Source organism: Rattus rattus, chromosome 16 (assembly GCF_011064425.1).
Source record: "Rattus rattus isolate New Zealand chromosome 16, Rrattus_CSIRO_v1, whole genome shotgun sequence".
NCBI classification, from domain to species: Eukaryota; Metazoa; Chordata; class Mammalia; order Rodentia; family Muridae; genus Rattus; species Rattus rattus.
Window position 1 is genome coordinate 5,935,574 of NC_046169.1, and position 66,760 is coordinate 6,002,333.

Below are 66,760 nucleotides of genomic sequence, written 5' to 3' on the forward strand. Positions count from 1 at the left end.
TCTGACCTGCAGTCACATATGCAAGCAGAAAGCTGTATATAGAATAAATAAATCTTTTTTTAAAAATGAAGAAAGAAGGAGGGAGGAAGAGGAGGAGGGGGAAGAGGAGGAAGAAGAAGAAGAAAACCTTTCCTCTTCTCAAGGACTATAAGACTTCATTGCAGTAGCCCCTGAACTAGTCAGCATGGCCTCCCACACATGAAATCTGTTTTTTCTGACGTTTCTAGGAGACACAATCTCACAGCAAATGTCCCGTTCCTCTATCTCTTACATTCCTTCCTGCCCCCCTTCCTCAATGGTCCCTGAGCCTTAGGTGCAGGAATTGGGCTGTAGATGTATCAGCTGGGACTGGGATCACTGGATCTCTTGTTCTCCGTGTTAGAAATGCCAAGTCTCATCAACATGGCTGCCTAAATGAGACCCAAACAAGGATGGCACCAATGGGCATGCTGACCTGGAAGGGAAAAACTCGAGGGGCCTCAACCTTAGCAATGAACTGGGGGCAACTGGGGAATGCCAAAGGCAGGAAAATCATCTTCATTGGGAAAGAGCCCCCCAAACTCCTTATCTAATACCAAGTGGTCAGCTCCAAGACCATATACATAAAAGTGACTTTATATGGATGGAGTAGGTTGTATTTTTGTGATTGGGTATTTAGGAATGTATGTGTATATGTGTATGTGTATGTATTTGTTATGTATAGTATATGTATATTTATATATGTGTATATGTGTATGTGTATGTATTTGTTATGTATAGTATATGTATATTTATATATGTGTATATGTGTATGTTATGTATAATATATGTATATGATGTATATGATATATACACATATGGGTATATGTATAGTATATTTATATGATATGTATGTGTATCTGTATGTGCATTGTTATGTATAGCATATGTATATGATATATATGTGTATTTGTATATGCGTATGTGTCATGTATAGTAATGTGTATGATGTATATGATATATACATGTATGGTATATGTATAGTATATTGTATGATATATATGTGTATTTGTATATGTATATGTGTTATGTATAGTATATGTACATGATGTATATGATATATACACATATGGGTATATGTATAGCATATGTATATGATATATATGCTCTATATGTGTATGTGGGTATGTGTGTGTGTTATGTATAGTATAAGTATATGATGTATATGATATATATGATATATATGTATATATAAAACAATAATTAAAGAAAAAAGGTCATAATTTGAGAAAGACCATAGTGGTTGCATGGGAGGGGTTAAAGAGAGGAAAGGGAAGGGAAATAATGCAATTTTATTATAATTTCAAAAAATAAATTATTTAAAAATATGCTTTATTGTCCCTACTAGAAAGAAAAGAGGCTGGTACATGCCTTTAATCCCAGCACTTGGGAGGTAGATGCAGGAGAGGGTCTCTGAGTTTGAGGCCAGCCTGGTCTACAACAGAGAGCTCTGGGCCAGCCAGGGCTACACAATGAGACCCTGTCTCAAGCAACCACAACAAAACAAGACAAAAAAACCCTAACATTAAAAGTACGTAAGGTCTTCATTTCCTTCTGAATTCTTTCTATCACAGAAAGTATATACTAAATGGATCTGTGTGCTTTTCCCTCGCGGTGGATGCCTCTGCCATGACTCTAAGATGCGAAAGGAAGATACGTTTCCATCCACTGTTGGTGGCAGTCCAAGCCGTCCTCCGGAGTGTGTCTGTGACACTCTGTTCCGGAGAAGCAGTGGAGAGAATATCCCAAGGAGACAATGAGGCAGGAAGTGTCATTGTCTGGAAGTGATGTGACGTTTGTACGTGATGAGGTACTCATTTCTCAAATAAAAAAAAAATCTGTGAAGAGAAGAATTATGACTACTATTTACAACAACTTTTCATAAACATCCCCAAATTCCAGGCACAGGACAAAAGACATGACTCACCGGCACGCACGGAGGCCGGCCCTGCCAGGGAAGTGGCCCTGGGGAGGATTGCTTCCGTAATAATGCCTGAGGGTGGCTCTCAAGAGGTCTGTAGGAAGCTGATAATAGGGCATTTTGCTGGAGGGTCGCTGGTAAAAATCTAAGTTTTGAAGAGCATTTCCTTAGTTAAAAATGTCTCATTTCCAGATCTCGACTTGAATTTTTACAGGTCCGTGACCGCAAGACTTCAGGCTTGTCATGGCAGACAGATAACTGATGTGTGTTTGTAATTGTGTCTCAAGGGGGGATGGTCCCTGACAGGGTAGCTTGAAGTCTCGGTTGCTGTGGTTTGAGTCCTGCCTCCCCCCTCCTTCTGTCAGCCTGCAGGAGGCCTTCCCGCCACCATTAGAAGCATGGGGCTGGTCAAAAGGCTACACCCCAGCCTCATTGATCCCACTTGGTCGGAGGTGGCATCATGAGTCCCTATCTTATAAAGGATCCACAATGTTCTGAAGATGAGACCTTCAGAACAAGTTCAGAAACACTGAAACCGAGTCAATAACTCATATCAAAAAAGGAATAGGGGTTGGGGACTTAGCTCAGTGGTAGAGCGCTTGCCTAGCAAACGCAAGGCCCTGGGTTCAGTCCCCAGCTCCGAAAAAAAAAAAAAAGGAATAGAAAATCAGTGTCATTGTGCAGAAACCGAAGACCTTGCACGTTGCTGGTTGAGGATGTAATTCAGTAGCCATGGGCAGACATGTGCCGTCTCTCCCAAGGCTGTGGATTTAAGTATCATGTGATCCAGGAACCCCCATTCTGGACACACACTGGGCGGATCGGGAAGCTAGGTCTTAAGGACAGATTTGCTCATTCATGTTCACCATAGCCAAGAGGGCAAAAGCACCCCAAATATCTACTGATGGATTATTGCATATGGTTCATATTTTCAGCAGAGTATGAGGCAGACTTGAAATGGATGTGCTTTGAGAATATTAGTCTGTTTGGAATAAAACTTTCACAACAGACAACCCGCTGAAGCAGGATATAGGACCTAAAGGAGTCAAATTCACATACAGAAGAGTAGAAATGTGGGTGCCAGGGTGGGGAGCAGAGGGGATGGGGGAATGGTTGTAGGTGGGTCCAAATGCACGAATGGTAGTGAAGGCTATTCCCCAATAGCCTGCATCCAGACAGAACACAGAAAACCGGGGTTGGGGATTTAGCTCAGTGGTAGAGCGCTTGCCTAGCAAGCACAAGGCCCTGGGTTCGGTCCCCAGCTCCGGAAAAAAAAAGAAAAAGAAAAGAAAAAAGAAAAGAAAGGAAAAGAAAAGAAAACAGAAAACCAACATGGTTCCATGTGGAAAGGTTTAATGAGAGAAGAGTAGGGGGGGCGGTAAGTAAAGGCCTGCCATGAACGTGTGGAGGGAAGGGAGGGTGGGGAGAGAAGAGACAGAGGGAAGAGGGCAAGAGAGCAGAGAAGAACAAAGAGCAAGAGGAGGAGGACAGGCAAGCAGCGTCCTTTATAGTCAGGCATACCTGGCTGTTGCCAGGCAACTGTGGGGCGGAGCATACCTGGCTGTTGCCAGGCAACTGTGGGGCGGAGCATACCTGGCTATTGCCCGGTAACCGTGGGGGTGGAGCTTAGACAGAATACCAACAAAGGCCCCACAGTGCTGTGAACTTGCGTGAACTACATCCTTGGAAATGCTTATTAGCATAGCGATTCCAGCACTGGGGAGGTGATGTAGAAGGATCATGAATAGTGGTCATCCGCAACTATAATCCGAGTTCAAGACCAGCATGGGCTATGTGGGACTTTGTCTTGAAGAAATAACAAAAGGCAAGCAGTGGTGTGTGCGTTCGATGCAACTGAAAAGTTAGTTTACAAATCAAATGGAAAGGCCCACACATAAAGAATAAATCGTTAGCCCCGAGTGTTTTCCAGACGGAAAAAAAAATCGGAGTCAAGATTCTCTTAAAGAATGTAGGCTTCACAGAGACTGAACAATCTCCACAGCCGGACAAGCAACACACAGTACAAATCCGAATCTAACACACCACACAGCCGGCACCATATTCAAGGGCAGGGTTTTAAAAAAGATTTATTTATTTTTATGTATGTGAGTACACTGTAGCGGTCTTCAGACACACCAGAAGAGGGCATCAGATCTCATTACAGATGGTTGTGAGCCACCATGAGGTTGCTGGGATTTGAACTCAGGACCTCTGGAAGAGCAGTCAGTGCTCTTAACTGCTGAGCCATCTCTCCAGCCCTCAAAGGCAGTTTTTTAAAGATCCCAAGGTCAGTACTGGAGCGGTAGCTCACTGTCTAATCGCACTCACTGGCTGTGTGAAATCACCCATACCCATAAAATAAATAAATAAATCTTTAAAAACAAAATAAAAAGACCAAGGTGTAAAGGTGCTCATTTGTGCCAAGGACTCGAGGACCCATCCAAGCTTCTTCAAACATAGATTGAAGTCAGCAACTTAAGAGGCTGGAGAGATGGCTTCTGCCGTTGAGAACACTGGCTGCTCTTCCAGAGGACCCCGGTTCAACTCCCAGAATCCACTTGGCAGCTCACAACTGCCTGTGACTCCAGTTCCAGGGGATCCAACACTCTCACACGGACATACATGCAGGCAAAAACACTAATATATATAAAAAAAAAAATAAGAAAAAGAAATGAGTAAGACCTTGATCTCATCAAACTCATTATAAGAAGGTTTCTCCATTCTGTCATAAATATATGTTTCCTTAGACAAAATAGAGAATGGTATCACCCCATTAGAGTTCACTTTAAATCTCACAGTTAGACAGATGGAGAGATGGCACACTGGTAGGGAGTGCTTGCTGCACTTGCATAGGACTTGACTTTTATTCCCAGCATCCATGGTCAGTGGTTCACAATGCCCTGGACCTCCAGATCCTTGGCATATGAAGTCCTTTTCTGGCCCACATGCACACATGTGTGTGCGCGCGCATGCGTGCGTGCGTGCGTGCGTGCGTATGTGTGTGTAGGAGGGGTTATAGTCTCTTTTTGACAGTTTTCAAGTTAACATTTTACTCTACTGTGTCCCCACAAAGGATTTCTAGAAACTTCCCACATTCCAGAACCTTGACCTTTGACCAAATGCAGAGAAAGTTTTGGCAGTGCCCAGTGATGGCCTCCAATGTTCTGGCTTCACAACTGCCCCCAAATTCATAACCCAGGTTCCCTATGGCTCTCTATAAAACCTCCTACCCACCTTGCATTTACTGTGGATGGCGTTCCCGGGGCAGAGGGGCTACGCACGCTGCTCTCCAGTGGCTCCACTAGGGGCCCTCAGAAGGCAGGAGACAGATCCAAGAACAGCTAAACCTCTAGGCTTTCTTTCCTCCTGTCTGATTTTCAGGAAGTTTCCTTCCAAATCTTTGAGCACTTCCTGTCCCCTTATCTCAGTTACGTGTTTGGCTCAACATGATTTTTTTCCCTATAGGGCGAATATGGAACTCCTAGAGGAAACAGGACAGACATAAATACACTTTGTTGAGGCTATAGGACCTGGGAACAATAGCCCATTGCTCATAGGGACAACAACCTAGCAAGGGGTGACTATTTTTCTACATGAATGTGACAATCATATTCTTCACATTTAGTCCAGAGCTGCTTCCAAGGAGCCAAAAGCCTGTCTGCAATTTGCAATCACTTCCGGACCACTGTCCACTTTTGGATGGGTGAGGGGACCCGGTAAGGCTGCAGATTCAGCTCTTCCCCCACCTGTCTCCTTGGGAAGGTGTACTTCACTGTCAGGGCGTGAGATAGGCAGGCAGAGACACAGCAGAGAAACATGGACTGCGGTTGTCTTGGGTCACAGGATCACTTTGGAAGCAAAACCACTTTCCCCAGATCTCCTAGGGTGTCCAGCCCCTCCCCCCGTGGCCATGTCCTCCTGTAACCGTTACAACCAAAGTCCAGACTTAGCTTCCTCTGCTCCACGTCGGACCTCAGAGAAAGAGATTTTTAGTTTCTGAAGTCTCACTCTGTGTGATTTCAGTTTCTAGGATGGGCTGATGAGGTCCCAATCTGTAAAGAGAAAAATTCAAGTATTTGAAGCCCTGGGAACTTGGAAAGGGAGTTAAATGTAGCCCGAGAACAAGAGAAGCAGGTACACAGCCTGGAACTCTTGTTTCTGGAGCATCTGCGGCTCTGAGCCCCAACCTAAGAAAGAACCACAGGTGAGACTGAAGGGAGAAGCAGCTGGTAAAGGTCTCAGCTGCTTTGTCTGGTCCTCCCCTCCTAGTCACCCTCCGCTCTGGTCACTCTGGGTTTTTTGGTTTGGTCTGTCTATCTGGCTGTCTGTCTGACTGTCTGGCTGTCTGGCTGGCTGACTTGCTTACTTTCTTCTTTTTTATATTTATTTATTCATTTATTTATTTTTCTGAGACCAGCTCTTGCTGTACACCCAAACCTGGCCTTGAACTCATCATCCTCCTACCTCAGGTTGCTGAGTTGGGGATTGCAGGCTCCATGCTGGCCTCTTTAACGGAAGTAGCTCATTTTCAGGAAGTGGAGTTTGGAGGATTGTGTTCCTTCCCGGGAAAGAAGGAAAGAAAAAGGAAAGGAAGAAAGAGGGGAGGGAGGGAGGGAGGAAGGAGGGAGGAGGGAGGGAGGGAGGGAGGGAGAGAGAGAGAGAGAGAGAGAGAGAGAGGATGAAAGAAATGGGGTGTGTGTCCCTCTGGCCTGGTTCCCTGTGAGCTGGAGGAAGCTGAGGCTCAAGGTGACCCTTAGGCTTCAGGAAGCCACAGGAAGTTGCCATTAGGCTAACCTCAGAGAGATGGGGAGGCATAAAGAGGAGAGGTGTGGGCTGGCCCTTTAAAGTTGCCCTGATCTAAGGCGAGCCTCTTAAGGCATTATATCCGGGTGCAGACAAAACTGCTCCTTCATATTGCTCATGCCCCGAGGACCTGAGAACGTGGTTGTACTGGAGACTGGACCTTGAGGAGGTGATTTAAGCTTAACTAAAGCAGTGGAGTTGGGCTCCCTTCCGTTTAAGAGGAAGGAGAGCCAGCAGGGGCTGAGGAGAGGTTCCTGAGGACTGGCCACTGGAGTAAGAAGTCGCGCCAGGGAGGAAGGCCTTCTGAGACCTTGCAGACTTCCAGCGCCTGTGGGATGTTCAACTCTAGCAGCCAGGACCAGTGTGTAGGTGAGTCACCCCAGCACCTCCCTTCACCTGGGACACTGATTACCTGGCTAGACCTGAGTGACAAGTGGAGCAGCCAGGGCACCCTCCAGGGCCTTGTCCAAAAGGCCTGAGACAGCAAGTGAGTGGGTGGGGGCAGGGAGGCAGGTAGGAGGAGCCAGGAAAAGGCACGGCAAAGAACAGCCTGGGAAGGAATCGCTCCAAAGCGAGTCTTTAAAAAAAAAAAAATCTCAATTAAAACTGCCTTCATAAAGCAGCACTCTGGACATAGATGATTCCACCGGAGCCTTTTGGGGGTGGGGAGCTGGAAGCCAAGCCCCTTAGAGGAGTTAACCTTTTCCTAAATATAGGCAACCCAGGAGCAAGACCTCACTCAGGACGCTGGTTCCCGGATGCCAGCTCCAAATCACCGGATCGAATTGAAACCACCTTCACAGTTACCACCTGCAATTTTAATAAAGGGACTACTTACTATATTTCACTTTCTTCATAACAAGATGCTGTTTGGTTTTGGACCAGGAGATGAGGGACTGAGGTGCGTATTTTACATATCAAAGCAGACCTGGCCTCCAGGTTCTCCCAGCATCCCTCAGTCCCTAACTGGCAGATCCTGCCCCCAACTCTGAACTTTCCAGCCCAACCCTTCCCCCAGAGGCTTCTCTCTATATAATCCAGATATAAATATAAATATAAATATAAAATCCTATATAATTTTGGTCTCCTCATGCTTCCGTGTTCTCTCTCTCTCTCTCTCTCTCTCTCTCTCCTCTCCCCCCTTCCCTCTCCTCTCCTCTCCTCTCCTCCCCTCCTCTCCTCCTCCTCCTCTTCCTCCTCCTCCTCCTCTCCTCTCCTCTCCTCTCTCTCCTCTCCCTCTCACGTGAGCACAAGAGTGCATGGCGCATGTGGCGCTCACGCCGTTTCTCTGTCTTCCTCTTCTCTCCTGTTTCTCCTTGGGGCTAGTGAACTCGTCCAAGAACACCTTTCCAATAAACTTGTATTTAATATACTCTAATCTGCCTCGAGTTAGTTCATTTCACCGGGGTAGAAATAACCTGTCAGACGCCATCTTAGACTTTGCCCCCAGGAGCCATGGCAACTTCAGCAGAATAATGCGGTGCTACTCAAGTCTATGGCAATGGTCAAGGAGATACTGGCATTCCCTACCGGTGGTGGGAATATTCAGGATGCCCTCATCTGCAATGATCTATGGGAAATGTTAGATTACGTAGAAGCTAGACGGCTAACTGAAAGGGACTTCCATGCTGCAGCCACAGTGAGATTGCCATCTATGATAGGGGGAGGGCTTTGCTATGATAGAGCTTTTAGGGGATCTTTCACACTTCTGTAAATAAACCTTCATTTATGTTTGTCTCTTAAAAGTCGCAAGGAGCCCACTGGGTTCACCAAACTGGACTTATCCCTTAGTTTGCTGTTGCTGGCCATCTATGGTGAATAGGCATCTCCCCAGGGAAAGTGATTCCAGGTCCCAGAATATGAACTTCCAGACCAATGGAGATAGCATGCTATGGTCTATTTACAGGGTGCAAACTTGGCATTCTTACCCACAAATCCACGGGACCACATTGCACAAGACTGCGTTGCACAAGCCAGTCCAGAAAGTAGGCAGTCAAGCTTCCCCCTTGTGACTTTGTTTTAGACTGAAAACAAAAACAGGTTCTCCGGGAACTGGAACAACTCAAGAAAAAGCTCCAGAGAGTAACATGTATAGATGATAGCTGGAGAGAGACTGAGGGGACTCCAGAAAACAACTTTGGAGCCCTCTGCTCAGTGTGGCAGCTACGCCACTGAGAGACCCTCCTCTCCACAGCTGAGGAAGACTGGGACCGAGTCTTCACAGACTTCTAATCTCTAAAGCTAGGGTGGGGCATTTTAGAATCTTTCGACTTTCCACTTTCAGCGACCTGTGATCTCCACCACCCCACCCCCCTTTTCTGTGCCTCCTGAATCTTCCCTCCTTTTTCAAACCCTAGGGGAACTGCTATTTAACAACCTGTCTCTGTCCGGTCAAGGGAGCACCCCTGGGAAAGCCTGCATGTTCTCTGGGCTCAGGAGAGGGGTTACTTACTCCGTTAATGACCCACAAAGGGTCACTGAAGACGTCACGGGTTCTCTCCTTTTCTGTCATCCTCTCAGAGACAGGCCACGGGAGGAATGCCTCTGTACCTTTTCCTTCATAAACTGTCCCTTTTGCTGCAGCTATTCATGGGCTGAGATCCAGGAAAATAGCCGGAGGTTAGGGGGAAAAAAAAAAAAATGGATGGGCTGCGCATGCGCAGACAGCTCCATAGTCCATTACGGTCAACCATGCAGAGACGCCATTTATAACTAAGGGCAACCGGCTTACAGCAGGCGAAATGGGAAAAGGTTCATGGCTTGGGGGAAGTGATAGTTACCCCTGTGTCAGGGACTTAGCAGGAAGAAGTGCCCTGTCGCCATCTGTACTTCATAAGGACAGGGCAAGGCTGGACACGGGGAATTCATTATCTTCGCGGCTGGGGAGTATAGCTCACTGATATAATGTCCATCTAGCATATGTAAAGCACTGAGTTAATCACAGGGAAATTATAAAAGCAGACAGGCATAGCCAGAGGGGTAGCTCACTGGTTACGACCAATGACAGCTCTTGCAGAGACCTCGGTTTCCGTTCTCAGCACCCAGATGATGGCTTACAACCATCTGTAACTCCAGTTCTAGAGGATCCAGCTCCCTCTTCTGGCCTCTGCCGGCATTGCATGCACTTGGTGCGCATACTCTGCGGGCATATTTTTAAGAGAAAAAGCAGAAAAGCCGCCCACCAGGGCTGTCCCCAGCCACACTCACTGGCTCGAGAGGGGCCGCAGGACAGGTTGCCTTTGGAACCTCAGTTTGAAGCTGTCCTTGGCTATCAGAGCCCTCAGGGCCTGCCAGAGGGAGCCCCTCCACCCAAGGCTAAATAACCAAAGTGAGAGAAGAATGGTTTACATAGACCCTCAGGATTAGAGCTGAAAACCTGAATATACGAACCTAATGGGAGCTATAACATCAAGGTGAGAGCAAGTGTGTATGGGGCGGGAGTAAGTGGGGACAGAGGAGGGAGTCTGTCTGTCAAGGCTGCTTTCTTCCAGGTTTCCAGGCTGGGCAGTTTGCTGGTAACTTTTTTAACTCTCTTCCTGGTTAATTAGAAAGAACTGCCCTGTTCTTCTCTACCAAAGGAGACATTTCTAGTGTAAGATAAGCACGTGCCTAGTTTTATAGTGTGATTCATGCAGACCAGAATACCCCGGTGGCAGTGCTTTGTTGGTTGTGGGTTCCATGTTATATCTTAGGAGAAAATGCTTCGTGTCACAAGCTACTGTCAGACTGCCAATCTGTCGACAAGCTTAAACCGCATGTGAATCAGTCAGCAAGTTATGGGTTTGGTTTCTCTTTTGGGGTAGGTATTGAGGTTTGGTCTGTTGCTATGTATTGTAATATTAAATACTGGTCCCCAGGATCCTGTTCCCCCCAATCAGGAGACCCTCAAGGATGAGGAGAGCCTCCTGTACACCAAGTGATACCATGTATCCTCGCTCTTTCATTTAAAACTATTGGTTAAATAAAGATGCCGACCGCCTATAGCTGGGCAGAGGAGAGGTAGACAGGACTTCAGATCCTGGACTCAGGGGTCTGAGGCAAGGACCACAAAGGGGAGAGGAGAGAGAAAATAACACCATGGGGTAGGTAGATCCTGACCTCATACCCGTGAGGGCTGGTCAGTTGGAGTAGGAACAGCCAGGGTGGAATATACCAAGTGACGTCTCAGGTGATTAACAGGGAAATAGACAAAATAGGTCAGAGGGTTGAGATTGGCCAACCTCTCATGCCTTTGAGACTTATTATAAATATCAAGTTTTGTGTCTTTTCTTTGGGAACTAAATGGTCTAAGGTAGGGTAGAACACCCCCCCCATTAATGCTTACCACTACAGGGAGGGACGGGGGTGGGTCAAGTTCTGAATTTCCACTATTAAAGAGTGAGATCACACATCCAAAGCTTGAGGAAGAGCTGGGAGGATGTTTCAGGGAGTAAAGCACCCTTCCCTTGGAAGCACGAAGACCTGTGTTCGATTCCCGGGACATACAGATCAAGCAGAGTGGTGGCACACATCTGTAATCAAAGGCAGATGGCTCCCAGGCACAACCTGGCCAGGCAGCCTAGCCTAATGGTGAGCGCTGGACCCAATGAGAGGCCTTGTCCCCCAGGAGGTGCTCAAGAGTTCCTGATGATAATTCCTCTGGCCTCCATATGCATGTGCACATACATACATGTGCTCACACGAACACGCACAGGGACACGCACCATCAATTCCTTTTTAATTTTGGGGAAGAAAAAATAGAATGAACAAGCGGTAGGGGCTAGAGAGATGGCTCAGCCGTTAAGAGACTCGATGTTCGTCTAGAGGACCGAGTTAAGTTGCCAGCACCCACACTGAGATGCTCACAGCCACCGGTAACTCCAGCTCCAAAGGATCCGGTGTCCTCCTCTGACCTCCACAGGCACCCGCACTCGTGTGCACACACCCTGTGAAACCCCACATATGCACAAAATTAAAAATAAAAGTGCATTTAAAGTGGTGGGAATACGGACGAGAACAAGAGGTGCAGTACCTTTCTGGAATCGCAAGAGGTTGGCATTCAAATAACTTGTTTTGTTAACTTCCTTTAGTGACGAGGTGTATCACAGGGAAATCCCCTGTCCTAGGTCAGGAAGGGTCATTTTTGTAGCTGTACCCTGAGTCACCGCGGGAATAACCCGCAATAAATCACCGCAGTGGTTCCGGGTCCATTTTCCCCGTGCACACTGGCCTTGGTAGAAACATTAATCACGCCCCCTTTACTCTAATAAGCAGCTGAGTTTGACAGAGAAGTCATAGGAAAGAGTTCCCTTCCCCGTGATCAAAATCCCATGCCTGCTGGCATTCTTAGTTCTTAATCTTAATCTTAAAGCCATTGCTCCGTGATCAGCACCATTTTGGGAGCAGATCTCCACGAACCGAGTGTGGGTAGGGAGCGAAGCCACACCCACCTCCTTATCACGTGCTAACCATTCCGGACAACGAAGCTATCTCGCCTCCCTTTTGCTATTGCATATAATAAGTTCTTCAGAACACCGGAGTCTTATCAAGCTCCTTCGCTTCTTCCCATCTCGCCATCCACTTTTTTGTGGTACAAGTTATTAACCCACTTTTCCAGTGAAATCAGTAACTCTTTGCCAGGCATTCTGTGTTCCCGGGAAATTTTACCTTGAGGGTTTCTTAAAAAAGAAAATTGGCACAAGTCTCAGATTTTGTGGTACTAAATTCCTAGAATGAATGACACCAGGTGACCTAGCATGTTATCTCACGAATGGGAATTTTTAAAAAAATCTTTTTTAAAGATTTATTTTATGAGTATGTGTTTACCTGGATGTGTCTGTGCACCACTGGCATGCAGTGCCCCTGGAGCCCAGAAGAGGGCGCTGGAAGCCCTGGAACTGGAGTTACAGATGATTTTGAGCTGCCACGTGGGTGCTGGAAACCAAACCCAGGTAGTGCTCTTACCCTCTGAGCCATTGCTCCAGCTCCCTCCTGGATGGAATATTGTTTGACAAAGATGTATTGCTTGAAGCCTTAACCCCTGCTGTGCTGCCTCCCGCATACCTAAAAGGCTAACCTGGATTACCATACCTAACAGGGGAGAGAGAGACCCCAGGGGGAAATCATGAGGAAACATTGAGAAGAGGCCAGCTGATGTGAAGGGGTCGAGGCTTCTTCACTCCAGGCCCCTCTCATCTTGGTCCTTGTCTTCCCGTTGGGAATGCTGCCCAGTACAAGGGCGCGACTGACAGACTTCCTTCTCGCTAACTCCTCCCTGCCCGTCATGCATCTCGTATAAAGCACCATGCATTATAAATTTTGCTTATATAAGTTTTGGAGGTTATGTGAATAACCCCAAGCCTCCAATGCTAACTTTCTAGAATTCTCTTTTAATTCCCTTTCCAAATACAATGTCAAATCCTGTGAGTCTAACTCTAGATTTTTTTTCCCCTCTCAAAACGGCCTGTTTCCAACATGCTCAACACTTGCTTTCACCCCGTCAAGTTTCCTCTCAGTGGAGAAGCCAGACAGAAGCTGTCTGCTTTACGTTTGAGGTAGATCCTCCTCTGGAAGCAGTGCAAAGAATGAATTACAGTGGCGTCAGACTGAACGGCAATACCAGGGGAAAGGTGTTAGAGTCAGGTGCTGCCTTAAAGGTAAAAGAGCAGGCTCGTCCTGGGGAGGGCGGAGACAGGCATGAAGGATGAATAAATAGGTCATATCTTTGACTTTGTCTTTTTCTTCTGCTATAACTGCATAGCTGAGACCAAGACAGACGCATACATCCATGCACACGCAGACACACACACAAACATGCACATGCATACAAATATACATGGAAACACACATAACAATATACACACACTCACACACACATACACACACAAACATACACAGAAACACACACACCATACTCACACACATGAAAACATGCAAACATACATCATACATACACACAGACACACATGGAAACACACACTCACACACACATACACAAACAAGCACACACAAATACACATAACACATGCACACTTACACACATGTAAACATAGAAGCACACACCATAACACACATATACACACACAAATAGACACACCACACACACAAACACAACTATACTTACACACTCACACACACCATACACAGAGAGAGACACACACACAGCAACACACATACCACATGCACACACTCACACACATGAAAACATAAAAACACACACCATACACACACATACACACACAAATACACACACACCACACACACAAACACAAATATACTCACACATCCACACACATAGACACACACACACTAACACACAGGAAAACACACAAGTACACACTGGGAAGTTCAAGAGAACGGCACTCGGATCTAATGCAGCCTTCCAGCCTCATCCTAACCAGGCTGAGGGCATCACATGATGTTACAGAACAAACATGGCAGCCTAGGCCTCCTTTCCACAGGGCTATAGAACCTCATCTAACTGTAACCACTTCCCAGAGGTACCCATCCACCTAACATCAACATATGAATATGGGCACTAAGTTCCTATCACCTGGAAGATGGGGTTGAACCCAATCTCTCTCTTCCACACTCATCTTGTGGTCCCCCTACCCACTGCCATGACCCTGACCCCGCCCCCACCCCCACCCCCACCCCCGCAATAAAACCTACCTTGCCACCATTAACTGTTGAAGATTGGTCCTAATACTTTGATTCAATTGGGAATCTGCATGGCCAAATGCTAAAGGTCCTTGTCCCCAATTGGTTTTTGATCGATCAATAAAGATGCCAGCAGCCAATGGCTGGGCAAAGGGAGATGGGGCGGGACCCTTAGAGTTGGGCAGGCTAGGACGCTGGGGGAAGGAGATGGAGGATGGCCAGGGTGGGGTAGGAACGGAAGAAGAGACCTCCAGGTGCGAGAGCCGAGCCATGTGAAAATTTGGATGTGTGGTTACTTCCCCGATTGGTTCTGCGGTAGCAGGGGAAGGCTTAGGAGTGCCCAGCCTTTGAGGTAGCCAAGGCATTTTAAAAATAAGCTAACGCGTGTGCGGCCTTCATTCAAGCATCCAAAGATAGGCAGGTGAGTGCGTGCAATCCACCCGGAGCCAAAGCAGAAACTCAACACCACAGTTAACGAGTGTATTGAATTCCTTTTCTTTAACCAAGACGAAACCGGAAGTTCATCCATGTATCTGTCTGGAATCAAAAGAAGAAACGAGGGCTGGTGAGATGGCTCGGAGGGTAAAGGTTCTCTCTGCCAAGCCCAGTGGCCTGAGTTCAATCCTGGGACCCACATGATAGTGGGAGAAAACCAACGCCTGAAAATCGACCTTTGAACTTTACATAGGTGTCATGGTTCCCCACGAGACTAAACAAATAAAAAAAAACATAACAAATAATCAAATAAATGGAAAATTTTTAAAGTAGCAGCAGCAGCAAGTCCAAATGAACAAATTTGTGGACAGAATGCACCGGAGGAGGGAGCGACAGGTAGTGCAGGGTGTGTCTGGGTGAGGAGGAGACACGGGTCAGGATGTCAGCGCAGCAGTACAATAGTCAAAGACGTGCATATTTGAGAAATAAACGGGAAAGAAAAGGTCACTAACAGAGTTTAGCTTCGGAATATTCTGAATGGAGATCCCCTTGAAGTCCACAGAGGCTCAAATGCTCTAGTCCTTTCTCTGACATGGTGTTGTTACGTACAGCCCAGCCAGCAGCCAGCCAGCAGCCTTCTCCCACACCTTCAGTCACCTCTGATTGACCTACAACTCCTGATACAACGCTCAGGCTGTGTGCTGGGTAGACACACTGTGCTAATTTAGGGACAAGAACAACAAAAGAAGTCTGTGTGTGTTCAGTGTGGACAAAATGTTTTTATAAGTATTTTTGTTGTTAGTTTTTCACAAAGATGGGTTCATTTCTTCACACCGTATTACTACATTTCAAAGGCAAAGGATACGATTGTCAGTGTCAGATACAGTGCCCTGTGTCCCCACCACCACCCATCCAACCCCCGTGCTGTCCCCTGTATCCCTCCGCTCCCCCCTACCTCCATGCTGAAAGCTGACACCGCCTTTTCATTGCCCTCCTGTGCCTCTGGTCTTTTCCAAAGGCCATTCCACATAGGTCATCAACAAAACGACAGACAGAAGTCACAGGCTATGACACCATGGCCATAACTCCAGGGTGACTGAACCCTCAATCCTTGAACACCCAGTGAGGGTGCTGATCACAGCATCTCCTGCCCAGGCAACCATCCAAGCCCAACAGTGTTTTCTTGTTACCTTGGGCTCGGGGTCAGGGGCGGACCTGTGATGTCTCAGAAGTGCTTAAAGGAGGTGTGGGCCTAAGCTCTGAGGGGGTTGTAGACTGGTGGTACCCTGCAACCGTTTAGGAATGTGTCCTTTCCAGGACGGGAGCTTCAGGTCTTCACCATAACAGACGAGAGACACTCGAGGCACAGAGAGCAAAAGACCAGGAGCAGCAGACCACAGGTCCATTGTAGGGTCACAGGGATCTTCAAGACACCGCCGGGAGCCTCATCTTCCAGCACCTGCTCCTGGGCACCGACCCCTGGCACCCGGGAGTGGGTGGGGCTGCCTTCGGACACTTTTATGAACGGCCATGATTGATATTAATCACTCTCTATCTTATCAACATGCAAAGAAGCTAGCTAACGTCGGGTAGACTGTGAATGGGTCATTTGAAAGCACCCAAGGGTGGGGATCGCCTTGTGAGAACTGGATAAGACGGCTGTCCTATTTCCTTAATTCTGAGGAAGTACACTGCCCGCGGTAAAAACCAAGTAAAGATACAAGACAAGTAGCTGCTGCTGATGGAAGAAGCTGAGAAAGAAAGACGGGAGGAGTTTGAATCCAACCCCTCTTTAGATTCACCTGAAGCCTGGGACTCACGCTGGCCTGGTCTACATAGTGACCAGCCGCCTACGCCTCCTGCAGGCTGGGACTAAATGCGAGCCGCCATCCCCCGCCCACCTTCAACTTTTAATGTAACCTGATAAACGCCTGAAATTTCCTGTAAGAAAAACAAAGGAAGCCGGTGGCAGGGGGCGCCTGGGTTCTGACAAGTGCTCTATAGGGGGCTTTCTGGCATTGCTACAGGAGATTGGCGGATGCACCCGTGAGGAGTGGCAAGACTTGAGTCTTCCTGCGAGCAGAGTCTAGGGAGAGGCCTGGGGCCGTAGTTCTCAACCTGTGGGTCGCGACCCTTTCACAGAGGTCGCCTGAGATCATTGGAAAACACAGATATTTACATTACATTCATAACAGCAGCAACGTTACAGTTATGAAATAGCAACAAAAATAGTTTTGTGGTGGAGGTCACCACCACATGAACTGTATCAAAGGGTCGAAAACTTAGGAAGCATGAGAACCCCTGGACTAGAGTTCTCGTGTGCCTGGCTTTAAACACATTGATCCAACAGTCCAAAAGATCACCCTAGTTCCTTCTTCTAACGTATTTTCCAATCTCTTAACTGTTTTCTAGATAAGGGACTTAGAGTTGCGGGTCGGTAATTAGCATCGATCCTGACTTATCTCAGCTATGCGACATTGCCAGGCAGCTACTGAGACGACCTTAAAGTCGCAGGTGAGGGTTTTCCTCCACCTTCGTCAAAGGTCTGGCTTTGCTTTTAAAGCTTTGTTAATGAACACGAAAGGCATAGCATGTAGCCGTGTGTTCTTGGTGTCTATTTCTTTCTCGTTATTTTATTTTATGGGTACGTGTGCTTTGCTTACATGGATGTCTGTGCATCACAAGCATGTCTGGTCCCTGCAGAATCCGGAAGAGGGCAACGGATCCCCTGCCCGCTCTGAGTCAAATCCAGGTCCTCTTAACCACTGAGTCATCTCTCTAGCTCCCACCCCTTTTCATTAAACCTTTTGCTGATTAAATATAAATAGAGGACACAAAATAGCACACTGTCTGCAGTATTTAATAGGAAATTTTTTTAACGTTAGCAATCTACTCAGATTATTGCTATTAACATTTTATATTAGTCTATGGACTTTTCTATTTTCTATCATTTATTTTTATTTTATTTTATGTATATATGTAAGAACCTGCAAATATGTATGAATGTATGTATGTATTATGTGTGCATGTATGAATGTATGTATTATGTGTGTATGTGTGTATGTATGAATGTATGTATGTATTATGTATGTGTGTATGTATGAATGTATGTGTGCATGTATTATGTATGTGTGTATGTATGAATGTATGTACTATGTATGTGTGTATATATGAATATATGTATGTGCACATTTGTACCTGGTACTCATGGAACCGGAAGAATGCATTCGGTTTAGTAAAACTGGAGTTACAGATGGTTGTGAGGCTCCTTGAGGATGCAAAGAACCAAACCCAGGTCCTCTACAAGAACAGCAAATGCTCTTCACTGCTGAGCCATCTCTCCAGCCCTAACTTTATGAACTTTTTGACACATTCGGATATATATTGATTCTAGCAAATTTGAGATATAGTTTATACTTTTTAGTTGACCATTTTTCTCCACTTTTCATAGCATAGGATTAGTTTTCCTCATAATTAAACACTGTGAAAATATACCTTTCCAAACATAAACTGTATGTAGACATCATTCATCCGCTAGTTTACAGAGCCATATGTATATTTCTATTTTTTTCTATTTTTTTTTTCTTTTTTCTTTTGGAGCTGGGGACCGAACACAGGGCCTTGCGCGTGCTAGGCAAGCGCTCTACCACTGAGCTAAATCCCCAGCCCCTCTATTTTTTTTTTTCCGGAACTGAGGACCAAATCCAGGACCTTGCACTTGCTAGGCAAGCGCTCTACCACTGAGCTAAATCCCTAACCCCATATGTATATTTCTTTTTTTTTTCCTTTTCTTTTTTTCGGAGCTGAGGACCGAACCCAGGACCTTGCGCTTGCTAGGCAACACTCTACCACTGAGCTAAATCCCCAACCCCCATATGTATATTTCTAAGTACAAACTTGATTGCATTTAGATACTTTCAAAGTAGATAACTTCATGGTCTGTGCTATTAATCTAATTAACTTGTGTGGTTCTGTAAATTCATATCATTTCTTCAGCAGGATATGCCAGGTAGATGATGTCTAATGATTTCAGTCCAGCTTTGTATGTTGTTTTTCTGGAAAAGAATTTTCTAATTTGAGGGTTTCTAATCTTTTTAAATGATGACTAGTGTATTTTATTCGTATGCTTATGTGTTTGAGTACTGTGTAGCATGTGCATGCAGTACCCACAGTGGTCAGAAGAGGGCGTTGGATCCCGGGGAATTGTGATCATGAACTGCTGTAAGCCACCCTATGGGTACTGGGAACTGAACCTGAGTCCTCTGGAAAAGTAGCCAGTGCCCCTAATCACTGAGCCATCTCTCCAGCCCTCGACTTAGGTTTTTACTAGAGATGTACAACAGCATATTCATGTCACCTCACCCTAGCCAAGTAAATGAATTTTATCTTACAAAATAAAATACCCATTTGGAAGGTAAAAGACAGGTGTTTGTGAACAGTCCTGATTGTGTGTTTGTTTGATTGTAAATGGGGTTGACCATTGTTCCTCTTTCCTGGGGGAGAATGAAAGTTCAGTTAGAACGGCCGTTAGCTCGGGGATTCGCTTTGTAGACTGGTTTATGACTGAATATTTTCTCTTATCATGAACATACCATATGTGACTATGTTTGTGAGTGTACTTTTTCTAAATGTTCTGGTACATCCTTGTTTGCATAAGACAAGGGACACTCCCATAAACCCAGAAAAAAATCAAGGCGTCAAAAAAAATAAACAGAAAATCCCCAGCAACAAATCCCCCATTTCACTCATTTGACGGAGCTCTGCGGTGGCTGGCCACTATTTTAGATGTAAAGGTTGTCTCACCCCCGTCAGCCTTGGCTGCTGCGCTCTTGGGGCATGTGTCTTCCTACAGCTACAGAGACCAAGAGAGGTAAACGAATAAATGAGACCACGTAGAATGTGATGTGTTGAAGGAAGGTTGCTTTGACGATAGAAAACAGCTAAAGGAGCCTAGCGCCTGTCTCTCTAAGGTGACATTAAAGCTAATACCTAAAAGGTATGTTAAGTTTCTATGTGTCCCTTGGAGACTTATATGCTAGAAATAATCTCCAAGACTTGTGTCATGAATGTGCCTAGAGATGGGGCCCGTATTGGTTAGCCAGCTAATTAGTTGGTTAGTTTCAAGAGCTAGAATCTGCCGAAGAGGGAACCTCAATTGGGAAAATACCTCCAATCAGGCTAGACTGTAGGCAAGCTTCTGGAGCATTTTCTTGATTGATGATTGATGTGGGAGGGCCCAGCCCACTGTGGACTGATCCATCTCTGGCCGTGGTCCTGGATTGTATAAGAAATCAGGCTAAGCAAGCCAAGGCCGGGCAGCCAGTAAGCCTTGGTCATTAGTCCGTTTCAGTCCTTGCCTCCAAGTTAGTGCCCTGACTTCTCTCTCTAACGCTCTGTCTGCAATGAGGTGAAATGAACCCTCTCCCCCTCAAGTTGCTTTGTGGTCACACTATCACAGCAATAGAAAACAAACTAGGACAGGGATTTTTAAGAGGCAATTAGGATTAGGAGAGACAAAGAGGCTGAAGCCCCCATAGTGACAATTAGTGACTTTACAAGAGGGAGATCCAAGGTTTCGTGTGTTTAACATCTTATGACACGGCTAATGGGCCTCACCAGATGCCTAACACAGGCTGAAACTTCCCAGACCTAGAGCCATAGCCAAATAGAGTTGTAAAGTAGTAAATTATCCCATCTCAGTAATTTTTTTTACAGCGATGGAAAGCGAATTCCAACAGAAGGGAGGATGGGCTCGCCATCCTAATGTGCGAGGCAGTTCCTCCTGCTCCATGTGTAGAATGCAGAGTGGCCCGATGATTTGGGGCTTGGGGAGCTGTGGTAAAGGAGGTGGGACTTAACTCTGAATTCGGTGACAAACACTGAAGGTTTCAGAAGGACGAACCATGCTTCGTAACTGCTTGGACAACGGGTTAAAAGATTGAGGTTTTCAGATAGGAAAGTGCAGTGATGGGTCCCAGTGGAAGCCAGGGACAAGGAGCCCGAGACCGAAGTGAGTCATCTAAGACGCGCGCACACACACACACACACACACACACACACACACACACACACACGTGCGCGTGCAAATGGCTGCCAACCTTAAAGCCCCTCCCTCATGTAAATCCATTAAAGACTAGACCAGTGCCTCCAAGGACAAAAATACTCTCTTGGAACAGTGGTCGCGTTGTCTCTGTAAGGCACCCAAGTGCTATATGCGACTGATCAAGAGAGGCTTAGTAGATTGAAACCCAGACAGTACGGAAAACCCACCATGAGGCAGAGCCTCTTCTGGTGGCATCCTGTCCATTTCCCCTGCTGTGGTGGGCAGTAGTTCGCAATGAATTCACTATACACACAAGCCAATCAGGCCCTCTCCTCTGTGTGGGAAGGCCATTCATTCTTTCTTGAGGGCTTCCTTCCTGGAGAGGTAACCCCCCATGGGGAGGAGGGATGCGTGGGGGAGGGGCTTACTAGGTCCACAAACTCAGTCCTGCTTCCTGAGGAGTCAGGCTGCTGGTCTCAGCTTCCAGCTTCCCTCTGCTCCCTCTGCTCCGGGGAAACGGGAACAGAGAACAGGAAGTGCGCCTCTCAGGTATTGTGTTGTCAAGAATCCGCAACTTCAAAGTGGGACGCTTGTGGTTTCTAACTAAGAGCCTGGCTTCGCTTTCTGTTGATCCGTACTTCTCTGAAGGGTCGCAAGGTGCCCCAGTGACATGCGCAGTCTCCTCACTGTGCTCCTCCCGACACGCCCCCTGCAGGCCCCGTCGCTATGCTCGCCCTGACCCAGACACCACCAGCACCTGCATTTCTGCTTCGAGGTAGTGACTGTGCATTCCTGACAGGAGGAAACTGGAAAGGGCCTCCTAGACCAGGTCTGGTCCTAGGCCAGGTCTGGTCCTGAAATCTAGATGGAATCTTTTCCATTTAGCAATAGAGGTCAAGGAAGAGAAGTTACAAATTTCTCAACTAAATAAACTCGGGTCTCTTTAGGCAAATCATTGACCAAGTCATATGGTCCTATTGCCTTTGCTATCTACGATCTGCGTTCAGGACAGAGCCATAGTACACTCTTATCGGCTCTATGTTGGTCATGTAGGGCTTGGTGTAACTGGTGGGGGGGGGCTCATCACATCTTAGTCAATTTGATCAGAAATGAAAAGTCACATTCCTTTTGAAAAACACAAGCTTGCAGTAGCCATGGTTTGTTTTGCTGTTTTCCTTTAGAACATGGCCCTATCTTGCACAACATGGGGCCACAGGTCCCATAGTGGGAGCTTCTCCGGAATAGCATTGCATAACACCGGGCCTCCTAGTCTTAGCGTGGACATAGTAGCATTTTGTATAATCAGCCCACCTTTGTCAAATTATTCATTTGCATTTAATTTGTTTCTGTTTGGCGGTTTAGGATGAAGTTCGGGCATGTCACAGCACATGTACGGAGTTAGAAGACAAGTTATAGGAATTGATTCTCTTCTTCCATCATTTGGGCTCCAAGGTTTGAACTCAGGTCCTTAGGGTTGGCAGCAAGCACCTTTGGCCGCTGAGCCATCTTGCCAACCATTTAGTCCAAGTCTTCTCTCATAAGTCTGACATATTAGAATAGTCCTGGTAAGCAAGACTTAATATGATAAGAAGGAGAAGTTCAAATATGGGCCAGTGACATTAAATGTCGCTACTTGGTGACGATTAACTGTACACTCACTAGATTTAAAAGTTCCTAGGTCAGGGAACTAAAACTGTAGAGTTTCAAAATTATCCTTAAGGCTCTGCCCTGAACATTATACCTGTGGACCTGTGGATCCACTGTTGCATTTAAGCATTTATTTGTTGTTATTGTCCTTGTCCTTGTCCTCGTCCTCGTCGTCGTTGTTGTTTTGCAGCAATACTGAAGCCCAGGCAAGCCTTGAACCTGTGAGCCTCCTGGCTAACCACAGACGCCCTGACTTTCTTCTTTGTGCAGAACAGTGGGATAGCATAACAGCAGCAGAGAGAAGAAGCTAATTGGGCCCATGGGTGCATGCCTTTTAGAGACCTTTCCCCGCCTATATGAGAAATATGTCCTGGGACATAGATAACATGTCTTCCCCTCACCCCTCCTCCTCCTCTGGAGCACCCGATAGGTTTTCGCCTTGTGGTCCAAGTGACCTGTTCTAGCCAATGGCATGTGAGAAATGGCTTTTACCCTTTCTGGGGTAAACCTTTTATTTATCTATCTATTTATTTATTTTTAAACATTTACTTATTTATATTACGTATGAGTACACTGTAGCTGCCCTCAGACACCAGAAGAGGGCATCAGACCCCATTACAGATGGTTGTGAGCCACCATGTGGGTGCTGGGATTTGAACTCAGAACCTCTGGAAGAGCAGTCAGTGCTCTAACCACTGAGCCATCTCTCCAGCCCTAGGATAAACCTTTTAGCGCTGGTCTCTGCTCCACCAAGTTCCCTCCCCTCTCCCCTTGTGGCACTGATAGTTTTCAGAAGAATGCTCCATCTCCTGTGTCCCTGAGTGAACGGGGCAGGAAGTGAAGTTTTCCCGGACCCAAGGTGGACATGCAGCTCAAGAAAGGGTTACTGTCCATAGTACACTCTTATCAGCTCTATGTTACTGGTAGTGGATCTCGGAGCATGACCTTGATGACCTTGACCTCCTTGATTTTTATTTGACTAGACAAGCCTCTGAACTAAACACGTCACTCCTCCTGGTTAAGATTGCTTACAAGAGCAGCTGGAGAGATGGAGGGATGGCTCAGTGGTTAAGAGCACCGACTGCTCTTCCAGAGGTCCTGAGTTCAAATCCCAGCAACCACATGGTGGCTCACAACCATCTGTAATGAGATCTGATGCCCTCTTCTGGTGTGTCTGAAGACAGTGACAGTGTACTCAACATACATAAAATAAGAATAAATAAATCTTTTTTTAAAAAAAGAAGATTGTCAACCAGAGGTTAGAAATCAACCAAACTCTGTAGACCAGCTAGCAGGAATGTTAGTTTAGGCATGTGAAGATTGTACAGTGTTGAGAAATTGTCAAGAGGGCGGCGGTGGCGGCGAGAGTTACTTCCTCAATGCTCCCTGTGGTTTTCTGGGGTTGTCAGATTGCCATCTCTCCAGTACAGAATATCCAGTACAGAATATCCTTTACTGGTTAGTCAACTCCTTTAGTGGACCTTTCCACTGTGAAGCTGTCCACCACTGTCCAGTGCGCCCCAATCTTAAAATGTGTCTGGGGCTGGAGAGAGGGTAGCTCAGTGGTTTGGGTCATGTTTTGACATTTCACCAGACCACAAAAATGGCCCCATATTCTGGGCTGCTGCTCCTTTATCTGTAGGGCTCTGGCCCACATCTGACCTTGACCTCTAGATAAGAGTAAGAGATGTAATTGCAGGTTTGTCCCCACTTCCTGACACAACCACTCCAGCCTAAGGTCTTCCTCTTTTGGACAGGTGCCCAAATCACAGAACTTTTGCTTCTTGTCTGTTTGCTTCTCTTCCTCAGGAAGTAATACCCTATCGGCTGCAGGTTTGTTCCAGCTGTGCGTTTTGGAGGCCATTAGCTGCGTTCCTGCTGTCTAGGGGGTCGCTGTGGCTTTGTGAGACTGACTTATACCTTCTTAACAGAGGAAGATCCGACATTCGGAGAGATTTAGCAATCCCCTCCCCTACAGCGGGTCAGGGGTGGCTGAGAGATGGCTCACTGAGGAGGAACGCATATTGCTCTGGGTTCCGTTTCTATGCCCTCAGGGCAGCTCACAACTGCTTGTAACATCAATTCCAGGGGACCTAGCACCATTTTCTGACGTCTGCACAGGGTGGACATACACATAAAATAAATGTAATAAATATTTTATGAAAATTTTCCAAGGCCAACACCTTCCCACTCGGAACTCTTTCCTCTCATGAACTTCCTGTATCTTGTCTTCGCTCTTGCATTGCTTTGGCAGACGCTGGCTGGGTCCTCCCGAATGTATGGTGAGCTGCAACCCTAGCGTGAGGCGTTTCAATAACTTTTTGTTGTTTTTGTGGTTGTTTGTTATTGTTGTTGTTGTTGTTGTTGTTATTATTATTATTATTATTATTATTATTATTATTATTATTATTATTATTATCGGCTTTGGGCAGGAGTTTTGTCATGCCGTCCGGCTAGTCTCGAACTCTCTATCCAGATATCAGGGCAATCCGCCTATGGCTCGGCGGCGCTTCAGTGAAATCCTACCCAGATACACTTAGCACAACCTTGGCGGAGCTGCCGGGATCACCCAACTTGCCCAGCAGCTGGGGAGGTTCAGCGGCTGAACCTCCGGGGGCGGGTGCAAGAGAGTGACACTGCGTTAGACCAATCGCTGCGGGGGCGCCGGCCGCCAGACCCAATCACAAGCGAGCTAGGGAGGCGGGTGGCAGCTCTGGCCGAAGATTGCCACCTCCAAGCCGAGAGATGATGCTCGGCGACCGAGCCACCACTAGGGCCCAAAGAACGAGAGTGCAGCGAAGCGGGGAGCGGAGGAGACTGAGTCCAGGGCCACTAAAGCCCCGGAGGTGTGCTTATCTCTCTTTGGCTTCTAACAGAGCTCCAGTGTCCCGTTCCAAGGGACGTCCCCCTCTCGCGGTCCAGTCCACCTCTCTGCCCTGTCCTTTGGCTGTCCCCAGCTGGAAAACCGTGCTGAAAAGACCGGGGCCGCTGCGCCCGGCACTGGGTAACCGAGAACACAGTCCTGAGCACGGTCCAACCTGTGCCGTGCCTAGCAGGAAGACCTTAACCGTGGGGTGAGTTTTAAAAACGAAAACAGAAACTCCCCTTCCGATCGAGAGCTGCTTTTTACGAGGCCCTTAACCTGCAGTCAAAATAATAATAATTGCGTAACCTCCGGGTTCCCGGGCAACTTCATTGTTAACCTTGTGGGAACCAGCCCGTGCTATTCAGCTCGGCACTGTGAACATTAGATAAGCGGACTGGGGGGAAACTTAGTCCTGAGAGGCCCCGCTCCTCCTCGGAGAGAAATGGGGTACCCTCTCCCGGCAAGGACACTCTTAGAAATCTGGAACTCTTTTTTGCTTGCTCATGTTTATTTGTGACAGACACATTGTTCCAACTTCCCCACTTTTGAGAATTCAGCCTCTGGGATAAGAACTCAACGGATGATGATTTCTCTCCCCTGTTTCTCTCTCCCGCTCCCCCCCCCAACTAGACTCCACCACCCCGCTTGAGCAGATATGAAGATTTCATTCATCGAGCCCGCCATTCTCCTTTACGCCTTTGCTATGACGCTGACCATCCCGCTGACAGCGCAGTATGTGTACCGGAGGATATGGGAAGAAACCGGTAACTACACCTTTGCTTCCAATAGCAATGTCTCTGAATGCGAGCAAAACAAAAGCAGTTCCACCTTTGCATTCCAGGAGGTAAGAGAGTGGAAACAGGTTCCAAACCAGAGGCTCTCTAGGGTGTGACCAGCACCCCCCCCCCAAACAATCAAATCAAGCGGCCTTCTCTCCGTTACCATTTCGGTTCATAGTTCTTTTTTTTTTTTTTTTTTTTTTTTTTTCTTTTTTTTTTTTCAGAGCTGGGGACCGAACTCAGGGCCTTGTGCTTGCTAGGCAAGCACTCTACCACTGAGCTAAATCCCCAACCCCGGTTAATAGTTCTTCTTAACACATTTAATTGGCTCTTTCTCTCTAATGCACCTCCACCTCGTCCCCACTCCATCTCTTTTATCCTTAGGCAATCTCTCTGCAGTCTCACCCAGTCTTCCTTGGTCTCTTGAAAATAAAAGTCTGGGAAATTGGACTAGGGTCAGCTGTCTCCCACGGGGGTGGGGCAGCATTTGTTGAGGTCAGGAGGCTGCATGAGATAAGATAAGCCATGTGCCCTGGAGTTGAGTCCTGTGTCCACATCGGAACGGGCGAACGGGCGAGTGCTTGCTTAAGCTCTCGCCTAAGAAAAGGTTTCTCCTAAGAAAAGGTTTTAGCCAGATATTGTGGGGCCTCCCTCAGTTGTGTGTGTATCTGACAGCAGCTTCGTTGTCATTCTCCTGAGCCCTGAGGCAGGCTTTGTCAAAAGTCTATTAGGGTCCAGGAGATGATATCAGCTGTTTCTTTACTGGGCTGCATTTGCAAGCTCAGAACTGCTCTCGTTAGGCAATTTTCGACAAAAGGTTGGCACTGCCTTCACTGGCACAGACGAGAGGAGGTACAGACTGCTCAGCTGCCTTCCCTGATCTGAGGGTCTCTCTGTATTGACAAATGAACCTGGGGTGGGGAATGGCAGAGAGCCCCCCAGGGAAGGCCTGAGGCTGCCACAGCAGCCCTAAGGTAGCAGGTAGAAGCTGGATGGGGCAAAGTCCAGCTGTATGGTCAAGGCCTATCCTCACTCATATCCTCCTGCTGAGGAGAATTTTCTTGGAATAGAGCATTCTGACCAGCCGTGGGGACAGCACAGTCATAAAGAGAAGGATAGGGGCCTCACCAGTGAGTGGTTCACTGTCCTCTACAAAGTCTGCTCAGGCCCATAATACAGCAGCACTCAGGAGGCTGGAGAAGGAGGGTTGTGGGTTCAAGGCCAGCCTGGCCTACCCTGTCTCAAGGTAATAATAAAGGGGAAGAAGACTGGATAGACAGGCAGACAGGCAGACAGATGGATGGATGGATGGAAGAAGTTAAGTACAAGAGCCATGACGATGATGTCCAAGGGCCTAGGCTGGATTCCTCAGATCTTAAAACAGTTTCAAGATCCATCTTTCCCAGGACTGAGAAGGTTCCAGGGGCTCATTATTTCTGAGATTGAGTCAGGGATTGTTTTCAGTCTTTCCAAGGTGACAGGGGCAAGCCTGACGGGGGGGGGGCAAGCCACCTGCTGCAGTATTGGGGGGTGGGGGGGGAAGAAAGTACCTGTTCATGTTCTACACTGAAGGAAGACCAATGTTGGTTCCTCCAGCCCCAGTTGTTGACCAACACCACACCACACACACACGCATGCACACACACACACACACACACACACACACACACACACAGAGAGAGAGAGAGAGAGAGAGAGAGAGAGAGAGAGAACACATTATAGAGCATCGTGGTCTCATTTTACTTTTAGCCAAACTTTCAATTTGATGCTTCTTTTCCTGTTTTGTTTTGGTTTTTCAAGACAGGGTTTCTCTGTGTAGCTCTGGCTGTCCTGGATTGCTCTGTAGACCAGGCTGGCCTCAAACTCACAGAGATCCATTTGCTTCTGCCTCCCCAGTGCTGGAGTTAAAAGTCTGAGCCACACGGCCCGGCCAAGAGACTCTTCATATTCCAGGTCTTGTTCCCCAAAGTTGGTGCCCTCAGATCTCCGGTGCTTTCCCTCAGAGTAGGGAAGTAGAAACCACTGCCCCACCCCACCCCACCCCTGCCCACCTCCATTCTCCTGTCCAGCCCTACCCTGCTGCCCATGACTGGGACAGGATCAGACAAGAAGGAGGCTGGCAGCCCCACTTTTGCCTGCACCACTTCCTTCTGGGCCCTTTCAAGGCTGCCCTTGTATGGCTTCTCAGAGGACGCCCTCAGCCCTCTGAATCTGAAAGCCTGGCCTCCCGCTCAGAGCTTCCATTCTGGCAACCTACTCTGTCGTACGATCTTGCCCCCCCATCCCTAAATACGGGGCTAGGAGTTTGTATACTGGTCACCCTAAAAAATAAGGAGCCAGCCCTGGGAGAGTACTAGAACGACAAGATTCCTTTCTTACTACCCCAAGTGCCATTGTGTGTAAAAGGACATTGGGCGTTAGGACAGGGAGCCCTGTCCTGATCGGCCATATTTGTTTTTCTTTCTTGTCTGAATCTGCATCTTGGTTGCTGTGATAAAACACTGACCAAAAACAACTTGGAAGGGGAGAGGGTTTATCTGGCTTACAGGTTAGAGCCCATCATGGAGGGAAGGCAAGGCCGGAACCGGAAGCAGAGACCACGGGTGTTGCGGTAAATATTAAAAAATGCCTGCATCTTTTAGTCCGCCCCAGCGCCGGCACCCATAAGGCCCAGTGGCACTGCGGAGTACTTTTATCTCAGCGGCTCCACGCTGCCCCCAAATATTCTCTGGCCCGGGCGGTCCGAGAACCGTTCCAGCGCGTCACCTTGCCACGCTGGTGTCTAGAGTTAGTTCCGGTACCCGTGAGGCCAAATAGAACGAACCATAATTTATCTCAGATTAGTGTCTCTCCCGGCGGCTCTCTGCTGGCCTCGAACTCTCTGGTTCCAGCTACCCGGTAAAATCAGGGCTCTGGAAGTCCAGCATGACAACCGAAGCTGACTATGACACATCCCAATAGCAGAGACACTAACATATGCCTGTGTGCTAGCATGTCCATTTCAGGGTGTGGAAAGAAGAATAAACTTCACTAAACTCGGAGTGGTGGTGCAGGAGGCAGAGGCCGGAAGATCATGAGATCAAAACCAACCTGGGAAACTTTGTAAGACACCCTGTCTCAAAAGTCCAAGGGCCGAGGATATAGCTTAACACTAGAGGGCTACTTGGCATGCACAAAGCCTTGGGTTCGATCTTTGTCACTACCAAATAAGTCCTAAGAAACCTTACTGTACAACATCTGTAATCCCAGCACTAGGGAGAGAGAAGCAGGGAGTTAGAAGTTCAGGACCAACCCAGGCTATATAAGGAGACCTTGTCTCAAAAACTAAAAGTAATTAAAGAATAAACTGAGCTCTCGCACCTATATTTGATAATTGAGAGTCTGATGTTAAGGGGAAGTCTTATTTTCCAACCCTTTATATTAACACAGACATATATACATACGTATGTGTGTGTGTGTGTGTGTGTGTGTGCGTGCGTGCGTGCGTGCCTGTGTGTGTGTGTGTGTGTGTGTGTGTGTGTGTGTGTGTCTTAGTGTTCTATTGCTGTGAAGAGACACCATGACCATGGCAACTCTTATAAAGGAAAACATTTAACCGGGGCTGGCTTACAGGTCAGAGGTTTAGTTTATCATCGTGGAGGGAAGCACCGTGGCACGCAGGCAGACGTGGTGCATGAGAGGAGCTGATGGTTCTACATCTGGATCCACAGGCAGCAGCAGGAGGCAGCCACTAGGCCAGGCCTGAGCTTCTGAAACCTAGAAGACCACCTGCATTGGCACACATCCTCCAACAAGGTCACTCGTATTAGCGACTGTCTATGGGGGCCACTTTTACCCAAATCACCACAATACACACACACACACACACACACACACACACACACACACTTGTAATATTGTAGAGACTGGAGGATTACAAACTAGTGGACAGCCTGGTAAGAACTTGTCTCAAAAAAAAAACCTTTATTTTTTGCCCTAATCTATTTTTTTTTCAATGTTCCAAGTTCTCGGAGCCTTGGATCAGAAGTCTCACCTCCATGTTTGTCCCCAGGCTTAATCTCCCTGGGGTCCTTACATCATAGTTACTGCTTTTGTCTAAGAAGTAGAGACATGGGTTCCAGCCATGCTTGTTGACTTTTGTAGAGGGGAGGAATTTTCTAACCACTTGACATGCCCTTTCCTCGTTAAATAATTACTTCTCAAGCAGTAAATTAATGACAGGAGCCTGATAACAGAGACCTTTTCTGGGGCAACTTTTTAAAAAGATGTTTTTATTTTAAGTGTACGGATGTTTTGCCTGTGTCTATGTGTCTGATGTACATACAGTGCACTCAGAGGGCAGAAGAAGGCATCAGATCCCCTGAGACTGGTGTTACAGGTCGTTGCGAGCCACCAGGTAGGTGCTGGGAACTGAACTCAGGACCTCTGCGAGAGCAGCCGGCGCTCCTAACCACTGAGCCATCTCTCCAGATGTCCCAATTATAACTCCAGATGGAACTGTTAACTTTGTGTTCGTCTTGTTAAAGATCTTGTCACTTTTTTAAACAAACAAACAAACAAGACTACAGAGGAGGGCCTGGCTGTTCATGACTGGGTGAGGACTAACAGGAGAAGGACAGACAGACTTGGGTACACCAGTATAAGTGAGAGCAGGAACCCCAAGGGGAAAGCCTGCTTGAGACATTGGTTAAAAGATGACTTTGTATCCATTTACTCAGTAAACCCAGTGGCTACTGTAAATATGTAAGGCAGGCTCATAGAATAGGTGAGACTGAGGACTGAACACGGCCTAGGCCTTGGGCAATTCAGATGTCTTCAATGTTAACCCTCCCAACAAAGTAAGTTTTTATTCCCTTTTATCAGAAGAAGTAGTGACAGACACAATCATTTGGTAGTGTCCTCTACTGCCTGCAAGTGGCAGAGGCCTTATCTCCCTCAGCCATGCGTTCATTCAGTGCCCAGGACTGTCCCCAGGACCCGTGAGCAGACAAAAGTCTGGCCCCCTGTGGGTTAGGTTAGTGTGGGACAGAAAATGTTTTTAATGGCTTATTAATTCTCAGGCTGCTTTCCGACAGCATGGGCCTTTCATTCTTCACACCCAGTATTTCCCGTTGTAAATGTGTCCCATGCCCCGTGCAGGAGTCAGACAAAACAAAGACATGGAAAACACACTATGTCTTTATTTTATTTTATTTGCATTGGTGTTGTGCTCTGCCTCCCTGTGAGGGCGTCAGATCCCCTGGAACTGAAATTGCTGACAGTCGTGAAGTGCCGTGTGAGTGCTGGGATTTGAACCTGGGTCCTTTGAAAGAGCAGCCAGCTTTCCAACCTCCACAATATGCCTTTAAAAGACTTTTTAAATGATTGTGTGTGTGTGTGTGTGTGTGTTTTGCCTGCATACATGTATCCGCACTGTGTACCTGCCTAGGTGCCTGCCGAGGCAAGAAGAAGCTGCTGGATCCCCTAGAAGGGGAGTTAGGTATCCCCATGTGGATGGCGGGAATCAAACCAGGGTCTTCTGCAAGAACAGCAGTGCTTCTAACCATTGCGCCATATCTCCAGCCCCACATAATGCCTTTAAATAGCCCCCAATTCAAGTGGCTGCCATCGTGTCACAGCTCCCCAAGTGCGTGCCCTTGTGTACACATGGCCTCTTGTCTATTGTCATTGTATTCTCGGTCCATGGCTACAACTGTCTTAAGCAGTGCGAGACTCTTCTTCTGGATCGATCTCATTGTTTCTATAGTAAGTGAAGGAGTCTATTCTCACTAGTTCTGTCGGCGGACACAAAGATCAAAAGGGGGCAGAGGTCCGCTTAGTTAGAGACTTTCACGCAAATATACGTGAAGTGTGTATGTTCCCTCCGCTCCCGTGGCTCAGGCAAGAAGACCCATTACAGCAAGGGGCAGCATCACTCTGGGCTTAGAACAGGAGTCACAATGATCTCTCAGTGCAAATGATTCACGGGGGTAGGGTGGGAGTGGGAGAATAGATTCTGTCGCCAGCACCAGAGTCTGTGACATGCACCTGTCCCTTGTATGGACAGACATGACAAGGCAGATATTTTTGTTTTTGTAGCGTTGAGTCTCTACCATGCTTGGTGTGTGGGGCCCATGATGAAGTGTGATTGTGTTACCTTCTAACGTGTGCTTTGAGAACTACATGAAAACTTAATTGGCATTGTCCCCTCACATACCCGAGGCCTCCCTACTGTCCCCTCACGTACCCAAGGCCTCCAGCTCATAAGCAGGGGCAACACTGCAGTCTTTTTATGGTCATAGTATCGTGAACCCCGTGTCTTTGTCCTTGCAGGAAGTTCAGAAAAAGGCATCTCTCTTCAGCCTGCAGGTGGAAATAAGTGGGTTAATTCCTGGTCTGGTGTCTACCTTCATGCTTTTATCGAGTAGCGACAACCACGGACGGAAACTTCCCATGGTCCTGTCATCTCTTGGCTCTCTGGGAACCAACCTTTGGCTGTGTGCGATGTCCTACTTTGACCTTCCCCTCCAGCTTCTGGTAGCATCCACCTTTATTGGCGCCCTCTTTGGGAATTACACCACGTTCTGGGGAGCTTGCTTCGCCTACATTGTGGATCAGGAGAAAGAATACAAGCACAGAATCATCCGCATAGCCGTCCTGGATTTCATGCTGGGAGTCGTCACTGGGCTAACAGGCCTGTCGTCTGGCTATTTCATCCGAGAGCTGGGTTTTGCGTGGTCCTATTTCATTATCGCCGTAGTTGTTCTAGTCAACCTGGCCTACATTTTATTTTTCCTCAGTGATCCCATAAAGGAGTCTTCATCTCAGATAGTCACTATGTCCTGTAGTGAAAGCCTCAAGGACCTATTTTACCGGACTTACATGCTGTTTAAAAACGGTTCCTGTAAGCGGCGTTCTTTGCTCTGTCTGCTGATTTTTACCCTTGTCGTCTATTTTTTTGTGGTCTTCGGCATCACCCCGGTTTTCACACTGTATGAGCTGGGCCCTCCGCTCTGCTGGAATGAGGTCTACATAGGCTATGGCTCAGCTTTGGGCAGCCTCTCCTTCCTGAGTAGTTTCCTGGGCATCTGGCTGTTCTCTTACTGTTTGAAGGATATTCACATCGCCTATGTCGGCATTTTTACCACGATGGCGGGGATGATGCTCACCGCCTTCACCAGGACCACTCTGATGATGTTTTTAGGTAAGTTACAAACGTGTCTGACTTTATGGGAAACGAATCCAGTCCGTTAGGAGGAGGGGGTTTGCACTCAGTACAAAGCCACGAACCCATTCTATTTCAACGTAAACAGCTAGCTTGCCAGAAGCCAAGAATCAGAAAGACAGATTTACCAAGGTATGACAAATACACAGAATCAACACGATTTTCCAAATTTCATATTTGCCAAAAATATGCTGAGGGACATTTTTGTGTGTGTGTGATTCAGTTCTTGAGTGCAGCCTCCACTGAAATGAGTGTTCCTTAGAATCCTGCGTTGGAAAGGGCCGTGGAATTGGAATATGGAATCTTGGTCTAAGTCAGTCGTTTCTACCACAAAGGTATTAAGTCCTTGCCGCTTGCCGGAGAAACAGTTCGAAGAAGCAGAATTAGATTTGACTTCCTCCCGTGTCGCTGGGTGACGTTGGCATGATTGTCCCTCTGGGCCCTTCCTCTGATGGGCACAGGGATGCTTCATTCCGAGGCTTTTATATGAGTCTTGGAGTCTTGGAGTCTCAGCGCAGTGCCTTTTAGATAGGAGAAGCTACGCCCCCGCTTCCCAAAGAGCGCCAAGATCAAGTCAGCGTATGCACGTGAATACTCTGGAAAATGTAAATATGTTATTGCAAAAGCAAATGCCATGATTTGGTGACATGTCTAAAAATGATTCTATTGAGAAGAATGGCTTAAAGCTGCCTGTGACGGAGCACTCCTTTAATTCCAGAATCCGGGAGGCAGAGGTAGGGGTTGGGGATGGGTCCATGTGAGTTTGAGAGCAGCCTGGTCTACATAGTAAGTTCCAGATTTGCCAGGGCTGCACAGTGAGACCTCTGTCAAAACAAACAGACAAAAGCCACACACACACACACACACACACACACACACACACACACACACAACTTAAGAGCAGAGGCAATTGTGTTCTTAGTTTTCCAGCCACAAGACAATAAGGAACCGGCTTTTCTATAAAGGATCCTTAGAGTAAGGGGATAAAGGCCCCGGTCCTAAGAATAAAAGCATATAAAAGGAGCTAGAGGGATGGCTCAGCAGTTAAGACAGGTACTGCCCTTACAGAGGACGTGAGTTCAGTTCCTAGGCTCATGACCACTGGTCTGGGGGATCTAGCACCCTTTTCTGCCCCCATGGGCATATATACATATACTTGGGACACACACACACACACACACACACACACGAGAGACACAGAGTAAGAGAAATGAAAATAATATTTTTAAAATGGGCAAAAGTTAGTTAATAGTCCAAAACTTGCTAAATAAGTTATTACACCATTAGAAAAGTAGGCAGACGGCTCTCACCTGGACCCAATAGTCCGTGAATACTATTTGTAGGCCCAAAACCAGAATTCTAGAATAAAGCAAGCCTCAGATGACTGGCCAGCAGTCTGTTAATTTATTGGGCACTGCAGTTATCTGGATCTTGAGCGGCAGTGAGTCAGGGTGTTCATAGGAGGAAGTGTCTAAGAGGGCGAGCATCCGACTCAGCCTGGTTTGACTGCATCATTTGTTTCTCTCACAGTCCGAATATCATTCTTTTTCGCCATCATGCCACTTTCCATTCTGAGGTCCATGCTGTCAAAGGTGGTCCACTCGACGGAACAAGGTGAGTCTACTTTAAAGCCTGTAACCAATGCACCAGCTTCAGCCATTACAATCGATGCGCAAAGCTTCTTTCTGAGTAGCCCACAAGCGCCTTTCTGCCAGGGCCTTCTTTTGAAGGAAGTACTGAGCTTTGTTAGAAGCTGGCTTTCATTCAGGCAGAGGGGCCCTGCTTGGAGACCCTGTTTTAGAAGGCCCCTCTGGCTTTGTCTCAGAAGAAGAAAGGAAACCTTGGAGCCAAGAGGTTTTCCTTTACCCTCTCTAGCTGCAATCTGGTTCCTGGGGCCAGATCTGGCTGATGTCTACAGAGTGCCTGGATGATCCTCTTCCGTGGACTGTGCCCAGCCCCCATGCACTCCCTCTCCAACAAAGTGGGGGGAGGGGTGACTCCTGATAGGCAGGTCTGTCCTGACCTTGGAGTTGTACGACACTTGCATGTGAATGTTCCCTTCTGAGGGGAAGTCAAACGGGGTAGGTTGCAGGCTTCGGACAGCTCGCTCATTGCTGTCTGGTTTCCAGATGGAGCTCTTGAAAAGCCTGGTATTGTGTGTCCCCATCCATTGCATGTGGCCTTCCACAGTCTAGAGACACAACATACTTTGTCCTTAGTCCTTGTTAGCTAAGAAACGTGGCATACGTATGAAAATTTCAGTCAAACATTATTTTGACCAAAAATTCATGAAACTAATTAAACCAATTTTAGGCTGCATATAACTTGCATATAATGGTGAAACCGTAGGCTTTCACCATCTCTAGATGACCCGTAGTACCTAAGACGATATAAATGTTTGAATAGTCGTTTTACTGTTTACTGTTGTTTAGGGAATAATGACGAGAAGGAAAGATCTGTGCGTGTTTAGTGCCTAACTGTAGGTTTCATGGGAGGTTGGCAGAACCTTGGGATGTTGAAGCCCATGGACCAGGGCCATCCATGCTTAGAAGGTGACAGTAACCTTCAGTTACATCCTTGCCTTGGGCCCCAGAAATGCTTTCTTCTGGGCTTGAATCTGAGGTCAAGTTGGAAACTTGGTTCAAGCCGAGGGGATTCCATGGAACGTAATACAGCGGGGCGGGCTGGGTGGAGGCAGCCAGAGAGGTGGCCCCGAGAGCGGGGCCCAGACGAGAAGCACCACAACCTCGTGCTGCTTCTTTCCCTTCACCAGGTGCAAGGTGGCCGATGGGAGCACAGAAGACTAGAGCTTTGTAGGTGCAGGTAGAAAATCACCACACGGCATAGATGGGAAGAGCCTTACACGGGTGCTGACATGTATGGCGCTGTCCTCCCTCAGTATTCTGTGACTATCATCAGACTTAGTACTTTTCCTGTCTCGTATCTTAGCCTTGAACGAATGTTCTTAGAGTATTCGTGACTCGCTCCTAATAGCGCACCCGCATTTGTGTCCGTTTAGTCAATGCTGGGGAAAACTGCATACTTCACTCAGGTATAAAATACGACGATTGGTTCTTGGCCACTCGTAAACTGAAGCTTTGTCTTCCTCGAAGGCCTTCATGGACTGTGTTGTGATGGTCCTTGTCTTAGTTATGGTTTTATTGCTGTGGAGAGACACCGTGACCAAGGCAACTCTCATACATAAAACATTTAATTGGGGCTGGCTTAGAGTTTCAGGGGTTCAGTCCGTTACCATGATGGTGGGAGCATGGCAGTGTCCAGGCAAACGTGGGGCTGGAGGAGGAGCTGAGAGTTCTACATCTTTTGGGTTTTTTTTATAAAGACTTATTTTATTTATATGAATACACTGTAGCTAGTGTGTCTGACACACCAGAAGGGGGGCATTAGATCCCTTTACAGATGGTTGTGAGCCACCATGTGGTTGCTGGGAATTGAACTCAGGACCCCTGGAAGAGCAGTCAGTGCTCTTAACCGCTGAGCCATCTCTCCAGCGAGAGTTCTACATCTTGATCAGAAGGCAGCCTCTCAGAGACTCTCATTCCACACTGGGCAGAGCCTGAGTCCTAGGAGGCCTTAAAGCCTGCCCACACAGTGAAACACTTCCTCCCGCAAGGCCACGCCTATTCCACTGAGGCCACACACTAGTGCCACTTCCCCTGGGCCAAGCATATTCAAACCACCACAGTTACCTAGAGAGCACTTAGGAACAGAAAACTCTATAAAGGTGTCATGGACAAACAGACCTGGGCCCTTGACTTCCACAGTGGTTTCTCTGATGGGACATCAAATGAGTTACAACAGAAGAAAAATAATTTAGTTAAGGGGCTTCGAGACGGCTCAGTGGTTGAGAGATCTCCATTCTGTTCTCAGCACCCACATGGTGACTCAGAGCCCCCTGTAACTCCAGTTCCAGGGGCTCTAATGCCTTCTTCTGGCTTCCATGAGCACCAGGCGTGCATGTGTTACATACACGGCTGCAGGCCAAACATGAATATACATAAAATAATAATCTTACTTGTATCCCTAACCTAAGAAATATTTTAGATAGTGGCCAAATTTCACTTTTAAAAAAATGGCGACTTTGTGAAAATACGATAAACTTTAGAGTAATCAAGGGAGAGGGGACAGATCACAGAGGCCACCAGGTGCCAACCACTCTCTGCTAGCTGAAATCTCAGTGTTTGGAGGCGAGGGCACAGCTCAGTGGGAAAGCACATGTTTCAGAAACCAGAATGGAGAGAAAATAGCATTTTGGTAATGTTTCTGAAAAATCCCTGTCTTTAAAAGTCTTGTGACCTAGACTTGCTGTCTTGCTTTGGGGACATTCACAAACTCAGGGAGAGTATAAAGCAGGACATGATAAGATGGTTCTGATTTCTGAGTTGCTTTTCTTTATAATTCTTTTTAAAGATTTACTTGTTTTATGTGCGTGGATGTTTTATCTCCATGCACGTCTACCTGCACAACAAAGGAAGTCATCTGTTGCCACGAGACTATAGTTGTAGATGGTTGTGAGCCACCATGGGGGGTGCTGGGAATTGAACTCAGGACCCCTGAAAGAGCAGCTAGTGCCTTTAACCGCTGAGCCATCTCTCCAGCCCACTTGATTTTTTTTTTAAGTCTAGAAAGTACACTCATCCGGATGTACTTGATCCACCTTATGTCTACAACTATTCAACACGTTGGATTGCCCAGAGGAGTCAAGCAACAAGCCAGTGTCACTCTGTGATAGCATATTGGAGCAGACAGATGGCACCCGGCCTGACCTATTTACCTTAGAGAATGGATGGATTCCCTTATGTATCAGAACCAGCACTGTTCAGTCAGGTTTCTGTACTGTAGCACTATTCCCAGGAATAGTAAGAAACATGAACAAAACATTGCAGCTAAGCAGGTAGGAAAGCCAGTTAGACCACCTCTGGGTATCACGGAAAACCATGAGGGCAGTGCATCTGCATGTACTGGGTGACCGAGGAGCGGAGGCCTGGGTTAAACCTTTATTCATTTATTTACCACGTTTATTAAATGGCTACCAAGCATCAGGACAGCAGGGTCCCAAGGCCATCAGAGAAGCAGAACAGATGTGCACGTGGAACTGACAGAGCGGTAGCTCAGACAGGAGATACCTAAAGGCCCACACAGGAGTCTCTTGTCTGTGGCTAGATTTCTGTCTAAGCGTCAGGCTGTGAGGAGACACTGAAGTCTTCAAATGAGTCAGCTGCTGGCATTTGTCGACTTTCCTCTGGAGACATCGGAGCTCAGCTAGCTGGGGTTTTCGACATCTCTCCCCACAAACCCGAGGGGAGCACCTTGGCTCAGATTATTCATTTGCAAAACACATAGGTGACTTTGGCAGGGTGTTTGTGTGTGTGTGTGTGTGTGTGCGCGCGCGCGCGTGCGTGCGTGCACACAGAGTTGTTGTTTGAGACAGGCTCTCAAGAATGACCTTGGGGCTGGAGAGATGGCTCAGTGGTTAGAGCACCGACTGCTCTTCCAGAGGTCCTGAGTTCAATTCCCAGCAACCACATGGTGGCTCACAGCCATCTGTAACGGGGTCCGATGCCCTCTTCTGGTGCGTCTGAAGACAGTGCACTCACATACAAAATAAATAAATCAATCTTTAAAAAAAAAAATGACCTTGAATTTCTGCTCCTCCTGGGCACCGGGATTATGTGTGCCACCACGCCTGGCTTATGCTGTGCTGACCTCTTTCTTTTTTTTTCTTTTTTTTCTTTTTTTGGAGCTGGGGACCGAACCCAGGGCCTTGCGCTTGCTAGGCAAGCGCTCTACCACTGAGCTAAATCCCCAACCCCTGTGCTGACCTCTTTCATGCACTCTGCCATCTGAGCCACACGCCCAGCGCCTTCTCAGGGGTATGGAGAGGATGGCTTTTGTTCACCAGCCCATTGCTCCTCTCCGTGAACACGTTCACTCCTCTCGGTTCACTTTTCACGGTTCTGTAATTCATCTTTTTCTTTCTCCCCCCACTCCTCTGCCCCAAACAGGTGCGCTGTTTGCTTGCATAGCTTTCTTAGAAACGCTTGGTGGCGTCGCTTCGACCTCTGCGTACAATGGGATTTATTCAGCCACTGTTGCCTGGTACCCTGGGTTCGTCTTCCTGCTGTCTGCTGGTCTCCTGGTCCTCCCAGCCGTCAGTCTCTGGTAGGTGACTCTCTCCTCATTCCATCAATGGGCGATCGCGCATAATGGATCGGCTACCTTCCTTCTGCCAGCAACATGACACAGGCTCTTGGCATTTTGCTTCAGGGGATGCATTTCTCAATAATTATTGGTCAAGAATACACTTGTCAATAACTTGAGAATTTAAAATGAGACAGTGTCATTGGCTGTTGAGAACTAGTCGGGGGGTCCTTAGGTCACAGACATAGAGGAGTCATTTTATGGGTCTCCTAGCGTAACAACTGAACATCTTGGGGATACAGGAGAGAAAAACCTCAAGGAGTTTATTTTATTAATTTTAGGACACGATACATAAGAAATCAGTTCAAGATGCCAGGATATACCTGTTACACAGAACTTTTATAATTTATTAAAAGCCACGTATGGGTGGGAAAGTCAGACTCTTGGTAACTTATGTATCTCTTAACCCACTCCAAATTCTTGTTTTTGTAGCATGGTCAAATGCATTGGCTGGGAAGAGGGAAGCTATACACTGCTCATCCACGATGAGCCCAGTGAGCACCCATCAGACTCGTGACAGCAGCAATGCACACGCCCTGTGTGCGACTCCTGAGGAACTGCTCCGCAGTCAGTATTTCACTAGGGATCCACGTGACAAAACCCTGTCTCCAACCAAGTGAGTTGGGAGGACACACCGAGCTCTGCTGCTTCTGGGGCCACCCAGCAGCACACTGGGTTCTTCAAAGAGCAGACCCCAGTACCGTCCTCACTTCTCCATGGACCAGGGAAAGACAGTGGAGAGCAGAGGAAGGCTTGTGAAACCTTGCTAAAACTTTAAAGCAATAACTTCACTGACATGCTCCAGTCTCCCATGAGGAGACTAAGGAGTTCTGACCTCAGTCTCTCCGTCTGCACAATGGGCTTGCTGGCCTCTCAGGGATTTTTTTTGAAGACACAATGAGGAATTTTTATTTGCAATAATCACTGAAATGGAAATGTCTCAGGCATTTCTAGTTCTTCCTGGACTTGACTGATGTTTCAAGAGCCTGTCAAGGCTCTACTAATGGAATGAAAAATGAAGCACCTTTTAAAATGTGTTTTTCATTTTTCCTAGTGTTTTATTCTGTGACAAGCCTGATGATGTTTTTATATGTAATGAAAGGGGTGGGTAGAAAATCAGATTATAAATAAAATTGTCCTAAATTTGAAAACTCAGCTGACAGCTCAGTGTGGTATTATCAGTCACTCGGTGGTACAGAAGGCTGTCACGGTCCCGGTTCACACTCCCCCGCTGGTTTTCCACCTCTGCTCTTCCCTTCCTCCCTCTCAGACTCCATCCACTGTGCTGAGAAGGGCCTTTCTAAAACATGGATCTTATCTTTCCCAGCAACTGTTGCTCTTAGGGAAATAATCAGGCACGCATGTGACCTGACCCCGCCCATCCCACATCACAACACCCCACACCAATTCTTAGATCCACTCTCGTCCCCCAAACCCACCTCCTTCCTTTTTACACACTGTTCAGCTCATCCCTTCTCAGCAAAAAAGCCTTGCTTTCCCTGTGTGCCCAGGGTTCACCACGCCCCAACCCGTCTCTGCAGGGCTTCCACAGCCCTCTGTATGAACAAGAATGCCATTTTCCAATGTATTTTTTTCTTTTTTTTTTTTTCGGAGCTGAGGACTGAACCCAGGGCCTTGAGCTTGCTAGGCAAGTGCTCTACCACTGAGCTAAATCCCCAACCCCTTCCAATGTATTTTTATATTTTTGGTTGTGAGCCTAGCCTTTAACGGCTGAGCCATCTCTCCAGCCCTCCAATGTATTTTTAAAGAGGTTTTTTTTAGTGTGTGACTGCCCTGCCTCCTACACCAAGTGAACTCTTGAGGTGGCTCTGTTTTGTCTGTGCACCGTATGTATGCCGTGCTCAGAGGACATTAGCGGGTCCTGGAACTGGAGTTACAGATGGTTGTGAGCCGCCAGGAGGGCTGGGAACTGAACCCAGGTCCTCTGCAAGAGCAGCCAGTGCTCTAACCACCGACCTCTCCAGCCCAAGACCGTATTGCGTCCCTCCCAGTGGTCTCTTTGAGGACAGGGATGGTCTTTGCTCATTGTGTGCTCAGTAATGTTTGCAGAACTAAACTTGAAGGCTACAATTCCTTTGCATGTATCTACAAGAACTGTTTAAATTACAACTCTAATAGTTTGTGAAGTAACCACGCCCCACTGGCTCCTAAGCTGAACCTGCAAACAGCAGTGTTACCCTTTCAGGTTGATTTGTTTCCAGACTCTTCCTGTGCAGGTGTGTGTTTGTGCCTGTGGATCCTCAATCACCACCCAATTTGGTTTTTAAAAATGGGTCTTTCTCTGGTCTGGGGCTCTCCCAGGACCCGGGCCTGGCTGGCCAGTGAGTCAAGGGATCCTCCTGTTTTCTGCCTCCTCGGAACTGGGATTCCGACTCACACCAACACGGCTGGCTTTTTAGATGGTGTCTGAGGGACCGACAGTGTCAGGGCTTCCTGTTGGCAACGTGAGCACTTTACCTAGCTGTCCCCCCAGCCCCTTTATCAGATTTCTGTTTTCATATGTGATGATGCAGACGCCATGACTTTTCTATAATCTGAGAAAACCCACTTAGGGTTACAAAACCCTGCCAGGTGCAAGGCCCTGTATTTGATGCCAACACTGCAAAGCAGATGGGCAAACTCCCATCCACACCAGCGGTCCGGACGGCCGCAGTGACTGCCACTGAGACGTCAGGGTGATCTTACACAGGAGGGGCCACAGACAGCTGCTTGGGTGAGCAGAAACCTACTGAGATACTACTTTGAGGGGCCAACTGCTGGCCCAGTAAGTGTGGCTGTCTCATGTCCTCAAGTCTGTGTCGTGGGAGTGGAGCGTGTTTCCAGGATGACCACACAACACCCAAATCGAAACGCACAGCACCGCCCGTGTCCTTTCTTCTTGTTCTCTCCATGTTAGCTCACTGGCTTTTACCTGTGGTCAAAGTCCACACACACCAGGGTCTGGTCTTGAACCCAGCCAGAGGGTTTTACTGCAGGACGCTGCAGCGGTCACTTCAGTTTACTGTCAGCTACTGCCTTTGACTCGACCCAACTGGTCAATTAGTCATCGCAGGCATTATGTCTCAAGGAAAAACAAAGTTTGTGAGAGTTAGGCAGTACATAATACCCAGCTTCAGACATCCACCAGAGGTCCTGGAATGAGGCGTGGATCAAGGGGCTGAGAACAAGGGAGGGTTGCCTTGTGGTCAGCGTTCTAAAGAGATGCCGGTATATTAGAACCCAGAGTCGCCAGCATCGGGGGTGTGTGTGTGGGGGGGCAGGAAATGGGGAAGGAGGGAGAATTCCCCTGGTTTTATGCTCTGGGTATCTGAATTCAGTAGATCCACAATGGGATCTTTAGAAACTAACCCGAGGCTGGCAAGATGGCTCCCGAGATAAAGGTGCTTGCCACCAAGACCAACAACCTGAGTTCAATCCCTGGGACTCAAATGGTAGGAGAGAACTGACTCCTACAAGCTGTCCTGTGACAGGGTGTGTGTGTGTGTGTGTGTGTGTGTGTGTGTGTGTGTGTGTGTGTGTGTGGTATGTGTGCAGGCACGTGAGCACACCCACCCACCACACACACATACTAAACAGTAATTAATTTTAAAAATGTTTGAGAACTTCGCACAGTCTATTTTAATCAAATCCTACACCCCAAATTCCTCCCTAGTCCGGTCTCCATTGTAACCTCCCTACCCAACTTCTGACAGGTTTTTGTTTCCAAACTCTTAGGGTCTTGGGAGTGGGGTGTGGTGGTCCCGGCAGGGATCCCACCCTGAGATCCCAGCAGCTGTCAAGCTCTCGGAGCTGGTATGAGATTTCGAGCGCACCCTACCTGCCTCAGCGCTCGGACTCTGGCTTGAGCTCACACAGGCCTGTGCTCACTGCCGAGAACCTATGTGCAACTGCCCTTGTGTCTAGAAGAGCACTGTCTCCTTCAAGGACTCCTCGAGAAGGTGGAGATAACCCATCACCCAGGGGCCAATGAGAAGGCAGCAAGCCTGTCTGTTTCCAGAGGCAGAAGGAACACACGGATGTGGCCACACTCCCATGTTAGAACCCCAGTTCCTCCTGCTCCCCCTACCACATCTTCCATGCCTCCCTCATCCTTAGTGTTAAGAATTTCCGTCAAATACTAATACTGTGATCAAACTGGGAGTTGCCCCTCCCCCAGCCTCACTCCCCTAAGGGAGAGGGGTTGTGAGTTAATGAGCTTCCATGGAAATCCCTCGAGAGGGATGGATATTCCAGCCTCTTCCACCTGTGCATCTGTCTTTTAGGAGAATCCTTTTACACACGGGTTGTGAGCTGTGCTTGCAAACCACTAACCTGAGGCAGGCGGGCAGGCGGGCAGGCATATGAAAGCATTTGTAACCAGTCTGTAATTGCACAACTCATGACTGCCGTCTGGACCAGGGCAGTGTGGCAGGACAGAGCCCTCTCCTGCCCTTAAGTCCTTGTTGACAAACAGAGTGGAATTAAGGACAGCCTGTCAGTGTCTGCTGCAGAACTGCTTGGTGTTGGGAGTACTGAGGGAGGAGGGCACGGAGCCCTTTTCCATCAGATCCGGGACCTTCCTGTAAAGGGCCTCCCACACTAAGACTGATAACTCAGAAGCAGAACGGGAGCAAGGAGACCAGTAACCCATGCTCCAACACAGCAGAGGACCTAAGAGGAAGAATCCAGGCCATTTACAAATTTCAAGGAACCCAAATAATTTCCAAACTGCAAGAAAAGACCACAGACTCCAGGTTAGGCACCAGTAGTTCGTGTCCTAGCTCTAGACTGTTCATTAGAAGCTCTCCTGGGACAGGAAGGCCGCCACTTTAATATAAACCATGAAGAGACATGACAGATGTCTGGGACCCTGGCACTTTGGAGGCTGAAGCAGGAGGACTAGGAGTTCAAGGACAGCCAAAAATGAAAACCAAGGGGTTGGAATGATGGCCCAGCAGTTCCGAGCATTGGCTGCTCTTAGAGAACCCAGGCTTGACCGCCAGCACCCACACGGTGGCTCACAGCCATCTGTAACTCCAGTTCCAGGGCGGCTGAGGCCTCCTGACTTCTGCAGACACCAGGCACACATGGTCAGACACACATGCAGGCACTCACACACACATCCTCCTGACTTCTGCAGACACCAGGCACACACATGGTCAGACACACATGCAGGCACTCACACACACATCCTCCTGACTTCTGCAGACACCAGGCACACATGGTCAGACACACATGCAGGCACTCACACACACATCCTCCTGACTTCTGCAGACACCAGGCACACACATGGTCAGACACACATGCAGGCACTCACACACACATCCTCCTGACTTCTGCAGACACCAGGCACACACATGGTCAGACACACAGGCAGGCACTCACACACACATCCTCCTGACTTCTGCAGACACCAGGCACACATGGTCAGACACACAGGCAGGCACTCACACACACAAACTCAGAGTTCTTTAAAAATAGAAAACAAAATTCCTTTGTGTCACTTGGCCACACACTAATGTCCTATGCACTGCAGACAGATACTCAGCTGCATTCTGCACTCCACCCACTGAATGCCTGTAGCGGCCCAGAACACAAGGTGTCACCCAAAATATCTGCAGTGCTTTATCAAGTATTTCAGGTCCGAAACTCAGGTGATAAAGACGTTCTGAAGAAGCTAATAATCGAATACTTCAGATCTAGTTAAAAAAAAAAAATGATCCATTTACTAGTATTCTGAAAACTTTAAGGTCTTTGTTTTTGACAGGGTCTCACTGTGTACTTCTGGCTGGTCTGGAACTCGCTCCGTAGACCAAGCTGGCCTGAAAATCCCAAATATCTACCTGCCCTGCCTCTCCGGTGCGGAGACTGAAGTGTACACTACCACACCCAGGAAAAACTTGAGGTTTTATAGACCAGTTCTATAAACAATATTTTAAGGACCATTATGTTGAAAATGTATTTAAATAAAGTAGTATGGAACTATTCATGGGTATATAGTAGGAATATTCTAACTTAAAAACATTTCTGTACCTTGCTATGTAACTTAAAAGCAAGTGGCCTGCACTTTCCTACCATAGAACACTGCTTGATAAGCTGAAGCGTGAGGTAAACCCAAGCTGCACGCCCCAGCTGCTGCATCTAACTTCTCCCTCAGAAAAGATCAAACTCTGCAAACGCCGACTTTTCGACTTGTGAGAACATTTGGCTAGAGCCCTTAAGGTGCAAGTAGCATCCTGCAGAGCAAAGCTAAGGCTGTGCCGGGTGCTGCCACCAAATCCAGTCACAGCCGTGACTCTGAAGGAGGCTCCTGGGAACGTTGTTGCATTTGTAGCATTTCTAAGAAACACATTTTCAGAAGTCGGACTTTTCTGTAACCTAAGAGCTTAGAAACCACCTCTAGGCTTTCACAACCAAAAACCACGCCCCAAACACGTCCACATGACCCAGCGATCCTCTCAGTACTTTAATGCTGTGAACATCAGACCTCGGCAGAGGCAACTACGAGAAGCACATCCGTGGTTCCTGCACGGCGCCCTGCATCACAGCAAGCCCAGCTTATATTCCACCATCATGTGTGGCTCGCCCATCAGTTCACTCTGTGATGGATCTGGAAAGAAACAGAAACAGGCGCTGTTAATGGGTGTTCAGACACAGAAGGAAATGCAGGAGTCATCGTATCAGGATCTGTGATCATCTAAAGCAACCCCGTGTGACAGCAAGCGAGCTAGGGCTAGGGCTGGAGAGGGAACTGACAAAGGGGCCTAGGAAGGTGGGGTGGGCGGTAAAACAGGTTTGTATCTTGCTTGAAGGAACCCAGCTACACACACTTCACTTCCCACAACAGTTGGAGGAGCTCTGGAACTCATGCAGGCAAAACACCGATCCACATAAAAATAAATCTAAAAGAGAAAGAAAACCTTTCTCCCAAGGTTCTGAAGCTTCCCATGGCTCCTTACCTGACGGAGGACAATCTAAGCAGTAAAAACATTTTATCTTTCCCATTCTCTGTTCCATCACATACACAAACAGAAATCAGAATCCCAAAGCGAGAACACCTCAAGTCCCACCTCCTCGAGTTTGGATGGGAAAAGCTGGACTGTGGTAACACACCGAAAGCCGCTGACAAGTCCTAGCAATGAAAGCTTCCAGGACAAGTCTCGCCCTAGCAACACTGACCGAGCCTAATGTGTCAAACCAGTACAGTCCGCACAGATGAAGGACCAAGGAAATAAGGGAGCAAAGCGGGCTTGGGGAAGGGAAGAACCAGTGTGAGGGGTGTGGTAGCTGTGACCACAGAGTACGCTCATTTGTTAACCTTCTTTCCACTCCATCTCTTCAAGTTCCGACTTTGTAAGAGCGGATCACCACTCTTACCGAAACAGGAAGCACGCAGCACGGTGGCAAGTTAGGAGGTGTGCAGTGAGCTCCCAGGACACAGGACAAGCCCTTCCCACCCCTCAGCTCACTTACTCTTGCTGTAAGGAAGGAGGCTAACTTGTCTGATTGCTCGAAGGGCGAGCCTTAGCCGTCAGACCCGAGTCTACTGTTTCCCTGGCCTCAGACAGTCTTCCCTCTACCCGAGTCTACTGTCTCCCTGGCCTCAGACAGTCTTCCCTCTAACTGAACTGACGAATCAGCTTGTGTCTCACACCCAGCAGGCACCTGCCCTCCTGACCCAACCTGACGTTCATCCCCAGAGCTTATGGCAGTCCATCTTTGCCGTTTCAAGTCCACCTCCTCCATCTGAGGCGGGCGGACCCGACGTTCACTGTGCGCATTTACTGCCTTGCCCAGAGCCTTAATGAGACTGAACTGAAGCTCAAGATCTCCCTTCTCTTTTTGCAACACCTAAGTCCAGAGAACTTGATATGAGTCAGCATTTATACCAGGCTGAACAAGCTCAGAAATCCCAGGTTTCCCAGCATTCATGAGTCAGCATTTATACCAGGCTGAACGAGCTCAGGAATCCCAGGTTTCCCAGCATTCGTGACGCCCCCTTGGGACAGTGCCTCACTGGACTTCTGCTGTGTCCACCCCCAAGCACCAGCTACATAAACACAGTGGAGTTGTGCTGGGTTTTTCCCAGTTCCCCTGCACTGCTGGGGTGGACCTGGTGGAGGCTGTGCCCGGGGCGGGGCCAGACCTGCCTATCACCCCTGGGCCTGAAGCAGAGGATGCTGTGTGCACGGCTCTTACTCATCCACAAAACCATTCCTGGGGGAACTTGGTGATGAATGGCAGACTCGTCCTTCCTTCTCACAGCCCACCTCAGCACAGCATCACTGGATGGGGGGTTTTAAGTTTTAAAGGAAGAGTTTATCTAACTCCTTCTGAAAACCAGTCCCACAAACGCTGAGGACCTTGAAGCACACACTACCATGGACTCCAGATGAACAGAACGGGCATCAGCCTCAGTAAATATGGCACAGAACTGAATGACTGTTCAACTGACTGAAATGGCGAACCTCAGAACAATGAACCAGCTTGACTTATAAAGTAATTACCATTAACTCTTATCTCAGGGCTGTGAATGACTACGAATGTCTCCCAGGATCTCCCTGGGACAGACTCTGCTGGCCGCTGTCACCTCGTCCAGTACAGGGTTCCCCGGTGCTGAGTGCCACTCACCATTAAGAATATCCTCAAAACCAATGGTCTCGTCGTTGCCCCTCAAAATATCCAGTGAGAGGTTTGAGCTTGGAAGAAACGGAAGACGCTGAACCTGGGGAGAAGGACAAAGAGCTTCAGGAGAATCAGGGAGGCCGACTACAGGCCGCGGTTCCATGCTCTTCGCTCTTTATTTGAAGAATGTGGAAAACTAAGTAAAACTGTAATTCAGCGGGTGGGAAAGAATAACTCACATCTTAGGGACAGACGGAGTTTTAAAGTGCGCTGGCACCGGCACCGAAACTTTACCCACCACATCTGCCAGTGCTTCCTGCCACCATATAACCCACATGCCCACTGAGTCTTGGGGGTTGTTTCTGTTGGGGAAGAGAGCACGCCCGGAGCCCACCTCGCTCCAGCTCAGAGAGACCAGGCCCCAGGAGGATCCAAGCGAGTGAGAGTCACTCTCACCTGCCAAGGGGACTGTGTGCTGCTCTGAGCTGCTCAGCACAAAGCTAAAAGGTAACCTTTGCAGATACAGTGCTAACCAGAAATGCAGACCAAACCCACTCAGGGGGACTCTAAAGTCACAGTGTCACTCCAGCAACAGGCAGGTATGGACTGGAAACCAAATGAAGCACGGGGAAAGGTTCACAAGCTGTGCAGACAGAAACATCTGGATTCACAGTCCATGACGATCACTGACCAAGCCATGGGGGAGGGGGACAGGCTGTGCAGACAGAAACATCTGGATTCACAGTCCATGACAATCACTGACCAAGCCATGGGGGAGGAGGGACAGGCTGTGCAGACAGAAACATCTGGATTCATAGTCTGACGATTACTGACCAAGTCATGGGGGGCGAGGGGGGACGGGATGGGCTGTGCAGACAGAAGCCATGTGGATTCACAGCCTGACAACCACTGACACAGCTCTCTGCAGGTTACCTGCCTGAAAGACCGCGCACAGTCAGGGCAGCCACTGCCGCTTGCAACGTGGTCATACCCATCGCCTTTATACTTTACTCAGAGTACTAGGTGGTGAGCAGTGAGTGAGGCCATGACCGAAACTAATCCTGTGGTCAGCGTCTGCAGAGGCAGTGACAGGGGGACCGACCCTCACTACTCAGAGAGAGGGTACTATTCTCAGTTGCCAATAGCCTATAACGCTACTTAGTCTTTACAGTGTGGAAAGAATTCTCCAGCTGTCATTCAAAACTGAAAAAGGAAGCATGGAGAAGAGAGAAGAGGAAGCAGCAGAAATAGAAACGGGAACCACTAAGTGGAGGAGAGTGCAAAGGATCCGGGAAGCAGAATCAAAGGTGGGGCTTGCAAAACACAAGGATGGGGACCAGGAAGGCAAGGAATATACATTAGCAAAGATTTTTGACAAAATGGTATTAAAAACTCAGGCTGTCAATTTTTTTTTTTAAATTAAGCAATTTTTAAAAAGTAAGCCAAAAGTTCAGCAATGGGTAATGAAGAAATAAACTTCCCACAGAGTCCGCTTAACAGAATGTCAGGGGTGAGATCTCCAGCTCGCTCTATTCCCAGGGATGGAGAGCGTCCAAGAAGCCAGTCAGAACTCAGCAGCTGACTGTAAGAACGTCATGGGACGTGCCCTCGATTCCATGCCCACCACAGAAACTCAAAGCTAGCTATCTCGGGTTGGGGATTTAGCTCAGTGGTAGAGCGCTTGCCTAGCAAGTGCAAGGCCCTGGGTTCAGTCCCCATCTCCGAAGAAAAAGAAAAAAAAAAGCTAGCTATCTCACGGTGGCCAAAAGCATAATAAACAATGAACTCAGCCATCATTAACTAAATGCTTAAGCACATGTCAGACATCTGTCACAAAAGATCAGTCTTATGACAATCATGTAAAGAAGGCATCATAATCTCCAACTTGTGAGTAAACAAACACCAAATTTTAAGTAAACTCCCTCACCGTCAACAGGTGACTAGATAGGAGACAGGCTGTCAATTTTATTAGCGATATCCAGCTCAAACCCAGGCAAAGACAGGAGACAAGGGAGGCTAAGAGCTGTGCCAAGCCTGACAACCTGCACTGTTCTTCCACTTCACACCGGCTAGGAATTGAGGATGGCTCGCAGTTACGAGCCAGCTGCTCTTCCAGGGAAAACAGGCTAGCTTCCCAGCACCTATAGAGGCTAAGAACAGCCTGTGAGTCAGTTCCTAAGATATCTGGTCCCTGCGATCACTCTACACACAGTGCACAGACACACAGGTATTTATGCAAACACACACACACCCACACACAATAAGACTAAATAAACCATAAGCAACAGCAAATGTGCTCAGACTGCTACTCTCACGTTGTTAGACTAGTTTAGACTGAAATTTAGATTAGTCTAAAACACTCAGACTCGGCCATTCTCACTCAAAGCCATTTTAGAGCAGTATTCTCGCAAAGAAGTACTTCAAGTAGCTTCGAGAACTACAAACCTACAAAATCAACAGCACTCACAGCCCTGCTGCAAGACTCAAGTCTAGCCAGGCAGAGAAAGGGTCCGTCATAGCAGGAAACAAATACACGAAAGTCCAAAAGGGAGGCCAGGTGCCAAGGCATTAGGTGCCTGGGTTTTACCTGGAGGGCAAAGTGAGGAGTGTGACACGCGAGGTGTTTACAGTCATGGTGGGGGTGGAGGTGGGGGGTGAGGAGCAGGGAGATCTGGTAAGGACCAGGGGTGGGGGCCACAAGGCACCGAGTGAGGCAACCAGAGCTAACATTCCATCGTCTGCCTTAGGTGAAACCTATGTACCCACAAGGAAGAATAATGAGTTATTCTGCACAGCCCGTGAAACCCAAGATGCCTGAGGGCCTTCCAACCAGAAAAGCAGGTCCGGAGAGTTAGAGAAAGTCAACAGCACCGAGTAACTGCGAAGGACAGGCAGGAAACAGGAGGGAGAACAAAGATGGCCTCTGGCACCACCAGCATCTCAGGTGACAGACAGAAGGAACCACAGAGCTGCAAATGGGTTTCAGAGAGGAAGGGGACACCAGTCTGAGGTCTACAAAAATACAGAGAAAAGGAAGGAGCTTTGAGTGTCAACCTCCCCTCCACCCCCCACAAACGCACACGTGCGCACGCACACGCACACACACACACACACACACACACACACACACACACACGCCCTGGGAACCAGACGACACCATCTCAGAGGAGAAAGTAAAGTACAGACACGGGGAACAATGGCTTCCAGCAGCTGAACCTGGACAAGCTGACAAGTGAGGAGAGAAGTGGGGGCGAGGCGTGCTGGCACACCCCTTTAACCCCTGCACATAGTGGGCATGGGCAGGCAGGTCTCTGGGAGTTCAAGGCCAGCATGTTCTACAAAGCATGTTCCAGGCCAGTTAAGAGTTACGAGGTGAGGAAGCGCAAGGCCCTGGGTTCGATCCCCAGCCCCGAAAAAAAGAACCAAAAAAAAAAAAGAGTTACGAGGTGAGAGAAAACCTATCTCAAAACTAATTATTAATTAATTAGGGATTGATACAATTTTACCACAGGATCTGAACGTAGGTAACAGCTTCTAAAGAGCCAAAGCAAGGAGAGAAGAAAAAGGTGTCTGCAACAGGCAGGGCTGCTGCCCTGTTCCCTGAGGTAGGGTGACGCAATGGGGCCCAGAACCCAGGCGGGACATCTGCACAGCTACTCTTTAGCAACGGGCACGCCCAGCTGTGCACGCACGGCGGCTGCCCGCAGAGGGCAGAGAAGCGCAGGCAGACAGCTGCACTGCGTCTATGACATGAAGCCATTTTCCACGTGACAACTTTTCCCCTATGAAGCAGTAACAAGGTCACGTGCTACAGAAGGAGGCAGGACAGGGAGACGGAGGGTAAGGTCTGACATCTAGCACGAGAACATTAGCACGCGTGGGACAGGGACAGACTCACCTGCTGCACAGCCTTAAACTCCATCTGTAACTTCAGGGGAGCAAACAGACCCTGGATGTTCCTCAGGGTGGAAAAGTTCATCTTGTCCTGGTTGAGCTGGAACTGCAGAAGACAGAGTAGCTCTAAGCTAAAAGCTTGCTACAGACAGAGCAACACTGAAAACGCAACACTGACAATCCTGAGGCCAAGAGTTGACATCCCTCTGGGATTTAAAGTGTTCATTTCTTCCTGACAGGTTTATAACACTGTATCTCTACATCTGTGTGTGGCAATGTGTACATGTGGTTTACATGTGTTCATGTACAGGTATTCCTGCAGACACGGGGGAGAGTCAACACCAGCTTTTCCTCAACAGTCCCCCATCTTATTCTGTGAGGCAGGGTCTCTCACAGAACCCAGAGATTCAGCAAGGCCAGCCAATGAACACCAGGGATTGGTACCCCAAATGTCTTCAAGGTGCCCATGCTTACTTCTATTTCTCCTCTAGCAGGGGATAAAAAAGAAAGTCATAGGGCCTGGTGGTTAAGAGCTCTAAGGTCCTGAGTTCAAGTCCCAGCACACATGTGGCAGCTAACAGCTGCGTGATGGCCTCCTCTAGTATGCAGAAGTAGAAGCAAACAAAATACCAATACACATAAAATAAGTAAATTAACTCTTAAAAAGTAGTTTGTTTTAAACAAGAAAGACATACATAACATACTCACATTTTTTTCTGATAATTCAAGAGGGTGACTGGGCAAAAGTTCATTTTTCACACAAGAAAACCTAGAAGGAAAAGAGAAAGCACAGATATTTAACAGGGTGCTACATATAATCTCTACCACAGCTCTAAGCTGCACATGTAAACATCCATTTTTTTGACTTTCCGATCAGGAGGCTATGGTGCAACCTTCTTTGGTCGCCCGCAATCCGGATCCATCTGACACCAGGTGCCCTCACCATGATCAAAGTCATGTGCTTGAGATGCAGAGTTGAGGTCGGGAGCACATCCGCCTTGGCCCCCAAGATCGGTCCCCTGGGTCTGTATCCAAAGACAGTTTGTGATGACATCGCCCAGACCACTGGTGACTGCAACAGTCTCAGGGCTACAGTAAAACTGATCATTCATAGTAGTAGGCCGAGACCGAGGTGGTGCCCTGTGCCTCTGCCTTGACTATCAAAACCCTTAATTTTAAGGAGCCACAACGAAACAGAAAGAAGCGGAAGAACATTAAACGCAGTGGAAATATCACTTCTGATTGCCAACGCTGCTCACCAGATGCAACACTGGTCTTTGGCCAGAGAGCTCTCTAAACAATCAAGGAGATCCTGGGTACTGCACCGTCCGTGGGCTGCACTGTGGGTGGCCTCCACCCTCAGGACAGCACAGATGATATCAACAGTGAACAGTGGAATGTCAGCTAGTTAAAATGCAACAAAAAAATTCAATAAAAGACTGTGGGTGTAACTGGAGCGCCCGAAGCCTGGGACACAATCTCCACTGCTACCCCTGAGACTGTAACTACAGTCAGGCTGTGAGAGCCTTTAGTTCCAGCACCCAAGAGGCAGAGGCTGGTGGATCTCTGAGTTCGAGGCCAGCCTGGTCCACAGAGCGAGTTCCACAATAGCCAGGGCTACACAGAGAAACAATAACTCTTCCCAGCCCCTCAAAAAACAAAAAACAAAAAACAAAACAAAAACAAAAAAAACAAAAAAAAAATCCAAGTCACTGTTGTTATACACAGCAGTGTACAGTAGGTTTTCTGGGGCGAGAACACTGTTATCATCTCGATAGTGCTCATCAGTGTGGAACAGAAAGGTTTGTGGAAATACATGAAACTGTGAATGACAGGCAGCCAGGCTCAGCCCGCCATCAGCTGCAGACACTGCTTCTATAATTACTACAGAGGCTGTGACGGTTTGTATATGCTTGGCCCGGGATGGGCCCAAGAGCTTTCAGTGGAGAATTTCAAAATGTGGCCTAGAGACTGTTTTTCTGGTATTTTGGTGAAGAATGTGGCTGCTCTCTGCCCTCCCATGAAGACTCGGCCTGAGGTGAAGGTGAAGAGACTCTGATTAACTGCAAGGACAAAAGAAGTCTCAGAAACGCCCATCACAGACTCTGTTCTCTGGTTAAGTCTCAGGAAGAGCATTTTCAACAAGCACAGCAAGCTAAGAAAAGAAAAACATAAAATATATGGTTTGAGTATTAAAGGGGCACCAGAAAGTGAAATGGAGCTGCTACAGAGGGCAGAGCTGGAGAAGTGACGCCAGCCCTTTGGAGGAGCCCAGAAGATTGAGTATGGATCCCAGAAACTGTAACATTGAAGCTGCCTTGGAGACCCCAAGACATTGGAGATGTCAGAGCGTCTGGGCTATCTGCTGAGAAAGCCGCTAACAGGAGTGGAGACAGCCCAGGTGAAAGTGAAAGAACCAGAGTTGGGGTCAATCTGAGGCCAGGGGGAAAATTCCACCCCTCCCTTCCAATGGGAGCAGAGTTAGTTCAGTTCCTGGAGCAACTGCAAGACAAACGGTCAAACAAAGCCACCTGTAACTCCCAACCAACCTCCCCTTGACCCCTAACCATCGCCCCTGGAAAGTCCAGAATGGTCCACTGATGAGTCGGCTTGGAGGTCACTTTGTCCCATCAATAATACCCTGCCCAGTTACCAATTGTTTGAATTCTCCCCCAACTGTTTGCAAGGTATGTAAGTCCCTGTCAGAGTCTGCTCGGAGTCGTCTCCCTTGAAGGGGGAGGACCCCGACGTGTCGGAATTAAACTCCTCTTGCTATTGTATCGATCCCTGCCTCCATGTGTCTCATTCAAGACATCCTGGAAGAGGTTCAATTCGGACCTCACAAAAGTTTGTTGCAGTCAACAAAGATGAAAAAGGAGTTGGAGATCTGAAGACCACCTTGAAATCAGACATGGAGATGCAGAGTTTGGAGTTTGCCCAGCTGGTGCTTTGGGGATTATGGTTCAGTGATTGGACAAAACTCGGAAGAGACTTTGAACTTTTAACATTGTTGAGACTGCTGGGGAGAATATGGGGACTCTGGAAGGTGGACTAAATGTATGTTTAGTATGGGCCCCCATAGATTCATGTGTATGAACAAGACTATAGGAACCTGAGAGTGGAATGTGGTGGATTGTATAGGCTTGACCCAGGGAGTGGCACTATTAGGAGGTGTGGCCCTGTTGGAGTTGGTGTGTCACTGTCACTGTGGGTGTGGGCCTTAATACCGTCACCCTACCTGCCTGGAAGTCAGTATTCTGCTAGCAGCCTCAGATGAAGATGTAGGACTCTCAGCTCCTCCTGCCCCATGCCTGCCTGGATGCTGCCATGCTCCTGCCTTGCTGATAACAGACCGAATCTCTGAACCTCTAAGCCAGCCCCAATTAAATAAGAGCTGCCTTGGTCGTGGTGTGTGTTCACAGCCAAAAGACCCTAAGACAGAGGCTTTCCAAACGTGGATGCTAGCTGGCTCCCATCCTATGTAACAAAGCCCTGATCGTAATGCCACTGAAAAGCTGTGGCATATTTTTACCATTAAACTGTTTCTACTGAGTTTCATTTTTATTTTGATGTCTTTCATGGGTTCTCATGTAAATTTAAAAATTTTTTTAAAAAATTTATTATGTGCATGGATGTTTTTGCCTGTACTTTTGCCTTTGTACAACCTGTGTGTCTGGTGCCCTTGGAGGCCAGCAGAGGGCACCAGATTCCCAAGACTGGAGTTACAGTTTTTAGCTGTTATGTGGGTGCTAGGAACCAAACCCCAGTCCTCTAGAAGAGCAGCTAGTGCTCTTAACCACTGAGTCACCCATCTGTCCCGTAAATCGTCTAATAAATATGTTTAAGTTATACTAGCTAAGACTCTTTCTTCAATACTGTAAAGGACAGGTCAAACCACATGCCTAAGGGACCCCCAGTTAGGACCAGGCCACTGGTCACTGTCATGCTAAGCACTGTCTAAACCAGAGTCTGAGGGTTGAAAAACCCCAGAAACCACAGCCATGCACTGAGGACTGCGGACAGATCGTCGTCACAGAGGTAGGCCATGAAAATCGCCCTCCCGTACAGTCTTCCTGTCCAAATGGGAAGAAAAGAAGTGACATTTCCTGGAGGGTTTGGTGGGGCTCCCCAGGACTTAGCTGTGGCTAGCCTATTAACTTTCTTTAAAAATTGTCTGTGACTGTTTGCCCTGGTCCCCACAGAGGACAGAAGAGGGCATCTGATCTCCTGGAAATGAAGTTACAGATGATTATGAGCCTCCATGGGGCTGCTGAGAGCTGAACCAGGGTCCCCTGTAAGAACAAATACTCTTAACTGCTAAGCCATCTTTCCAGCCCTCAGCCCATTAACTTTACTACAAATCAAATTATGCTTCCAAGAGGCCATATCCTGTGTCTCTTACTACTAATCCAACAGGGACTATGAATGTGCCCAGACCTCAGCACCGGAATGCCACTCTAACGTAGGAAGAGTCAGCATTTTCAATTAGGATGTCAATACATGGGGTGTCACATTGACCTTGTAGGCCTGAGCAGAAAGGTGATGTGCCGAGGACAGACACTGGAAACAGGTATCTAAAAACGGAAATTACAGAAGCAGGTAGGACAGGGAGCTGGAGAACAAAATCAAAAGCAGCCGCCACTTAGTACTGGAGAATACTGGCTACCACTTGGGTGTTTTCCGGTGTCGACTTCCTCACTCCACTCTGAGACACTGAGCACTTAGCTGCCACAAGACATCGTCCAGGCGATAACAGAGCTGGGACAGGTAAAACCAGGCAGCCACAGCACATCGTCCTTTCTCCCTCCTCCCTCCCTTTCTTTTTTTTTTTTTTTTGGTTTTTTTTTTCGGGGCTGGGGGCCGAACCCAGGGCCTTGCGCTTCCTAGGCAAGCGCTCTCCCACTGAGCTAAATCCCCAACCCCACCCTTTCTTATTTTTATTGAAAGTAGGGTTTTCTCAAACATTTGCACACAGAAATCCCATAAAAACACAACACATAAACGAAAGGTTTCTAAGTTAGAAAAAATAACGTTACTTCTGAGCCTGTTTTGGCCTGCCCTTAAGGGTAGTTTGTGTATCCACATAGACTCCATCAAGAGAATAACTTCCTTTCCAAGAGTTCATCAGTTGGAGATAGCTTCTAGGTTAGGGATGGGGTCTTTTGTCCACCTCCATCTAGCACCGGTACCCATCTGGGTTAGACCTGTGCAGGCTCTGTCGCCTGCTGCCACAAGCTTGGTGAGTTCATATCTGCGTTGGCACTGCTCTGTACAGAAGGCTTAGTTTCCTTGGTGTCTACACATCATCCCTTCCTCCTGCCGCCCTCCCCTTCCCTCCCCAACTCTGGGGTGGGGGCTTTTTTCAAGACAGGTTTCTGTGTAGCCCTGACTTTCCAGAAACTCACAGGACAGTTCTGCGTCCCAAGTGCTGGGATTAAAGACATGCACCACCACCATCACCACCACCCAGCCATCGTCCTTTCTTAAGGGTGTGTGTGTGTGTGTGTGTGTGTGTGTGTGTGTGTGTGTGTGTGTTGGGAGTGGGGAGGGGGTGTTGCACATGTAGGCCAGGACGGACATTAGGTGCTTCCTCTGCAGCTCTCCACCTTCTGTTCTGAGGCAGGCTCTCTCACTGACAGTGACCGTCAATTAGCTGACCTGCCTTTAAATAGGCGTTGGGGATCTAAACTCAAGTCCCGTTTGCACCGTCCAGTGGTAACCACTGCCGAATAACTGCTATCTTCTAGTGTCTCCTAAAGAAGTTAATTATTCCAGCAGTGAGCAGCACGGAGAGGTCAGTGGCTGAGTTACAAGCAGTAAGAATCCTACTAAGCCAAGGGCTGGGCTACATATCTCAGTGGAGCACTTGTTTCCCATTATGACATCCTAGGTTCAATCTCCAGTACCAGTCCCCAATCAAAGGAGCCCACAGAAGCCTTCTAAGGCTTCCATGCACCAGGAGGACCCCGTTCCTGCAAGCCTGCTTGATGTTATCCTGCTACAACAGTTCTCCCACTACTAGGAACACGTAGCCCTCTTTCTCTCCACACCCTGAGTATGTAACTCACTACAGACAAAATCAAATGCACATTTGTAGCCTTTCAAGGAGAACACCTGGAAAAGAATCCACATTTCATCAGAACGAGGCACGGCCGCAATCCCCCCGACATACCCTTTCCGGAGAAGATCATGACTCTCGAAAGGCCCACTGGCTGAGAGTTCTGTAACTGGAATACTGTCCTTCAGCTGCGACCCAAGGCCTCTGGCGTTCTACAACACAAAGGCAACATGCTAGTTAAAGGACAGAGAAGCTAAGGGCTGTGCCCTTAGGGAACCCAGGATCTATAGAGAGCCTTAAATATTGTGGTAGCCAGCACACAGGGTACAGTGAGTAGAAAGACTCCTGGTCATGTGCCAACATGAAAAGCACTTTAGGGGGGGAAAAGGGGGGGGGATATACAAACTCTGACCAGTTTGAGATAACGAAGTGATAAAATTCAAAGACGCACAATCGTATGAACCAAAAACCTTGAGTTTTACCCTAATCTCGGTATAATCAGCCAGCTTTTCCTCGGTGGAAAGAGCATTCCCTTTGGGTGTAGTGTTTTATCCCAGTGAAAAGGCTGAGGAGAGAACCCCAGGGAACAGGCAGATCAAACACAACCCAAGAGATGAAATTATAACATGACACCTAGAGATGAGGTCATAGGAACTGACAGAAAGGGGGAGGCGCTGTCTTCTATAATTATAAAAATAAAGGCAGCTAGTTGAAATAGTGCAAAAAGTTAAGAACAGCTCCTTGGAACTGACACTGTCACCCTACTTCTAACAGCGTAAACTATTCAGGTACAGTTGACCTGGTCTCTACTACTAGTCTAGACAGAACTATTCTGAAGAGAACAGCTTTTTGATAGACTTACTTCATCTGTGTATTTTACCTTGGGGGGGGGATAATGCCACCAGCCCCCATTGGGTCTTGCTTGAGCCTCACCAATTTCCTAATTCTGAATATCAAGGTTTCTCCAAAACCCACAAACCTCACCACCAAAACTGCTAACAACCTCCTTCTGTGCTTCATTAACATCTGAGAAATAGAGTTCAGGGCTCCAAGTCTATAACTCAAGGGCCTGGCACTATTCCCATTCTTCACACAGGAAACTACTGGGGATCAGGGAGACAGTATGTAATCTACAGTGGACAGTCACCTACTCCTACTCTGTGACTGCCAGCCAAGCACAGACTTCCAAGGACTAGCCCTGTCTGATTATTGCTGTTCCAACGCTGACTGACACTACAGTGTCCTCCTGATTTACTGAAAAGCACCAAACGAGAAATTCTGAACTCTAGTATTGATGTTACTGTCTTCCCAGTATCCTTTTATAAAATGAGGACGCCTTAAGGTTCTAGCTCAGTATCAGATAAAAATAAGTCTGTAAAGACCTAAAACCATTCATATTTCAGCATTTCTCGCACTCCTTTACAATGGTTAACAGTATTAGCCAATACAAGCTTTCTGGACGTGGGCAGACGGCCTGCGGAGGAGTGCTTGTATCAGGTCTGTGCCATGGTGACTCAGGAGTCTGCTCAAAGAGAAACAGAAAGTGGGGAAGGAGGAGAGGCCAGAGGGGGAACAGAGAGAGTCAAGCACTAACTATATGAACAACACGGGAGCAACACAGCAGAGGCAGAGATGTTTGTAAAATCGTGGCTGAGTTGTATAAATACAAGAGGCGGTCGTGGGCCTTTGGGGGCTGTAGGGTCCAGTCACCCTGAAGGAGAGGGCACGTGGCGTGTCCCAACAACCACACAAGGCTTGGCTTTCAGAGATGCCCTGTGCATCCGCCTCAACTGCTGGAAAGGGGCGCGCAGGCCTGGGAGGCCCGGGAAACCCACGCGCGCGGTCCGACGGGAACCAGCACCACCCCAGAGCGTGCAGCCCTGGTCACGCCCACGTCAGACACCCGCCGGGACCGCGCAGCCGTGATCGTGCCCACACCACGAATACCCACCGCGACTGCGATCGTTCGCGCTCACTCACCATCTTGGAAACAGCTCTGCGAAATCCTCTGAACCCGCTATAGTCGGCCAGCCAAGGCGCTCACTTCCGTTTCCGGGGCCGAGACAACCCCCCCATCCGCCGGAAGTGCGTCCGTCCGGCCAGGAAGGAAAAGAGGGCGTGGGAGGAGAGGGAGTCTCGTTGGGCCGGGGCTCCCACGGTTGCTATCCCCGGGGAGCGAGGGCCAAGGGCGCAGCTAGAGTGTGCTCTGGACCTGGCCTCGCGTGACGGCTTTAGATGGATGTGTGCAGATGCACAGACTTCCCACGGGCCATCCACGGAGTTCGAGGTGGTGATTTGCATAAAGTTCTGCTCAGTCAAAACTCGGACTACAGGCTTTTTACTAAGTCCAAGGTCCAAGACTGGGTATGTGTAGAACCCAAAGGAAGGACCAAGCTAGCTTAGTCACTGAGCTACAGGCAGAGGCGGACTCCAGGGTGTGTGGGGTGTGGATGTTTCCGAACTTGGGGAATTACAACCAGTGTCCCTAAATCAGGTCTGGCCACCCGTTCTTAATAAGCAAGTTAAAAGCGGGAGGCAGAAGAAGGTGATTTGGTCAGTGTGGCCAGACTGGGAAGACGACAAAGACTTAGGGTCCCAGAGACTAACTCCTCGGTAACATGGGGGAGCGGCTAACAGTTTTAAATCTGTCATAGCTAACGGATGTCAGGCTCTTAGAATTATGTACTTCAACATGGCTCTACATGCTGTACACGAGTCATCCCCCTAAACCTTTTCATTAAGCTTTTTTAAAATTAATTTTTAAGGGTTTCTTTAAAGCGTGTTGTTTGACTGTACGCATGTGTATCATGTGTGTGCCTGGTGTCCTCACACTCTTTGCAATACTTAGCGGAGTTTGCCAACACAAGAAGATTCTCAGGATCTCACAGAACTGGAGTTACAGGTAGATGGTTGTGAGCCACCCTGTGGATGCGGGGAAAGGAACACAAGCCCTCTGTAAGAGCAGCAGGTCTTAACCACTGAGCAATCTCTCCAGCCCCTTTGCTTACATTGTGAGAGTATAGCGAAGCATGGAGGGGAAGGCGAGGCAGTTGGTCGATTGGGCTCTGCAATCCGAAGCAAAGGGAAACGAATGCTGTTCCTCTTGCTTTTGCCCTGTTATTCAGTCTGGGATCCCAAGCCATGGGATGGTGCCTCCCACATTCAGGGTACATCATTTTTAGTTAAAACTGGAAATGACCTCACAGGTAGGTCCAGAACGGCCCAGGTTCATTTCCCATAACACATGTCAGGTGGCTCACTCCAGATAACTCCAGCTTCGGATGACCCGATGCCCTCTTCTGGCCTTGAACTGTACTCATGTACATAAACATAAAATCAATTTTAAAAGACCATCACGGGTTGGGGATTTGGCTCAGTGGTAGAGCACTTGCCTAGGGAGCGCAAGGTCCTGGGTTCAATCCCCAGCCCCGAAAAAAAGAAAAAAAAAAAAAGAGACCATCACAATACCAATATTGCTTTGATCTGACCCCATGAACCCTTTCTTTGTTAACTGCATTTAAGATAATCTATTTACATGTCTGCTCCCGAGAAAAATTCTAGCATCTCATACATAAGGAAATTCCTTTTCTTTCTTCTTCTTTTTTTTTTTTTTTCCTTTTTTTTTTTTCCGGAGCTGGGGACCGAACCCAGGGCCTTGTGCTTGCTAGGCAAGCGCCTACCACTGAGCCAAAGCCCCAACCCCTGAAATTCCTTTTCTTTATGGTTTCATTGCCCAGAACTAAAAGAAATGCTCAGCAAATGTCCAGGATGGAATCTTTATCACTCAGCATGTGTAGTCAACAAATGTTAAATGATTATTTATATTTTTGAAGTAGGGTTTCAGTAGCCCACACTGCCCACAAGCTCACTGTGTGTTTGGGCATAAATGTACTTTAAAAAAAAAAGATTTGTTATTATATATAAATGCACTGTAGCTGTCTTCAGACACACCAGAATAGGGCATCAGATCTCATTACAGAGGGTTGTGAGCCACCATGTGGTTGCTGGGAATTGAACTCAGGACCTCTGGAAGAGCAATCAGTGCTCTTAACTGCTGAGTCAGCTCTCCAGCCCAAGTGTGTACTCTTTATCCTCCTGTCTCTGCCTCCTGAATCTACAATTACAGGCACGGGCCATGATGCTCTAAGATGATTTTTTTTTTTAAAGGCTGCAGTTATAAGGGCTGGAGAAATGAAAAAAATCTATGTTGAGGGGGTTGGGGATTTAGCTCAGGGGTAGGGCGCTTCCCTAGCAAGCGCAAGGCCCTGGGTTCGGTCCCCAGCTCTGAAAAAAAAAAAAAAAAAAAAAGAATCTATGTTCAGTTCCCAGCCCTGGCCTGGTGGCTCACCTCCACCTCCTGTTTCCCAGCGGGCGTGATGACTTCTTTTAGCTTCTGTGGCACTGCAAACATCGTGCAGACATAAATGCAGGCAAATGCAATTTTTTAAAAATTATTTAAGAGTTGAAGTTTTAAAAGTTTCTTACTAGACTGAACTTATTGGGAGGGGAAAGGCATTAACGAAACTCTCAAGTGCATACCTTCATATCTCAAGATAAACCTGGGTATTGGGAGGAGACCACCAGAATACATAAGGACACCAATACAGAACACTTGCCACCAGAATTAGTCCATAGTTCAGAAACTGAATACGCACGGCAGTGACTGTGGATACCAAATTCTTCAGTGCCCCTTCCTTATTAATTTTTAGTTAGCACCCAAAGTACTGGGTTTCATAGAATACTTACACTTCTTTCTTGTATGTGCTCCCTCCCCCAACCCCCAGGCTTCCATGGCCTTTAAAAGAAAGGTGTCGGGGGTTGGGGATTTAGCTCAGTGGTAGAGCACTTGCCTAGCAAGCCCAAGGCCCTGGGTTCGGTCCCCAGCTCCTAAAAAAAGAAAAAAAAAAAAGTGTCATCTTCAATCTAGCTGGCCAGAACCAGCGTAACCCCCTCATCCCGCTGCTTCACAGTGTATCCTCATACCTTACTTTCTGATTTGGGCCCCACATAAACCTTTTTTTCTCCCCTCAGTTCATCGTGTGCATGGGCAGGTCTATCAATTCTCCTTCACGTGCCTTAATATCACAAGAGCCACCTCTTATCCTTTCACTCTTGGCCCAATGATTCTTTAAGTCATTGTCTCAAGCAATGATGATGGTTAGGTCGAGGTGGCCGAACTGGGGACCATTTTAACGCATCATATTCGGGAAGCAATACTGAGCAGTATCTGGAACGGGACTCTGAACTCAGGCTGGGTCCTTGGGCGTATATATTTACTTACCATGGCTTCCTTTTCTCACCTCTAAGATGAGGCAAAGGTAACACCCATCTCAAACAGACCTGTAGTTGCATAGCACGCTAGCACCATACAAGCTAACCAGCAGGGAGGAAGCCACCATCTTGATTTCTCCTAGACCCTGAGATCGAAGTGTGTGGAGTCTTCAGCAATAAGCTCTTATTGTCTGGTTCTGGTGGACAACCAAGAGGAATGACAAGGACGTGTGCTGTTTGGGGGGAGGGGCTGGAACCTCCTTTTTGAACAATGCATAAAAAGATATCCCACACCTGGCACTGGGTTGTTTTTTTGTTTGTTTGTTTTTTTGTTTTGTTTTGTTTTGTTTTTTTAAATGAATCATGGCTTCTAAGATCAGCTTTATCGTGCCACGCAGGATATCTGCAAACATTTTCATTGACGTACACAATAGTGGGATAGCTTTTTTTTTTTTTCTTTTTTTTTTTTTTTTTTAGAGCTGGGGACCAAACCCAGGGCCTTGCGCTTTCTAGGCAAACCCTCTACCCCTGAGCTAAATCCCCAACCCCGTGGGATAGCTTTTTACATACAGCCTGTGATTGTGTTGGCCTCTACCCCATCCTCTTGCCTCCTCTGCCCTCTTCCCTTCTCCCTATCAAAACGTTTCGACCCCAGTATCTGTCCTCTGCTTTCACATTACCTGGGTTCCACTGTCCCCACCTCTTTTAGGCATCCTGCCCCAGCGGCCCCTTTGTAGCTTTCAGGACTCTCTAAGTTCTCTAAGCTAAACACACACATCTGAAAATTCAAAAGTAGGCTCCACTGAGAGGGAATGTGGCGCCTGCCTTTCCGTGCCTGGTTTACCTCAGTCAGTATAATAGCTTTGTGCTCCGTGCCTCTAAAAATGCAGATTTCATAATTTCATTTTGTCCCCTCACGGCTAGATAAAATCCCATTGTGTATAAGCACCACGCTTGCATTACCCTTTTGTCCGCTGATGGGCTTGCAGGCCGGTCGCATTTCCTAGCTATTAGAAACAGAGCAGCAAGAGGCCCATGTGAGCAAGTCTCTCTGGAATAAGATTCTGTCCATTGGGTGATTACCAGTAATGGTATGGCTGGATGCTATGGTCGCGCTATTTCCAGAGGAGAGGGTTTTCATTTTATCTTTATCTTATTTTGTATTTATTGAGTGTTCTGAATAGCAACTGAATATGCATACCATGTGTGTACCTAATACCCACAGAGTCCAGAAGAGGTCACTGGATCCCCTGGCACTGGAGTTACAGATGGTCGTGAGCCGCCACATGGGTGCTGGGAATCGAACCTGGGACTTCTACAAGAGCAAGTGCTCTTAACCACCGAGCCATCTCCCCAGTTCTTATTTCTAGATTTTCGAGGACTCCCACCACTGATTTCCTTCCATAGCGGCCGCCCTGTCAGCAGCCAGTCACTGTTTATTGTCATTTGTTTGCTGGGTTGTTTGGTCCGGGTCTCACTTGTAGCCCTGGCTGTCCTGGAACTCACTCTGGAGACGCAGCTGACCTTAGAGTCACAGAGATCCACCTGCCTCTGCCTCCTGAGTGCAGACCTGAAAGACCTTAGCCCCATGCCGGCTGTATCCTCTGTTGTGTGGAGCTCAGCTGTTCAAAGTGAGGTGAGGTAGACTCTCAAAGAGCTTGGATTTGCATTTCCCTGGGGGCTGCTGCTGCTGCTGCTGAAAACTATTAAAAGTGTTTATCCTCCCTTCACTTCGTTTGAGAATCCTCTGTCCAGGTCTGTAGTTCTTTTAAAAATATGAAGATGGTAATTAAACCACTAAAGCAACTTTGTACGCCAGCTGACTCCATTCCTGAGGCTCTACATTTGTGCGGATCAGACTCATGCAATTGTTACAACTTAGTTCATCTGTGCAATGTAGGATTGTAACATTGCCATCTCACCTCTACTCTCTGGAACTACTACTGTCCTAGAGTACAGGTTTTCCCTTGTAAGCTGGTACTGTTTCCATCTTGTGTCTTCTCTACTCACGACCTCTGTTCGTTTGGCTATTGGCTTGTCTTTGTTACCTTTAAATCAGCGATAGCTTTTCCTTTGGCCTTTGTTTTTGTTCTGGAGTTTGAACCCGTGATCTCGGTGATGCTGAACAGGCCATGGACAACTGAGCTGCATCTGCAGCCCCCGTCAGGGACAGGCTTTTGATGAGAAAATGGTTTAGACATAATCAAATCGATCAGTACTTTCCCTCAGAAACTCACAGAGGTTCACCATTCCTGTCTGTGTCACAACACTGTGACACAGTGTATGTATGCCCGTGTGGATGCATGCACAGGGCGAGATTCATGTCCAGTCTCCTGACTCTGTCACATGAGCTATTCTAGTGCTCTTTCTATTGGGAAATCCATTTTCTCCATCGACATTTATTCTGGGCATCTCTTTTGTATTCAGTTGGTCAGTTTGTCTGTCTCTGGGTGAAATTCTATGCTGTCTTTATTTATTTTTTATTTTTTTTTTGGAGATTTATTTAATGTATGTGAGTACACTGTCGCTGTATTCAGACACACCAGAAGAGGGCATCAGATCCCATTACAGATGGTTATGAGCCACCATTTGGTTGCTGGGAATTGAACTCAGGGCCTCTGGAAGAGCAGTCTGTGCCTCTTAACCACTGAGCCATCTCTCCAGTCCCCCTATGCTGTCTTAATAAATACAATTTTATAATACCTTCCATCCCTGCTGGGAAGAGACTTTCAACTTTCTTAGACGTCTGATGGACTATTTCTCGGAGTCGGGTGTTTTCATATAGATGTTAAGAGTAAGTTACTGGGGGGGTTGGTGATTTAGCTCAGTGGTAGAGCGCTTGCCTAGCAAGCACAAGGCCCTGGGTTCGGTCCTCAGCTCTGAAAAAAAGAAAAAAAAAAAGAGTAAGTTACTAAGGTTATTTGGATTTGAGTTCACTCCACGCACTTGGGGAAAACAGACATCTTTAAAATGGAACTTGTCTGTTCGTGTGACAAGCTACTCCATCTGTCATTGTGACTTCCTGTGCATCTCAGCAAATTCTATAGCGTTCTATACAATTTTCTCAAAATACCCATGATAGATTTATTCCTAGGCCCCTTACATTGTGTAGAGCCCTAAAAGGTGCCCCTTTATTTTATTTTATTTTTTTTAAGTATTTATTTGGTATTTATTGCTTTTCCTTGTGAATTTAACCACCTCTCCCAAAAAAGTGGATCAGCATTTACAGACACTTAGTTTGTGCTGAGAAGAGTAAGGCCCTGTGCTGCTTGGCCACTAGCAGTGGCTGCACAGTTTACCAGCTGCCCTGGAGCACTGCCGTGACATACATCAAAT

At 47.6% G+C, this 66,760-nt stretch overlaps 2 protein-coding genes across 2 annotated transcripts; one reads left to right on the forward strand and one right to left on the reverse strand.

The window, feature by feature from the left end:
* Positions 1–25,258: 25,258 nt before the first annotated feature.
* On the forward strand, positions 25,259–40,731 carry Slc46a3 (solute carrier family 46 member 3). Its single transcript, XM_032887123.1, has 6 exons — positions 25,259–25,579; positions 26,002–26,215; positions 32,463–33,333; positions 34,885–34,968; positions 39,381–39,537; positions 40,009–40,731. Exons 2-6 carry the CDS (start codon positions 26,027–26,029, stop codon positions 40,091–40,093), a joined length of 1,386 nt encoding a protein of 461 aa, XP_032743014.1. The 5' UTR covers positions 25,259–25,579; positions 26,002–26,026; the 3' UTR covers positions 40,094–40,731.
* A 5,297-nt stretch (positions 40,732–46,028) lies between these two features.
* On the reverse strand, positions 46,029–60,241 carry Pomp (proteasome maturation protein). The gene is made up of 6 exons (XM_032886908.1): positions 60,134–60,241; positions 58,268–58,365; positions 52,804–52,864; positions 52,100–52,201; positions 48,208–48,301; positions 46,029–46,186 (listed from the first exon to the last, which is right to left on the reverse strand). Exons 1-6 carry the CDS (start codon positions 60,134–60,136, stop codon positions 46,119–46,121), a joined length of 426 nt encoding a protein of 141 aa, XP_032742799.1. The 5' UTR covers positions 60,137–60,241; the 3' UTR covers positions 46,029–46,118.
* Between the last annotated feature and the right edge of the window lie 6,519 nt (positions 60,242–66,760).

What these genes read in the sequence shown, in the direction of transcription:
- Pomp (XM_032886908.1), bottom strand. An exon ending in CATGATCTTCTCCGGAAAGG is followed by an intron (nt 52,865 to 58,267) that starts GTATGTCGGGGG and finishes TTTTCCTTCTAG; the next exon opens with GTTTTCTTGTGTGAAAAATG. An exon ending in AGTTTAAGGCTGTGCAGCAG is followed by an intron (nt 48,302 to 52,099) that starts GTGAGTCTGTCC and finishes CCTTCTCCCCAG; the next exon opens with GTTCAGCGTCTTCCGTTTCT.
- Slc46a3 (XM_032887123.1), top strand. Translation starts at nt 26,027, where the DNA reads ATGAAGATTTCATTCATCGAGCCCGCCATTCTCCTTTACGCCTTTGCT. An exon ending in CACTCTGATGATGTTTTTAG is followed by an intron (nt 33,334 to 34,884) that starts GTAAGTTACAAA and finishes TTTCTCTCACAG; the next exon opens with TCCGAATATCATTCTTTTTC. An exon ending in GGTCCACTCGACGGAACAAG is followed by an intron (nt 34,969 to 39,380) that starts GTGAGTCTACTT and finishes TGCCCCAAACAG; the next exon opens with GTGCGCTGTTTGCTTGCATA.